Source organism: Alligator mississippiensis, chromosome 1 (genome assembly GCF_030867095.1).
Source record: "Alligator mississippiensis isolate rAllMis1 chromosome 1, rAllMis1, whole genome shotgun sequence".
Taxonomy (NCBI): domain Eukaryota; kingdom Metazoa; phylum Chordata; order Crocodylia; family Alligatoridae; genus Alligator; species Alligator mississippiensis.
Genome location: NC_081824.1, coordinates 478510489 through 478581622, shown reverse-complemented (window position 1 = coordinate 478581622; position 71134 = coordinate 478510489). Strand labels below are relative to the sequence as shown.

At 53.2% G+C, this 71134-nt stretch overlaps 2 protein-coding genes across 4 annotated transcripts; both read right to left on the bottom strand.

Annotated features, from left to right (window-relative positions):
* Positions 1-26204: 26204 nt before the first annotated feature.
* On the bottom strand, positions 26205-49810 carry KCNE3 (potassium voltage-gated channel subfamily E regulatory subunit 3). Of its 3 annotated transcripts, none has more exons than XM_014607454.3 (4): positions 49680-49810; positions 46585-46692; positions 29657-29904; positions 26205-28630 (listed from the first exon to the last, which is right to left on the bottom strand). In XM_014607454.3, the coding sequence occupies exon 4, from the start codon at positions 28614-28616 to the stop codon at positions 28302-28304; it is 315 nt and encodes a 104-aa protein (XP_014462940.1). In that variant the 5' UTR covers positions 28617-28630; positions 29657-29904; positions 46585-46692; positions 49680-49810; the 3' UTR covers positions 26205-28301. The 3 variants fall into 3 exon arrangements, with proteins under 3 accessions (XP_014462940.1, XP_059579102.1, XP_014462938.1); XM_059723119.1 differs by having other exon boundaries at positions 26205-28633; positions 46542-46692; positions 49680-49807; XM_014607452.3 differs by having other exon boundaries at positions 26205-28633; positions 49680-49807.
* Positions 49811-58489: 8679 nt separating this feature from the next.
* On the bottom strand, positions 58490-64711 carry LIPT2 (lipoyl(octanoyl) transferase 2). The gene is made up of 2 exons (XM_059723115.1): positions 64228-64711; positions 58490-58850 (listed from the first exon to the last, which is right to left on the bottom strand). Exons 1-2 carry the CDS (start codon positions 64682-64684, stop codon positions 58594-58596), a joined length of 714 nt encoding a protein of 237 aa, XP_059579098.1. The 5' UTR covers positions 64685-64711; the 3' UTR covers positions 58490-58593.
* Positions 64712-71134: the final 6423 nt, after the last annotated feature.

The following is a 71134-nucleotide window of genomic DNA, read 5'->3' as shown; positions in this document are numbered from 1 at the left end:
CAATGGAGGGAAGGAGAGACTCAAATAGCAGGTGTAAGAGACAGTGGTGGGAGAACAAGAATCGGGGGGCAGGGATGCAGAGGTGGAATAGTGGCACTAGTCATGGTTCCAGACCACATTTTCCCTCTAAAGGGGTGAGAAAGGCTCAAGACAGCACACCCAGATTGAATGTAGCCAGGCCACACCAGCAGCAACAGCATCGTGCCACCTCACAAGGACTGCTCTGCCAATCATTTCTGACAGCTTTTGATGCCTCCTGGGGGGATGCTCTGGAAAGCAGTGATGATTCCCCAGTGCAAGCTGGAGCATGAACAAGCTTCTGACAATATTACAATGCAGGAAGAGAATAGTGTCACTGGCCTAGGCAGCTGAGTTTGTATGAGGATCATATATCCCAGCCTGCATTTAAAAAAAACCAAACCAGGGCAGCTCCGATTATAAAATGACCAGGCTGGTGGAAGAGAGTAAGCTACATCCATGTATAACAGGGGCCTGCCTCATTGCTAAGAAGGGGAGGGAGCCCAGAGCCCACTGGCCAGCTCAGCCTCTTGAACAGAATGGATGTTAAATAAGATAACCATGCATCCCAGGTATAGGTGGTGAATGGCAGGCCTGGGGCAGAAGTAAAGGGCCAGGTGACCCAGGGAGAGGATCAAAAAATCCCGGGCTTGGCCAGGTACCGGCTTGTTAGGAGCCACAGGAAGCAGAGCTCCAGGGATGAGCCAGACTGGACCGCCTGGGAGAAAGGGCTTTGTGCCACTGAAGGGCAGAAGAGACCCTGCACTGTGAGCAACACAAGATAAATGCCTCGAGCCTTTCATGTTGGCGCTACCACAGGGTAAGATTAACCCCAGCAGGGGAGCTTGTGTTATGTGAGCTTTATGTTTTGGGAGGCAGACGCTCATGCTTTTGATGTACATTTGGACTGGAGGACCGGGGTGTTTGTAAGGGATATGGGAAGCCACTGGGGTGCAGCAGGGACACCCAGCTGAGAGTGCCCCGGAGGCCAGAGCCCCGGGGTGTTGAGTCCAGATACGTTCGGAGGGAAGATTGTGGCATGTGAGAGGTCTGCGTATCCAATAGCAAAGACTGTGGAGTATAACTCCCATGCCCACAATAAGGGTGTTTAGGGGCCAAGTGGCCCAGAGCCCATGAGGGGCTAGAGCTGGAGCCTGAGAACGTAGGGTCTTGGTGTGGTGGATCCCAGGTAATAGGACCCAGCCAGATAAAAAGTAAGCCAAGGCCAGAAAGGGCCCGGGTTCAGACAAGGACCTACCCCAAGACCTGCCGGGAGCAGCCTCCCTATGAAACCATAACATCAAGTCGTGGCAGGAAAGATAACCGTTGAGAGCAAAGGACCCAGAGAGTATGGAAACAAGGGTGAGGAGGTTGGAGCCAGGCAGCGAGCCAAGCCAGTAATCTTGCCATGCCCCCACCAGACATTTCAGTTACACCACGGGCATTCAGAGCAAGGAGATGAGAGTGATCAACAGCTAGAAGGAAATGTCCTCTGTGGAGAGCTTAAAAACCTTGGGACTGCCATTGAGAGGAGATAAATAAGAGGGGACACAATAGAAGTGTCTTAAATAATCGATAGTCTAGAAAGAATAGATCAGGAACTACCCGTTTCATAACACAAGAACTAGGAGGGCATTGTATGAAGTTGAAAGGCATCATATTTGAAGCTGACAAGAGGAATGCATAAGGGGACTGTGGAATGGATTGCCTCAAGATTTCACTGAGGCCAAGGAGCGAGCAGGGCTCCAAAACAACCGGGAGATTATCAAGAGATCTCATAATTAATGATGACACTATTTTGGGAGGAATATTTAACTTCGTGCTTCAGGGTTAGAGCCAATCCCTTACCATCAGAGACATAATTTGTAGCAAATGCTGCCATATGTGCCTATTGCTGGATTGTTACATCTTTCCTTGATGCATCCGATGCTGGGCACTGCCTGAGACAAGGCGCTGGGCTAGCTGGAAACATCTATCATGTATGTTCCTCAGTATCATTTATGTCTTTGGACACGGCTTATTTCTATCCAAGAGCATGTAAATGTACGAGGATGAGAAATTATGTACACGAGAAAAGAAACATGGGCAACAATAGTCTGGCGTTCTTATATGAATGCCGCACCATCTGGGGACCAGCATATTGACTCCTAGACTCTTAATACTCCAAAGTACAGGCGGTAGGAAGCACTATCAGTAAATCAGCTATGGGACTGAGAGTGCTGGCTGGAACATGTGATGGAAGCTGAGAAGGGATCTGATTGCTCTCTATATAAATACATTGTGGGGTAAACAGCAGGGAGGGTAAGCACCAGGGAGGGAAAAATGCTATTTAAGCTAATGGACAACATTGTTTCAAGGACTAATGGGCAAGACTAGCATGAATAAATTTAGGCTGGAAATCAAAGAAAGAAAGTCTCCCAGTACAGGTAAGGGCAGCGAAAAGCCCAACTGGTTTTAAAAGAAGGAGCTTGACAAATGTATGAACAGAATTATTCGGTGCAGCTGCTTGCAAGAACAGAGGACTGGACCCAGTGACCCGGCAGGCTCCTAGGCCTATTTTTTTGGACCTACATTTTGTACACAAGCAAGTGGCAAGCTGTGAAATACTTTCATACAAGTGCTAGTGTGTGTTTCCCTATCCTGTGCCTAATTTCCTGTGATCAGAGACTGAACAAAGAATGCCTTGCACTGAAACACTTGTCTAACTTTATCCCAACTATATAGTTGCTCCGATACAAGCTATCACCCTAAGAAATCCCTGCTTCCCACATAACTTCTGGGCCATCATATCTATAACATCGCTCTTCCACTACAGTAAATTAAATTAGTCCCCAAGGGCACAGGAAACCAAGCCAACTCCCAGAATAAAAGGGGTGGCATAAGGCTGGGAAGAAAGAAGAAAGACTAGCAAGGAAAGAAGGGGGAGTGACAACTTGGAAGTTGTTAAAGGCAATAGCTAAATGTCCAATTCTGTCACCCACACGCACAAAGGGCTAGGATCTCCTGTCTGTCTCTTCTGTGGGTGGGTATGTTACTGAGCACTTTATCAAGTTTGCGATAAGCCTTCTAATTGCCGTTGGCTCAACTTGCTAACTGCTATTTCAGCTAACGACTTTCAATTTTGCATGCTTAGGCAGTGCAATCTCAAACATATAAAAGAAATATATACTAGGACCGACACTCTTCAATGTCTTCATCAGCGACTTGGACAAGGAGGTGAAGTGTACTCTGTCCAAGTTTGCGGATGACACAAAACTGTGGGGAGAAGTGGACATGCCGGAGGGCAGGGAACAGCTACAAGCAGACCTGGACAGGTTGGACAAATGGGCAGAAAACAACAGGATGCAGTTCAACAAGGAGAAATGCAAAGTGCTGCACCTAGGGAGGAAAAATGTCCAGCACACCTACAGCCTAGGGAATGACCTGCTAGGTGGCACAGGGGTGGAAAGGGATCTTGGAGTCCTAGTGGACTCCAAGATGAACATGAGCCGGCAGTGTGACGAAGCCATCAGAAAAGCCAATGGCACTTTATCGTGCGTCAGCAGATGCATGACGAACAGATCCAAGGAGGTGATACTTCCCCTCTATCGGGCGTTGGTCAGACCGCAGTTGGAGTACTGCGTGCAATTTTGGGTGCCACACTTCAAGAGGGATGTGGATAACCTGGAGAGGGTCCAGAGAAGGGCCACTAGTATGGTTAAGGGCTTGCAGGCCAAGTCCTATGAAGAGAGACTGGGGCACCTGGACCTGTTTAGCCTCCGCAAGAGAAGGCTGAGAGGCGACCTTGTGGCTGCCTATAAGTTCATCACGGGGGCGCAGAAGGGAATTGGTGAGGTTTTATTCACCAAGGCGCCCCCGGGGGTTACAAGAAATAATGGCCACAAGCTAGCAGAGAGCAGATTTAAACTAGACATTAGATTCATAGATTCATAGATGTTAGGGTCGGAAGGGACCTCAATAGATCATCAAGTCCGACCCCCTGCATAGGCAGGAAAGAGTGCTGGGTCTAGATGACCCCAGCTAGATGCCCATCCAACCTCCTCTTGAAGACCCCCATGGCAGGGGAGAGCACCACCTCCCTTGGGAGCCCGTTCCAGACCTTGGCCACTCGAACTGTGAAGAAGTTCTTCCTAATGTCCAGTCTAAATCTGCTCTCTGCTAGCTTGTGGCCATTGTTTCTTGTAACCCCCGGGGGCGCCTTGGTGAATAAAACCTCACCAATTCCCTTCTGCGCCCCCGTGATTAACTTATAGGCAGCCACAAGGTCGCCTCTCAACCTTCTCTTGCAGAGGCTGAAAAGGTCCAGGTTCTCTAGTCTCTCCTCGTAGGGCTTGGTCTGCAAGCCCTTAACCATATGAGTGGTCCTTCTCTAGACCCTCTCCAGGTTATCCGCATCCCTCTTGAAGTGCGGTGCCCAGAATTGCACGCAGTACTCCAACTGCGGTCTGACCAGCGCCCTATAGAGGGGAAGTATCACCTCCTTAAATCTATTCCTCATGCATCTGCTGATGCACGATAAAGTGCCATTACCTTTTCTGATGGCTTCGTCACACTGCCGATTCATGTTCATCTTGGAGTCCACTAGGACTTCAAGATCCCTCTCCACTTCCATGCCACCCAGCAGGTTATTCCCTAGGCTGTAGGTATGCTGGACATTTTTCCTCCCTAGGTGCAGCACTTTGCATTTCTCCTTGTTGAACTGCATCCTGTTGTTTTCTGCCCACTCGTCCAACCTGTCCAGATCTGCTTGCAGCTGTTCCCTGCCCTCCGGCATGTCCACTTCTCCCCATAGCTTTGTGTCATCTGCAAACTTGGACAGAGTACATTTGACTCCCTCGTCCAAGTCGCTGATGAAGACATTGGAAAGTATCGCTCCCAGGACTGACCCCTGCGGGACCCCACTGCCCACACCCTTCCAGGTCGAAGCCAACCCATCTACCATGACTCTCTGGGTGCGACCCTCTAGCCAATTCGCCACCCACCGGACTGTGTAGTCATCCAAGTCACAGCCTCTTAACTTGTTCACCAGTATGAGGTGGGATACCGTATTGAAGGCCTTCCTGAAGTCTAAGTATACGACATCCACCCCTCCTCCTGTGTCCAGGCGTTTCGTAACCTGGTCATAAAAAGAGACTAGATTAGTCAGGCACGATCTGCCTGCTATGAACCCATGCTGGTTTCCCCTCAGCATAATTTGCCCTGCCGGGCTCTCGCAAATGTGACCCTTGATAATTTTTTCAAAGATTTTGCCAAGGATGGAGGTGAGACTGACCGGCCTATAGTTGCCCGGGTCCTCCTTCCTCCCCTTCTTGAAAATGGGGACCACATTGGCCCTTTTCCAGTCCTCCGGGACTTGGACCGTACGCCACGAGTGTTCGAATATTCCTGCCAGTGGCTCTGCAACGATGTCGGCCAGTGCCTTCAGCACCCTCGGATGGAGCTCATCCGGGCCTGCCGACTTAAAGGCATCCAGTTCTTCCAAGTGACTCTGCACCATCTCAGGGTCTACGCATGGTAGTCTGGTGCCTTGCTGCTGCCTCTCTACAACCCCAGTGAGAGACTTGTCTTGCCCCTCGCTTAGGGACACTGAGGCAAAGAACTCGTTGAGGAGTTCAGCCTTGTCCCCCCTATCTGTCACCAATTGTTTCTGCCCATTTAGCAGGGGTCCTATTCCTCCCTGGGCCTTCCTTTTACTCCCTATATATCTAAAAAATAATTTCTTGGTGTCCTTTATTTGGGACATGGTAGCTTTGGCCCGTCTAACTGGCTTCCTACAAGCACGAGCAGAGGAGGTATATTCGTCTTTGGTGATCTCTCCCTGTTTCCACTTTTTATGTGCTCCCCTTTTGGCCCTTAGGCTGCCCTGGATTTCTCTGGTCAGCCAGGGAAGCCTCCTGGCCCCTTTCCCTCTTTTTCCTCACATTGGGATCGTCTCGCTTTGTGCCCGAAGGATCGTTTCCTTAAGGCACAGCCACCCTTCTTGGGCTCCCATCCCTTCAAATCTCCTACTCTGCAGTGCGTCCCTGACAAATCGCCTGAGTTCATTGAAATCAGCTTTCCTAATGTCTAGCACTTTCACCCTACTAGTTACCTTACCCACTCGATGTATTATGGTGAATTCTATTATTAGGTGATCACTGTCCCCCAGATGGCTACCGATCTGTAGGTCCCCTACCATGTCATCCCCCGTTGCCAATACCAGATCCAGTATGGCATTCCCCCTAGTAGGACCGTGTACCTCCTGTGTCAGGTGGAGGTCCTGTACACAGGATAGAAACCTGCGTGAACGGTGGGACTTTGCCGTCTGCGTGTCCCAGCAGATGTCCGGGTAGTTTAGGTCCCCCATGACCACCGCCTCTTTAGCTTTTATGGTCTCCGAGAGCTGCCTCAGGAGCCCTGAATCTAGTTCTTCCCCTTGGTGTGGGGGTCTGTAGCAGACTCCTACTACCAAATCCCTTTCTCCTTGTCCCCCACGTAGCCTAAACCACAATCCTTCTACTTCCTCGTCCTTCGATTCCGACTTGATGAGGGTTGATGTATATTGCTCACTGACATAAAGCACAACCCTCCCCCTTTCTTCCCCAACCTGTCCTTTCTGTATAGCCTATAACCCTCAATATGTACCGCCCAGTTGTGGGACAAATCCCACCAGGTTTCTGTTAGCCCTACTAAGTCATAGGTGTTTAGGAAGAACTTCTTCACAGTTCGAGTGGCCAAGGTCTGGAACGGGCTCCCAAGGGAGGTGGTGCTCTCCCCTACCCTGGGGGTCTTCAAGAGGAGGTTAGATAAGCATCTAGCTGGGGTCATCTGAACCCAGCACTCTTTCCTGCCTAGGCAGGGGGTCGGACTCGATGATCTATTGAGGTCCCTTCCGACCCTAACATCTATGAATCTATGAATCTATGAAAAGGACTTTGGGATGAATTCACTGCAGGGAAATGCAAATAGAGATGGAATTGCTGTTGTCACACCATCAGTGTGCAGGTGGCACTTTCTGGAGGTGTAGTGCTAATTAGTACACATGCTAATAAGCAAGATTCAACTTGAGGCCTGAGATGCTGAAGCCTTGAGCATGGAGCTGAAAATAACAAAAGTCCTAAGCAAGGACCTGAAGTAGAAGACAGAGACCCCTGCTACTTTAGATGATATAATTTGCTTCCTTTCTTACAGGCACGATCCCTCACTGAAGAACTCATTTTGATAAACCAGGAGGGCTCTGTAGTAAGGTACTAATCAAGAGACTCACTGATATCTGCTAGTCACTTCACTCTTGCTATTCATTTTGTGTGGAAGGCACTCATACTATAGCTTGGGCAGTGCCTTGAAACCCTCAGTGAATAAGATGGATGATCAATGTGAATGAGAGTGATAAAATTGAACTGCATGGGTGGTCAAGCTGTCTTTATCGCATGTTGGAAATGCCTGACATCAGAAACACGACAAATATGCCAACATTTAAAGTATAATCTTTACTACTGAGCTCCTGAGTTTTCCCTCGGAGGTTCAAACACTTGCAGTGGGATGAGGGATCATCTGTATTTTCAGGGAAAACTCAGCATCACAGAGATGCTTGCTATGGCAAAGCAATGACCAAAGATTCAGCACGTTACGTCAAAGATGAAAACAGCTATGAAGTATGCATACAGCATACGCACACGTGTCCATTGTATAATCATTTTTTGGTGAAGACATAATGTAGTATCATAATAACTCCCTCGATGTTCAAGAGGCAAGGATTCATGTGGGTGATATCTTTTATTAGACCTACTGTATGGTTAGGCAGTCTTTTGGGTATCATAGTACCCTTCCTCAGGCCTCCTTGAGGTGCCATGATGTTCTTTCTCTTTTTTCTTTTGTGTTTTGTAATAATGACAGTACTAATTTCTACCTTAAAAGTTTATTGAAGATGGCTGACTTCTTATTTCCGGAAACCACAGATTGAGCAATTGCAAGGAAAATGTTTCCTCTCTCTCCTCATCTCTGAGGCAGACCACAAATATTGTTAATGTTACTATTATTTTGTTTCTCTTTAGCACCTTTTCCCCCGGAGGTTTAATGGTGGCACAAAATACAGCCTCACGGCCATAGCATGGTGTCTCCCCAATTCATGGGCAAGGTATCTGCCACAAAGAGGCCACCTTAAGTCATGCAACAACTATACGGCAGACTTAGAAAAAGAACCTGCATCTCCTGACTCCTTCCATAAAACCTTCCCTAACTCTAGAGAAATAAACCCATTAATTTCAATGGTCTTTTTTTTCCAATGGGTAAGACGATGTGTTATTGTAAGGTAAAGGCGCTGATGTCTGATGTCACCTTCCAGACTGTAGTGCCATCTAGAGGGATCCTACCTCTCGGCAGCGCACAGGCAAGAGCTGCAGACTGGGACTCTGCTAACAGAAGCTTACAACCATTGAGGAAAGCTGCTTTTATACATATTTAATTGAGACCCTTCCCACCTTCTCTCGCTCATGTTTCTGAAAGATCACCCCACCTGCAATCAGTTCGACCTGGCAAAATACAAGGACATTCAATGACAAAGCCTACGACCACCCTGACCTACAGCCTGGAGCTCACGCACTGCAAACAGATTTGATCCTCCTGAATGCTTGACCTCACTTAACCCCCAAATCCCCCAAAGTGATCTGAAACCCAGAGCCAACTAGAAACGTGAAGATCATATAAAAGAAAAGGCACTTTTTCTCTCCACATTGGATGCTTTTAACTCTAAATGAGCTTTCCAAGAAGAGACGAAGGACTTAAACCACCAGCGAGGCCACCTCCACATTTCCTCCGCCCCACGAGAGGCCCTGTGTGCATGGTGGGCCCTGATGACCCCTGCAGCGCTGTATTCCAGATGACTTGAATAACTGAAGGACAAAGGCTAAACTCTTTACCCTGGCTTTATAGGCCCTTTCATCTCATAGTTTTCTTCCTTTTATCTGCACGTGGATGTGTGAGGGTGTGTATTTGTGGGAAGGGTGTCTTCTATTCCAAAAGCAATCATCGCTGATTGAATGAGGCAGTCGATTGTCTGGGGTTAAAAAGCAATGTAATGCAAAAACTGCTGTTTTGTATGATCTAACCATCATCGCTGTGCTGGGTTTATGGGAGGATCCTATCTAGATACTAAATTGTCTGGTCTGCATTGACATTGGCTCGGGGCCTTAGGTCGACAGGAAAATGACTCCTCCTGAAATTCCCTGTAGTCAAGGCTGGATGATCCCATCTACTGTCAGTCTCATAATTCAGTTTGATCACCTGTCATATATTGATTTGGTGATGTGATCCTTTGAACTAACTGACTTACTGATCCAGACTTAATTATGACTTCAATTGGATCGGGGCATCGGCCCATCTTTAATTAGCCTGGTAAAACCACAGTAAATTAGCTTAGTAACATGCTTGCTTAAATATTTATGTGTTTGTTCACCCTTTTTAATATGCTTCAGAAAGAAACACAAGGCACCTGTGTGTTTTATCAAATTGCAACCTGGATCTCAAACGCTGAGGGCACAGATGACTTCAGACAAGAGATTTGGGAGCCACTTGGCTCTGCTTCCAAATCAATACCTCAGCCCCCTGTAAGTTGTGCTCCGCTAGAGCCCCTTTCCAAATTGTGGAGGTAATTACACCCAGTAAGTGCTGTAGCCTGGCACCAACCATCGCTGTGGGGTTGTGCCAGTGGAATATGGTATCATAAAGCTTCAAGGGGATGTAAAACACTTCAAGGGTAGTAAAGCACTGGAACAGACCACCCAGAGCAGTGGTGGAGTCTTCATCCTTGGAGGTTTTGAAGACCCAGGTAGATAAAGCCTTGGCTGGGATGATGTAGCTGGGGCTGGTCCTGCTTTTAGCAGAGGGTTGGACCCGATGTGACCTCCTGAGGTCCCTTCCCACCCGAATTTTGTATGATTCTTGGAAGCCACTGTAGACAGGGTTTGGAGCCTGTTGGATTCAATCCATCAACCCAGTCTGTTCCCCTGGGTGGAAATGATACTGTATGAAACACATTCCTGAAAAAGCAGAGCATCAACGGTCAAGTAAAATGGCTTAGCCATGGCAGGGCTTTCTAAAAATGGTATCTGCCCTGAAAACCTCCCCAGTGCAGTCAGGCTGAAAGTGCTGCAAAGATCAGAGCCAGGCTCCTGGAGCTGCCCACGATGGGGCATGGCATACCTACTGATCTGGTGATGTGCGCAGCGTGCTAGTCCCACACCCCCTGCTCATCTCAGACCATCCAGCCACCATAACAGCCCCAACAGACGCTGACAGGTCTCTACTGACCGAGAGCAGATTCAAACGGGCAGCCTGACTAGAAAGGCTTCATTATCTCAGAGCAGATTTAAGTTAGACATTAGGGAAAACTTATTTACAGGAAGGCTTGCCAAAATCTGGAACGGGCTCCCAAGGGAGGTGGTGCTCTCCCCTACCTTGGGGGTCTTTAAGAGGAGGCTGGACGTGCACCTGGCTGGGGTCCTCTCCAAGGGAGGTGGTGCTCTCCCCTACCTTGGGGGTCTTTAAGAGGAGGCTGGATGTGCACCTGGCTGGAGTCATCTGACCCCAGCGCTCTTTTGTGTCTAGGGTAGGGGGTTGGACTTGATGATCTAATAAGGTCCCTTCTGACCCTACATCTATGAATCTATGAATCTCCAGACAGACTTCTGCACCTCCTGAGGTCCATGGAGCTCCTTATGCTCTATGTTGCATGCACCCTGATGCGGACACATCTGATCTCCATTGCATGCAGCAATGGAGAGCTGGGTAGCGAGATGGCATCCTGAGCAGGTTTCTACTAAGCCAGGCAGTCCCTTGTACTGAATTTATAGCAGTGCAGCAGAGCTGTGCCAGTTCCTTCAGGCTGAGCCAGCTCTCATGGCTGGGTTGCAGAGTATGTGCTTCTGAAACTGCACTCACCACCTCTTGAAGCCTCTGGTCTCCCGCTTATCTGCTGCCATAAGTCGCCTTTCAGCCATCCAGACAGTTAGCTCTGCTCTCTGCCTTCAGACTGCTGTACAGCATCAGGACAAACCCTTGGGGGAAGCCTCCACCCTCCCTGATTCGGTTGGGGCTGTGAGAAATCTCCTGCCCCCATGCTTTCATTATTTTCTGCCCCCCCATGAAACAGCTCTTGGCCCCTGAACGTGCTGTCTGTGCTGCCCCTGCTAGCTGACAAGGCTCAGAGACACCAGCAATTAAAGCCAGTTTATTTTGCATGGCAAGACAGGCCTGTGTCACTGAGGACCAGAAAGCCAGGTCTACATCCTGCCTGTGCCCGGCTTCCTCTGTCCTGCTTCTTCTGGCCACTGATCTCCTGAAGTCAGGGGAGCTCCGACGCGTCCCCAGCAGTCATGAAAACTAATGCAGGAGAGGGAGGGATTTCCAGTACACTGATGTCTCTTGGGAAGCCCTCAAGCTACAGCCATGCACTCCCAGTGATGGTGTCTAAGCAGATCCCTGTCCTCTTGCCAAAGCCTGGTTCAGCATGGGCCAGAGCCTGTCAAATGCCAACACCTCTGCAGCGCAAAGCAGCTGCCAGGTAGTGCAAAGCCAATGGTTGAATCCCACAGGCAGTTCTGAAGCACTCATGCAAATCCTGCGGGTCTTCCTGTGGGTTGGCCTAACTCTACCCCACGCGGTGTAATGTAGAGGCACCTGAGCTAGCTCTAAAGAGGGGAGGGAAATTAGCCTGGGGGGGGAGCTCTTGGCTGCTGTGTTAATGCAGCTTTCGGTACTTGCATTAGCTCATTTAGAGATGGCTCAGGTAGTGGCATGCTTTGCTGAAGCCTGCCCTGCAGACGTAACCTGTATCTAACTCCCTAGGCAGTGAGGAGGCCAAATGCAGAACAAAGGGGGTCCTTGTGGCAGAAATGCCACCCTCGGTGCCCCTCTCCAGAGCTCTGTCTCTGCTAGCATGAGAGGCTGGTGTTGATTGAATTCCTCAGGGCGGGGATCTCCCTCCCTGCCTACATGACAAAAGCCTGGTGCCTGGGAGGAGGATGCTCTGGTCACCTGGGCAGGGGGAGGGAAAGCCCCGCTCACTGACCCAGGTAGCCAGTGATGCTTTTTTAGATTGGTTGGCTTGTGCCCAGCACTGGCCACTTCGATTGGACCGGGCTGCTGAGGTCAGAGAGGTTATTTAAAGGCCCGGGCCAGAAAGAAGAGGAGCCTTTAGCCATGTGGTCATCCAGGAGAATCTGAACCTGGCTCTCTCCTCATCACCGCATGCTCCAAGAGTGCCCTGCCTCCAGAGGAAACTCCAACCACCTCTGGACGATGCGAGTGAGTACGCTACTCGAGATCAGGCTAGTTATTTAGCTTACAGTAACTCAGATGTGAGATCAAAAGGCTACCATCAGCCACACTGGTTTGCTCTATGGGATTCCTCTGATATTTCTATGATACTGCTCTACCTTTTACCCTGTTTCCGCCCTACCCCCTGTAATCAATAAAGTTCTCCTTGTGACCGGTGTGGGAGACTTATTGAGGGGTGGGTCTAAATTATGCCGAGGAGGCCCCTTAGGTCTGTGGACTAAGGGAGACTTCCCTAATAAGCCCCTGACTTGGGGGAGTGCCCCAAGTGCTTGTATTGGGTCTAGTTCCCATTGGACGATCAGGCCTGTGTTCTCCAAGGTGCGCAGAGCCAGAAGTGAGTCCAGAGCCTTGGATGGTGGCAGCGGGACCCCAGGCTAGCGGGTGTGCTCCAGGGAAGGGGTCGGCCAGACGGGAGGCACCCCAGGGAGGCACTCGGAGCCTGGGAGGTGGTCGGGCGCAGGGAGGTGGGTGGTTGAACACAGGAGCGCCCCCTACTGGCCCGCCACACGTGGTGGTAGTGGTGGGATCCGAATACCCTGATGTATTTGAGGCATAATTTGGGGAAAGGAATAGAGTCACTGAAATCTCTTGAGCAAACCATTTCTAATTTGGCATTGGGTTGACTGGATAGTGTAGAGAGTCAGGATGGCGGACGAGTATGTCCAGATGACCGTTCCTGAACTGAAAGAACTGGCAAAAGAGAGAGGCCTTCACATGAAGAAAGGGCTAAAGAAGGAAGAGCTGGTTAAATCCTTGTGCACCAGCGAGTCAGAACAAGTGTCAGCTACACGCTCGACAACTGAGTCCAACCCAGAAACACACTCCCGCTCGTCAAGTCCGGAGGCTGCCAAGAGATCACCCTCTGAGGGGGAGCGGCAGAGACTCCATGAGCTAGAGCTGAAAAGGATGGAGTTAAAAAGGCTGGAGCTGGAGGCCCAGCGCGAGAAGGAACAACAATAGCTAGAAGTGAAAAGGATGGAGATGGAGCTGGAGGCAAAAAAGCTGGAGCTGGAGGAGAAAAAGCTGGAGGCTCAGCTCCTTCTGCAGCCCAACGGGGGAAATGCAAGCACTCTGCAAGCATCTGGGGATCACCCCAAACTGGACATCTCAGCCTTCGCTCGCTACCGAGATGAAGATGATCCTGCGGTGTTCCTAAGCAACTTTGAAAGACAAGCACAGTGGTGTAAGGTGCCGGAGGAAAAGCTCATGTTGTACTTGTCTGCTCTGGTAGAAGGCGACATGGCGGTGATCCTGAGCAGCCTGCCCTCAGATGCAGCTGATGACTATAATGCCTTTAAAGCTGCAGTGTCCAAAAGGTTCAAGTTAGGACCGGACTATTTTTGGAAGAAATTCTGGAATACGCGCCCAAAACCCGGCAAGTCATTGACTGGTTATGTGGCCCCGTTGGAGGACACATACAGTAAATGGTTAGCTGAAGCCGAGGTTGACACTGTAGAAAAGGCACACCATCTCCTGGTGCTGGAACAATTCTATTTTAGGTGTCCGAGAGAGGTTAAGACCCTGGTCAGGGACAGGGACCCCAAAAATGCTCTCGAGGCCGCAGAAATTGCAGACCGACTGTTGCTAAACTGTGAGAAGCCTCCCTACTCTGGGAAGGAACAAAAAGGGGTCCAAAGAGGGGGGAAGGGAGGCCCAGGTCAAAAAGGGGAAAGAGGGCCAACTCCTGCAGAGCGCAAGGCGGCCCCAGATTCGGGAAAACCACCCAATTCGAAAAAGAGGGGGTGCTATAACTAGTGAAGAGATCACTAGTGTAAGACTGCCCATCAGGTTTTATGGTTTCTGTATGTTATTGACATAACTTGTTTCATGTTTCAGGTTTTCTTTTTTTTTTTCCTCTTCTTCTGGCATCCCATGGGAACCCCCTGACCCGACATACCCAGACCCACGGCCCTGAGAGGCCCCATGTCCGAGCTTTTAAAGGGGGGGGGAAAGTGTGGCAGAAATACCACCGTCTGTGCCCCTCTCCAGAAATCTGTCTCTGCCAGCATGAGCAGAGAGGCTGGTGTTGAATCCCTCAGGGCAGGGATCTGCCTCCCTGTCTACATGACAAAAGCCTGGTGCCTGGGAGGTGGATGCTCTGGTCACCTGGGGAGGCGGGGGAAAAGCCCCACTCACCGGCTCACGTAGCCAGTGATGCTTCCTTAGATTGGTTGGCTTGTGCCCAGCACTGGCCTCTTCAATTGAACCGGGCTGCTGAGGTCAGAGAGGGGATAAAAAGGCCCGGGCCAGGAAGAAGAGGAGCCATTAGCCATGCGGTCATCCAGGAGAATCTGAACCTGGCTCTCTCCTCATCACCGCATGCTCCAAGAGTGCCCTGCCTCCAGAGGGAAACTCCAACCACCTCTGGATGATGCGTGTGAATAAGCTACTCGAGATCAGACTAGTTATTTAGCTTACAGTAACTCAGATGCGGGATCAAAAGGCTACCTCAGCCATACTGGTTTGCTCTATGGGATTCCTCTGAGATTTCCATGGTACTGCTCTACCTTTTACCCTGTTTCCGCCCTACCCCCTGTAATCAATAAAGTTCTCCTTGTGACCGGTGTGGGAGACTTATTGAGGGGTGGGTCTAAATTATGCCAAGGAGGCCCCTTAGGTCTGTGGACTAAGGGAGACTTTCCTATTAAGCCCCTGACTTGGGGAAGTGCCCCAAGTGCCTGGATTGGGTCTAGTACCTGTTGGACGACCAGGCCTGTGTTCTCCAAGGTGCGCAGAGCCAGGAGTGAGTCCAGAGCCTTGGACGGTGGCAGCGGGACCCCAGGCTAGCGGGTGTGCTCCAGGGAAGGGGTCGGCAGGACGGGAGGCACCCCAGGGAGGCACTCGGAGCCTGGAAGATGGTCGGGCGCAGGGAGGTGGGCGGCTCAACGCAGGAAATCTATCAGAGGTCTCGTTGTTCCAGTAGCAAAATCCTCCCCCTAGGGTGCGTCTACACATTCATTAATGTGCTTTAGTTAACGTGCATTAAATCCACTGTGAGGGAAAATGCACATTAGCCCGTCTTAATGTGCAATAACTAAAAAGCGCGGTTTTTAAATGATGCTTAATGTTCAGTAGCCCATTTTAATGCACATTAACTAAAGAGCACGGGCATTTTTATACATGCAAGCGCCGCGGAGCCAGGCACCCAGTGCTGCATCGCTTGCAGTTGTATAAGCAGTGAAATGCATGTCAGCGTTGAGAAAATGGCAGTGGTGGGCTTCTGAAATAAAACATATTGAAGGTGTTTTCGTTCAAAAGTGCACCGCTACTATTTTCTCAGCGCTGGTATGCATTTCACCGCTTATATAACTGCACACAGGGCAGCCCACTTCGTATCAGGTTTGCTCTGCATGCGACTCGATTAATTGAGTCTGCTCCAAAGCGGCAGATCTCTGGTGCATCACAGGACAAAAAGGTATGTGTATAAATGCCCCACATTTTTAGTGCTGCTTTACTGAGCATTAAAATAGGCTAATGCACATTAAAGTGCACATGTAGACATGCCCCTGTAGAGCCTCAGTTTCCAAGGAGTGAGGTTGTGGCTTATACTAAAAGGCCTTGAGCAAGCTACAGCCCTGACCTCCAGCTATGCTTACTGGATCCCTGTAGGGCAGTAACAATATCAGACCCACAGGAAAGAAGCTGCTCCACCTCCTCTAAGATGCTTGCATCTCTTTCTTGGTGCTTGTCTGGACTAGCTGAAAGCTGCGGTGCTCACCGAAAAGCCGGACACTGTAAAAATTGTCACCAGAAAGGAGAAAACTCCTGGGAAAGCCACTTCTCTGATGCTCTCGGCAGTACTGTTCACAGCGGAGACTGGCTGGGGAGAGTCAAGAAAAGAAGAACTGAGTAGCTTACAGTAATGAACAGTCAAACAGGCACGTGGGGGAGCCTGCCCTTCTGCTGGCATCTTTGTCTGGCCGTGGGACCGTGCTTGCAGGGGGGAGGATCGTTAAATCCCAGTGCGAGCCATGCCAGGATCAAGCACAGCCAAGCCATAGCACTGAGGTAGGGTCAGACAAAGAGAGTGGTTATTGTACTCGAGCTCTCTAGGCACCATGAATACCACCACAGGTTTGCTCTCTTGGGTGCCATGTGTGATTTTGGACTCTGTGTGCCACAGAGCAAATGCCAGACGCCCGGGGATATTTTGGGAGCCAGACGGAGAGGCAGGACCCGACTGCAGGGGAGATGGGCTGAGGAGCTCGAGGAGATGGCACTATGGCAAAGACCTTGGGATATCCTGCGAAGACAGAAATGACCGTGACAGGTCCCTGGTGGAGGAGGTGATATGGGGAAAATAGGGTGAAGACCAGCATCGGGCTTCTAAAATTCATGAGTGATGATATTCCAAGTGACTCAAAATAACCCAAACCCCCAAATAACTCAGACTAGACCTACATCACAATGAGCTCTGCCGCACAATAAAAAAAATCCAGGAGTCACTGTGGACAGGTTGCTAAAAACATCAGCTCTGTGCTCAGCAGCCATCAACAGAGGCAAAGGTATCACGATGCCTCTTTATCAATCCCTGGTGCATCCACACCATGAATCCTGCATCCAGTTCCTGTTCCCATACCTCAAAAAGGGTATGGAAAAATTAAAGAAGGTGTAGAGGAGGGCCACAAGGATGAGGAGTGGTATAGAGGGGCTCCCATATGAAGAGAGAGTAAAGAGGCCAGGCCTGTTCAGTTTAGAAAAGATGCTTGTAGGGAGATGTGAGAAGGGTTTGCAGAATACTAAATGGCAAAGAGACATTCAATAGGGGTTCATTTATTATTTCCTGTCTCTCACAATGCAGGAACTTGGGGTCCCAAAATGAAACGAGCAGGCACTATGCTCAAAAGGGAGCTCTTTGTCACACAACGTGCCACAAAAGTGTGGCACTCCTTGCCACAGGGTGTTGCAGAACCTCACGGTTTAGCTGGCTTCACCCGGGGAGTGGACACGCTCTTGGAGGAAAGGGGCATCAGTAGCTATTGAGCATGGGAGCAAGGGCCTGAGTCAAAGCTTCTTGGACCTTCAATGCTGGAGGCTGCAAGGGAGAGAGGAACAATTGTTGCATCCAGTGATGTTATAATGGGTCGTATGCCAGTTAAGGAGGCTGAGACATGGTTGTCCTAAACTAAAAGTACGTTTTTTAACCCTATCAGATACAACTCTAACTAAAAATAAAGCAAGTTTAGCAGCTACCTTTTTAGAAGTGTAGCTAGTCGAAGCAAATGCTCAACACCCCACAATATCACGAACGTGGCTTCACTGGTCGATCAAGCCACGAGGTCTTGTCCGCCGTCTCCTGGCTCCTGTGTCTGATGTCGATGCAGGATCCTGAATCAATGACAGGATCTCTTTAGGAGCGGTCCCGAGGATACGCTCTCTTACCTCTCTTTATATACCATATAGCTTGCATTTTTTAATACATACAATTAGCTTAAGCCTTCCCCTTAATGCATATTAATTATCCTCTTTCTGTTTGCCAAATATGGTTGCCTTTAACTTGAATTTTCTATTCTGAACTAACCTTTTCATTCTTAGGTGGGGGCAGGTTTTGCTCTGACTGTTTTCCTTTTATCCAGGCTATATTTATTCAATTTAGTTAGCCAACTTCCCCATTCATTTTAAGCCGGGGCGGTATTTTTCCTTCCGCTCCTATCACCAGGTGCATGTCTTAACCACAGTTCACGCTAAGCACACCTCTTGAACTAAGCACAAAGGTCAAACCATAGGTCTGAAGGCCTCTGGGTCCCAACACAGTGGAAAAACCGCTGGTCAGCCCCAGTTCACTCTCCCTTCCAGCATCCACTCTCTGCCCACAGGTAACACGGAGACGGGGCAACATGGACTCATGGTGTGACCCAGTTCTTACGACAGCTCCTTATGGAGAGTACATTTACATCGGAGACATGGATGTAACAACATACCGATTGCCAGTCCCAGGGGCAGCCTCAGCACGGGGTCCGGGGAGACCACAGGAGCCATTCAGACATGCGGACAAACAATTCATGCCACCCTCCCCTTACGATGCTGCAGCAACAGCAGGAGAGACAAGCTAAGGGAGCAAAAGGACCGGGCATGCTTTGCGCATACAGCACCCACCTCCTTAGCATGAATACTCCCTCTCTCATCTACGGGCGCTTGTACACGTTACAGCGATGAGAGGATCTCTCTGGTTTTCCCTTACATACAAGGGAGAACCAGAGCCCGGAGGCAGCTGCAGCGAGGGCTATGAGCAGAGGTGCAGGAGGGCAGGAGGGTCGGGCATTAATGACCCTAAAGGGATTTTTCTCTTTACCCAGGGGCAGGCCCATGGCTCACAGCAAGAAAAGAGAGTTGGAGGCGGGGGGGGGTTATCAAATCATGCAGCTGCATGCAGGGACAGACGCCCAGCCAGGCGGCTGCATACCCTGGGGAGGCAGATGACTATCAAGGGCCAGTGAGAACGATGGAAGGAGCTGGTCCCAAAATTACGGTCAGGGTCCCTCTGCAGCCTCCCCAAGGACAAGCGGGGCTTGCCCTGTGTGTGGATCAGGCTCTGAGCCGGCCTGCACGTGTGAGTGATGCACAGGAGTTGGTATTTCTATGGCAGCGGCGCCTCGGGCCATACGCTGTCCGGACAGAGGGAAGCAGGACTGCAGCATCCACCCTCTTCCAGCCTGGCTCGATGCCCTTGCTGCCCTTAGAGCAGGATCCCCGTGCAGGGCCTATGTGATGACCCCATTCAAAATGAGCCGTGCCTCATGGGAGGTGCTCAGCCTGCAGTCCTGCCTCTCTTCACATGGGCTATAGAGAGTGGGAGTATGTGGGTGGGGGGTCCCCAGAACAGAAAGCCACCGGCTGCATATCCAGGGAGCTGGGCTCTCCAGCGCGATGCTCCTTGTGTCATCCAGCAGATTTTGAAGCTGCTTTCCTGCCTTGGCACCACTTTGTGGCAGGGCATGATGCTCCCCCCCGGCCCCGCCTCAGTTTCCCCCAACAGCTTCTCTTCCAAAAGACAGGGTAGATTTATCCCTTATAGACTAACTAAATGAAAGGTCTACCTAGCACGAGCTTTCGTGAGCTGGAGCCGAGTTCAGATGCCGATGAAGTGAGCTCCAGCTCATGCAAGCTTGTGCTATATAGATCTCTAATGTAGTTAGTCTATAAGGGGCAAATCGGCCCTGCTTTCTGCTTGACTTCAGACTGATGCAGCGAACTATGTCTCTCTCTCCTCGTCCAAAAATCAGTGCCCTTTCTGCTGAGAAGACAAACCATCATACGAGCCAGTCCCCACAAGGGGGTGCTGATGGTTTTCTGACTCTCATTTTTTGTCGGCGTTGCCAGGTGTACGATAATTAGTGTATTTGTACTTTCAGTTCAACCCTTGTACGATAATACTAAAAGTGTTCAAAATGTACGATAATTGTTGAAGCAGCCTCTGCAAAACCCAGGTCACTCTCAGGGAGCCTTAACCAACTTTTGGGTTCGCTGTCAGTGCTGTCTTACAACCGCTTGCCTCGAAATAAAGAAATGCTTCAACTTTGATGACCCGGTTCTGACTCGCATTCAACTGGAATTTGACAGGGACTATAGTGAGGGTCAGGAGTATTTGCCATTTATCTTGAACTGGAGACTTACAGTGAGCAATATAAAGCAACTGCATAATGATCGCATAGCTAAATCTCACTGTGGAATAATACTGCGAGCTTTATTTTAAATGCTATATACAGTCTTAAATCAATAGAAAGCCAAAGGGGTTTTGTGCTTGCCTTGTTTGTAAATCCTGGGCATGTACCGAATACAGCAAGTTGTAACATAAAGTGTCATATAAGATTTACAACATGCAGACCTGAGCCGCAAAGCAAAAAGAAAAGACTAATCATAGTAATAACTTCAGTTTAACGAGTCAGAGAAAGCGCTAAACTTAACGGCATAGCAGGCAGTGTCAAGCAGAGCGGCGCAGGATGTGATGATAACAGTATAAGGCAACATAATGTTACTTAAAAAACACTTTATTTGCATATTTATTTGCATTGGGGTTTTTTCAGGGTGTGATTGTTTTTCAGAAAAATACGATAACTGGAGCTTCCAATACGACCATGTCATATTTAAGACCTGGCAGTGTTGTGTGCACATTGACTCCTGATGTGTCATGTGAATTGATGCGGGTTGTTAATTCTTGAAATACCTCATCCAGTGGCTTGAAACCTTTTTAGACCCAAGGCGCCCCTCATTCAACTGAAGGCCTGCTCGGACAATGCCAGCTCCAAGCTTTCCCTCATTTGACTACGGAAAAAGACGATAGAGCAGTTCTTCTGTTGCAAAGAGCTCAGAAAGCCCCAAACAGATCGATGTGTTTTTAATGCTATAGATTCCTATTGGAAACCTCTGGCTTTATCTTGTGAGTCATGGGTAGGTGTTTGCAAGTCTAACAGTGCTAAAATTGCGTGGCACTCTTCAAAAGGTCTCATGGCACCCGTGGGTGCTGCGGCACCCCGGTTGAGAACCACCGGCCTAGTCCTTCCTTTAATTCCTGCAGCTAGAGGAGCTGAGCTGTTTCCTGAGGAGCCTCGAAGGACAGGCTTATAATTAAGGACCATGCACAATAGCTGCAGTGCCCATCAACCCGCTTCTGTACCTACCAGGAGGGAGGACGCGGTCCTTGGGGACGGAAGCGAGGGCACTCCAAACCCGAGTGTATTGCACTGTGATACAATGGTGACGGGACACGATGGATGGGTGGGAACATGGTGCTGAGACTAGACTTGTTGACAGGTGCAGTGACAAAGATCACAGCTTTTCCAGTGGTTTTTCTGGAGGCTTCATGACCCCTGTGTCCCTGGTGACTGTCTGGCCTGACAGCTCTTGGTTTGTATAGCTCGAATCCTGAGACACCTGAGCTTAATCTTCCCTCGCCCAACACAACAACTGCAAGACAAACAGTCCACGCCTCTGCTTCCCCCGCCGCCAGCATTGCCTGGCCTGCTCCACCTGTCTCGTGGGAACACAAACTTTCTCACATCTCCCAGCGCCACATCAAACACGGAGCCACCTCGGTAAACATGCCTCAATGCCCACAAATCACTGCAACTGCAGCTCTGCGGTTTGCCGACAAAGGCAGCTGTCCCGGGAAGAGAGCAGCAAAAATCCCCGTTGTTTGCCCGCTGCAGCGCTGGACGGGGACAATCCTGGATGCATTGCTAGATTCTCAAGGGTTTTGTCCCTCCCTGCATGAAATACAGCTCAAACCTGTTCTTATTTTTAAGTAACGCTAGGATCCGGTGACCACAGCAGAGATCCGGGTACATACTATTAATACTGCATTTTCTCACGTACAAAAAAATACTTTTCTCTCAAAAATCAGCACCCCCCCCAAATTGGGGTGCACATATTAAGCAGAGAGATGATTTTCTGCCACGGATAAAAGCACTCTGCTTTGATTCCTGCTCCACCATGCAGCAGCTGTGGCATTACTATTCAGGCAGCTAAGGTTGACTTAATGGCTCATTGTTCTTCACTTGTTGGTTGCTGCACCTTTTTGATGGTCCACTAATCAAGCTAACATTTCTTAGGGTGATGTTGATGTCTGCTAGCTGTTCCTGGTCTCTCTTTTCCTACACCACAGCCTAAGCAGGAAAAGGAGGATAAGTCAGCTGAAGATTAGGCTCTGTCCCGGCTGTATACAGCCATATCTGTGGAAAGCCTTTTTTTCCCCTTCATGCTGCCTTTTTAAGACAAGGTGTGTTCCATTCTAGGGCATCTTATATGTGAGAAAATACGACATGTTTGATTTCTGTGGCCATGATTTACCAGGTTCGCAATGTGTCAGAGACTGCATGCACACAGGATAGCAGACAGCCCTGGCCCAAAGAGCACATGGTCTGAGGGGAAGGCATCAGAGGTGCACAGCTGAAGGTCCCTGGCCCTGGCTGTGCCTCAGTTTCCCCTCTGCATGAGCAGGACAACCCCACTGCCCTCCTCTGGGAGGTTCTGCAAGCATTTATAAAGGGCTTTGAGGATACCTATGGAGTCCTGTGTTCAGTTTTGGGCCCCCCACTACAGAAAGGATGTGGACACAGTGGAGAGAATCCAGTGGAGGACAATGAAAATGGTTGGGAGCTGGAGGACAGGACTGGTGAGGAGAGACTGAGGGAACTGAGCTGATTTAGTCTGCAGAAGAGGAGACTGAGGGGGGATTGAAGAGCAGCCTTCACCTCCCTTCAGGGGGTGCAAAAAGGAGGGAGCTGCACTGTTCTCAGCGGGGGCAGATGACAGAAGGAGCAATGGGCTCCAGCTGCAGCAAGGGGAGTTGCAGCGATGGGATCAAGTTGCAGCAAGTTGCAATAAGGGAAGTTTAGGTTAGATATCAGGAAGAATTTTCTTACTGGGAGGGTAATACAACACTGGCACAGGTTACCCAGAGAGGTGGTGGCATCTCCATCCTTGGAGGTTTTAAGACGCGGCTAAACAAAGCCTTGGCTGGGATGAAGTAGTTGGGGCTGGTCCTGCTTGGAGCAGGGGGTTGGACTGGATGTGACCTCCCAAGGTCCCTTCCAACCCCCATTTTTCTATGCTTGTATACTGGGTGGAGGTCACCTCGCCAAACCAAAGCATTGTTATATTATCCTTTCCATGGAGCTATTTGAGAGCCATGGCTGAGATAGTTACTCTAGGACATAGCGTTTATTAACACCATACAGTGAAGAAGTATTTCTAGGGAGGGGAGAGAAAGGGAGTGAATTGATCAGCTCCATTCTTGGGTCATCAAACCCAGGACATCTAACAAGGGGCCAGGCAGGGAAGGCTGGAGAGATGCAGCAGTAGAAGAAGGTCCAGTACCCACTGATAGGCCAGGCACACACATGGCCTTGCATTTGCATGTAGCATGTGATGCCAGGAGGCCAATTGCAGGCCTGGTAGGCATCCATCCTTCAATGGGCTTATACTGGGATGAATCTGGTTCAGTGAGTCCAGCAGTTTGAATGGCAGGGGAGAGAGATGGGCATCTCAGAAGCTGATTAGCTCACGGAGAGCCATCTGCTGCTTGGAAGACTCTTCCCCCTTGGGGATGTTAAACCAAATCGACTTTTGTGGGCAAAGTGGGTGGTTTACACCTTCCATCACAGCCTCACTAGCCCCTGTGAGAGGTAAGCTACTGATTTGGTCAGGGGTGGCAGTTTCTACAGTCCCAAACATGCTTCCTGCTATACATCCACACTGCACCGTCCATGCAAATGAAGCTACAGTGCTTTTAAATCCCTTGAATAAATGGCAATAAAATACCAAATCCTATTGCAGCCTGAGTAAAAACCAGACTAGAGTCAAAACCAGCTGCAAAGTGCCAGGGCTGCCCAAGAGGAAAGAGCGTTGCAGCCTGAGTATTGCACCGGGATGGTCTTGGCACCATCTCTGCTCCCCGAACAAGGAACCAGACTCCAGCACTGTGCCCGCTGGGATGACGAAGCATGTCCATCGTGAACAAAGCTGAGATCCTCATGGGTGGGCTGGCTCCAGGGAGAGCTTGGTGATCCATGTTGGCTCTCTGAACAGTATCCCAGCTCTGGGACTGGAAGCCATCCATCTGCCCCCGGGAAGGAGCCTCGGACCCAGCCCCTATTAAGAACTGAAGAGCCAGGATTGGCGAGAGGATAACGGGAAACCACCCCCCATTCAGAGCTAGGGGCTGTAAAGGGGAGTAGTGGAGGATCTCAGCTCCACAGAGCAATGGGCCTGAACACAGGGTTGAACCTGGTAGCAATTTCCAAGGGGCGAGCAGGCTGCCGACGCTCCCCGGAGAGCTGCATGGATGCCTTGGAGGCTACAGGTGGACTCCCACAAAGAAGCAGGAGGAAACGAGCCAGCTGGCTATCCCCTGAAGAAACACAAGGGTTTAGTGGGCCAGGCTGGCCAAACCTTGACAACTCCTAAGGGAAGCCAAGAGAAGCAGCCCTGGGTCCCCAAGGCATGCCATGGCAGAGGCTCACCCCAGAAGAAGTCCTCCCTCGGTGCAGCTGTATCTCCATGCATGACACTTCTCTCCAACGGGGAAGCCTGCATGAACCAGATGGAGTCAGGGAGGTTCAAGGGGCTGTGAGAGATGGATCCAGGGGTGTCTGATTATCTCAGTGGCTCTAATGCCCTTTCTTATGCTGAAGACTTTGAACAACCAGACCGGCTAGAGGGTCTTCCCCTTCACTCAGGGTCAAACCAGTGCCACATTTGGGGTCAGGAAATTTTCCCCCATGGTTGGACTGGTATAAACTTGGGGGGGAGATATCCCTCTGTAAGAGGAGGCATGGCCCATACCTGGGATCTCTTGAGCCTATATTAACAACCTTTTATTGAAGCAGGATATTGGCCACCATGGTCCCCCTGCTTTACCTGTGGCAGGTTTGGGCGCTATGTCTTGTCTTGTGTCAGGGTTGACAGTAGTTTTATGAAAAGTTTAGATTATGGATTTGTCTGGGATGGTTTGAATAGGGAAGATCCTGCCTCAAGCAGGGGGTTGCACGAGATGACTTTTGGAGGTCCCTTCCAACCCCACTTCTCTAGGACTCTATGAATACACTATACAGTGGAGCATGGCTGGGATATTATGACTTTTCGACACAGCCCTGAGCAGGGGCACAGCAATGCCCAGCAGTCCAAACAGGCCTATTTGTCACATACAGGGGACCGTGGGCCTGGATCCACACAGAAACTGCTAGCTCCCTTTGCTGTTAGAAGGGGCTATGAAGTGTGCAACTTCATGGGATGGGAGCACAAGTCAAAGGTTAATAACAAGTGCTCCAAGGGGGGACACTGAGCAGAGCACACCAGCCAGCACCCACTGGCTCTCACGAGCCCAAGGAGCCTGTGGGCACCGTCCAGTGAAACTCTGCCCAGAGCCATGAACAGATGAAGGACTGGAAGATGGTCCCAAGTCAGCAGGGCCCCCACAGCCTGAGCCTCCTCCCTGGTCAAGTGGATGGCCAGCTTAGCTCGGGCCAGGAGGAGGTTGGCCAGAAGATCCTGAGACTTAGTGAGGCCCCGGGTGAGGAGGGCATGAACAAAAAGGTGCAAGGAGAAGAGCAGCCAGAACCTCGGCAGGCTGCTGTGCCAGAGGTGGGCATGTGCCAGGATCTCCCTTGACTGACTTTGGATAAAATGCATCAGATACGTGCCTGTGCAGGAGCTGCCCCTCACTGTCCAGACATGATCAGGAGCTGCGATGTACCTCTCAGCACGCAGGGGGAAAGGACCTGCTGCATGCCTCTGAGAATGGGGTTTACCTCTAGCTTTGCTCCTCTGCCCCTTGCTTGGGGGCTACTGCGCCAGGGTGGTTGGCAAGGTCCAGTTGAGGCTGACATTGCCGCTGTCCTCTGAAGCACATGGAGTCAACGAGGAAGACAAGGTCATGGGGGGAGGCTGTTCCAGCTGGTGGGGGCTGCAGAGGAGAAGTCTTTGTGGCCAAGAGAAGACAGAGGGCTGGAGAGGGAGACGGGGCACACACTTGTCTGATGGAGCAGCTGCTCCCCACCTGCTGCTCATACACGGCTCCCTCCGTGGGAGACCACTAGGTTGCAAGCTCCATCCCACCGTCCCTCACCAATGCATGCCCCTTTCCAAGTGGACATCCCCCCCTCCACCCCCATCTGGGCACTCTGCTGCCACTAGGAGAAAAGCCTAACGACCCCTTGTCTCACCACAGTACCCAGCACACAGCCCTTCCCCCTGTCCAGTCCCCCCTGAATGCCCTCTTCACCCATGAGCCTGTCTTGTGCCAACGGGGGACACACAGCCGACCCCTTTTCTCCACTGCAAGATGCTGTTCCTTCCCGGAGACCTCTGCCCCCCATACGGCCACTGTGAACAATACATTTCCAACAATTATATGATGCCATTTGGACGCACTGTCCTGCGACAACCCATGCATGTGGTACTTGATTTAATTCCATTTGAAAAATGGTGGGGGGGAGGGACATCTTGGAAAGTCTATAAATACACCCATTTTAAGCACCAGAAAGGCCCATGAGCCCCTGTCTAGCCTTGGATGCTGCAGGGAGAAGCACTACCCAGGAAAGCTGGCTGCAGGAAACAGGCCCGTGGACACTCAAGCTACCCACGAGAGCAAGAGTTAGACTGAGACAGCTGAGAGGGAAGCATATCTTGCAACAGGGCATTGACCCAGAGTGGGGGAGAAGTTTTGTGGAAGCAGTTTGCTTATGTTTATTATACTTAGTTCCAGATCAGAGGATCGGATGCTAATAGGGGTAAAAAAGAGGCCACAGAGGTGCCTGAGAAGCACCCAGTACAGAGTCATCCAGAGAGGGTCACAGACCCCAGGGGAAGAGTAGCGTGCAAGCTGCCCAGCGAGTGTTAGGGACCCTAAGGACTGTCACACGAGTCCAGGGGCCCAAAGCCAAGAGGGAGAGACAGGGCGGGGACCCAGAAGCTGAGGTCTGGGACAGTGGACCTTGGACTAGGGGGACCAGATAGAGAAGCCAGGAAGGCAGAAGCCCCAACAAAAGTTAGACATTTGAGGGGCCAAGTGCAGAGTCAGGGCCAGGGCTCCCCACCCCGAAATGCTGACTGACATCTGTAAGGCATGGGTGCGACTATAAGGGGCAGCTGGAGTTCATGATTATTGCCCCTAAGGCACAACTGGGGTTGTCTTAAAGGGGAAACCCACCCCGTAGAGCTTGGGGCAGAGGAGCCTTAAGGACTCTATTTAAAGGAAAGGCACCCAAGAGGCTACCCCAGCTTCTGGAGGCAGCGCTCCACTTAAAAGACCTTAAGATCAAGTCATGGCAGGCGAGAGACAAGAGGTCAAGGGAGGCTAGGGAGCATTGGCAGGCAGGTCTGACCACTACAGGGCATCAGGTTGCCTGAGCCTGTCACAGAGGGGTTTCTCCATTTGAAGCTCGGTCCTTTGCTGTGTATATTAATGGTACCGTCATATCTGCCCCAGCCCACAGGAGGCCACCTGAGTATGGAAAAGGCTCTGCTGGTACACAGGTGCTTCTGCCCATGGTCCGGCTATCCCACAGAGGATGCTGTACTGGTCCAAGTCTCCATACACACACACAGGTAGGGATACTTGAGAATCAGTCCCCTAACAGTGACCCCCCCTGCAAATAACTGCACACAGACTGGGCCACAAGGCCGGGGAAAGATCCCAGGCTGAGAGGCAATGGGGGATGTCGTGCCCCACTATCCCCACAACAGGGTTCATGGCCAGAGGTGATGCAAGCTTCTCGACACTGAGCCACTAATGTGCTCCAGCCCTGAGCAGGAGGGACCCCCGGGGGGAGAGGATCAGTCAGGCACTGGGGACTGATCACATACCAACCTCCCAGCCACCCAGGGGAGAGTTGATACCAAATCCCCTGGGGATGTGTCCACTTGGAACGGGACCCAACTCAGCATCAAGCAGCTGTCAGAGGGCTGGCGTGTGATAGCCAACCAGGCAGTGAATGGGTCCCCGCTCTCATACCCCCACGTTTTCCTCCATCACAGTGAGACATTTCTGTCCATGCAGATCCCCTGCCAGGGGCTTCTGCGTTATCCACCAACCTGCAAGGGAAACCAGCCAGCCTCAGGACTCTTGGGTTGAGCCCCAAAAAGGCAGGTACTTGGCTTCCTCCCCAGCCAGACGCCCCTGCCAGTGTCTGGTTGTGAGCCCCATGCTCTTCATTTCTGAACCCATTTAACTGGGTTATTATAAGGCATCCACCTCTGCAGTAGCTGAGAGCTCAGGTCCCACAGGTCTCCCACGGTACTTTGCAAGGGCTGCAGGGCTGCGCACGTTTCTGGGGTACACACTTATGACTAGATTCACCAGCCTAAACATGGCTATTCGGGTGACCATAGGCCCTGGCTGTCCATGGACTCCCCGATATTGTGTGTGTGTCTGGACCCTCCTTGCAACCACAGCTGTGTCGACGCCGGAAAGCAAGAAAAGGGGGCAGGTGGCAGTGGCATGGCACAACCTTGTACCAGTCCTTCTGTGCCTAGATCATGGATACCCTGTTCTTGATATACACGTGGTAGGGGTCGCTCCGCTTGTCCACCTTCCGGGACCGGGTGTAGCCCAGGATCAGGCTCCCCACCGTCGCGGCAAAGAGGATCATGACGAACAAGATGTACATGTAGGAGTTGTCATCCTTGTGGGCCAGCTGGGCCCGGCTGCTGTTCTTCCTCTCCCGGGTCTGCTCCGCTGAGCACAGGAGGGCTCCGTGAAGCGTTTGATTCAGGGCTTTCAGCACCGCATGCAGGCTCCGGTACCAGGGCTCCGTCACGTTCCCGGTCTCCATGTCCTGGCACATCCCCAGAAAAACGTCTGCTGGAGTAAAAGGGAGGGGAGAAGACATTTTTGCTGAGATCCGACCTAAGCTTACTTTGCTGCAACTTCAAGCTATTGCTCCACGTGCTCCTCGCTGCATCAAGAAAGAAAAGGTGTCTCCCTCTTCTTTGTGGCAGCCCTTCAAGTATTTGAAGGCTGTTGTCATGCTCCCTCTTAATGGGATGTCCCCTTCCCTCACGCAGATCCTAGCGGGTAAGGCTGGCTAAACACAAGGCACAGGCACGCTGGTGCCCAGGACACCCATCAGAGCAGGGAGACTGGGAACACTGCTACTATGGAGAACCTGTTTAGGAGTCCTCCTCTCTTCCTCTGTGGCTGCCAGGGGGTGTTGAAGTTGAAGAAGGGACCCCACCACCCCTGTGCAGAGGGCAGGATGCAAGATGTTGATGGAGAAACCCTGATGGGAGCCTCGTCTGCACTGGGCTGTGGAGGGGGGATGGGGCAGGGAGCACTCAGCCAGCAGGGTCTCAGCCTACTTGGACCCACCAGCCCTGGGGAAGGTCACCCCCACCCTGGATCCTTCATGCCCACGCCAAGCTGCCAAACTGCACCGAGCCGGGTCTTTGGTGGGAGCCGGCAGGGCTGAGCTGTCCAGGGGCGCTCGGGATTTCCACGCTCCATGCTCACCCACTGAGCCCGGACCAAAACCTCCAGTGATTGCCCCAGAGGTGGGGTCCTCCACTGAGGTTTTCCTCGTAGTTCCCCTCTGAGTCACCCTTCCCGTCTAGGACCCACGCTGGGGACACTCAGCCACTGCAGTTACTCAAGAGCAGCCCAGAGATGCCATTTCCTTCCCTAGGTTGTGGCTGAGCAAACTCTTGGCACAGCCCCTGTCCCCCCCACAGCTGATCTCCAAGGCTGGCCGGTGCACGCGGGGTATCACGGTACAATGCTGGACAGAGCCGGGCAGCTCCGCTCTACTCCGGGAAGGGGTGGGCAGGGTGCAGACCTCCCTTCCCTCCCAGGGAAACAGGTATAGGGCTGGGAAGCAGGAATAAATACCTTGTGCTCACGTAACTTCTTCCAGCTGAGGTGCCTGGGCTTCTAGGTAAAGGGTCTCATCAACCCCATTCAAGTGGCACAGGGAGACATCCGGTCATAGAAGTCCCAGGGTGGGCCTCTGGGGCCGGTTGCTGGCAGAGACGCCGAAGTCTGGCCTGCCCTGATACTGGGTTATGCCTCTCCACCCTACGGGCACAGGCAGGCAGGGTGGGAGGAGCGTGTGCTGTTGTCGCTGTGTCAGTCCGGTCCTGCGGATAGACAGAGGCGTGAGCTGGCCCGGCTGCTGCCCAGACGTCTTGATCATTGAGCAGGATCCCGTCTACAGCTCTGCACCCCCTTGTGCGGCCGACCCCATACAAAGTGCCGGGAGCCAGCCTGGCTCCTGATGTGGGGGGGTGTCCAGCAAGTCGGGGGGTGCCCAGCTCAGCAGACAACACAAACTCACGAAGTCACAGAGAAGCAGGACTGGCAGGGACCTGCCGAGGTCACATCGAGTCCAACCCCCTGCCTGAGGCAGGATCAGCCCTGTCCAAACCAGCCCAGACAAACCCATTATCCAACCTCGGAGCAAAATCACACAAATCACCCCTGAGACAGCACCAGGCATCACAGGTAAAGCAGGCAGCCAACATCCTGCTTCTATAAAAGGTTGTTAATATATGCTTGAGAGACCCCAGGTACCAGGCTACACCTGCTACAGAGGAAGGCAAACCCCCACCCCTGGTCCATAACAATTTGATCTGGGAGAAACATCCCTTCCTGACCCCAAATGCAGCATCAGTCTGACCCTGAGTAGAGGGGCAAGACCCTCTAGCCAGGACCCTCCAGCTTTAAGTCCCAGCAGGAGCACTGGCACAGCCCAGTCCCCATCCCCAGCCTGGGCTGCAGACAGCACCCAGCACCTCTGAGCAAGGCTTAAAAGCATCCTGACGCATACTACAGAAAAAGGGGGTTTTCCCAGCAGAAATCCTGCTAGTAGCACACAGGCATTGCTACACCTAGATCATCCCCAACCAGGGGCTGCCCACCCTCTCCCTGGACCCCCAGTGATGCAGAGTCCACCCCTTCCCTTGTGTCTAGCCCCCTGCCTCCCTGCTCTGATAGTGAAGAAGTTTCTCCTGCATAGCTGGACATAGCTAGGCCAGGCCGTGCTGGGCAACCTTGCATATATTTGGGGCTTGGTCATTGCATGGTGTTGTTTTGTACCCTCTAATATCTCCCCCTTCAACCTCACCTGTCTTCAGCCACTCACCCCTGCCCCTTTTATTTGAAGAGAAAGGACAAAGATGTCAAACCAGCTCAGCAGTGATCGCAGGGAAAGTTCTCCCCGCAGCTTCCTCGTTTCACACACAATCCCGGTGCCTGCTCCCCATCAGGGCCACATGAAGCCTTGGAGCTGGGCAGCGAGTCTCAGCGAGATGGTCAGGCATTAAACGGTGAGCTGCTGGCTGTCCTCTGCTCCCGAGGACTTGCTGAGAGAAGAAGGCGCTCACAGGATCAGGCCCTTCACCAGTCACAGAGCCCAAATCCCATTCTGAGGATGTATTGCCCTTGCCTGCTCCTTATCTCGGGGATAATGCACAGAAACACGAGATGGAAGGGCCCCAAATTCACCCTGGATGCACATCCTTGCAGTCAGGCCCAAGAGGGACCAAGCTGGTTCCCAGCAGGCTCCCATCTCCCCTAGGAGAGCTAACATACACACCCCTCTATCCATCGCAGACCCTGAGAGTCAAGACCCGGCTCTCCCTGATCCGCTCCTCTCTGTCTCTCTTTGCTTCTCTCACCCACCCACTGGGCACGGACCGTGCATCTTCCCCAGTGCTGGCAGGGGGGTGATTGGAAAGATAAGACCCTGACTCCCATTAGTTGCTGGCAAGGTGTTCTCTGGAGCAACCGAAGTGTGAATCCCCTACCCCGGGAGCTGTGGCTCTCTCCAAGCCCAGCCCCACGGCAGTGGTGTTGTCTCACAAAGAGACGGGTGCTGTTCGGGTGGGATCCCCTGGTGCTGCCGCCACCCCCAGGCCTAGCCCAAGTCTTCAAGCAGAGAGAGAGACGTCAGGAGCCAACCTGCACGGTCGAGAACAAAGAAACAAAGACTTTACGGCTCCCCACTGACATCAAACACGGGTCCATTGTAAAGGACACAGACGGGTTTTTGTTCTGTTCTGCAGTCCGCCTCCCCGGTCTGCGATTGCTGGGAGCCTGGCTGCATACCAGCAGCCCCTGGTTAAACATCAACGGCCATAAACACCGCCATAAATGTCATGTCACAGCACTGCACAATAGCAAAGGTGTACAGGTCCAATGCCTGCGAGGGTTAAGTAAGGCTAACACCACTCCCTCTCACCTGCTCTGCATTTAGCTCATGGGATTTGATGCACCGGGGTAGCCCTTTAGTCCCGCAATAGCAGCAGCTGTATGGTGATGGGCAGGAGGAAAATACAGCCCAGCCCACAAGGCAGCTGGCCAGTTGTGCAATGCAGCCTGTGCATGGGACAGAAGATTGCTTGAGTCATGAGATCAGCACCCTTCCTTATGACCCCTGCACAGTAAGATCTCCAGTCTCTATAATCCGCCCTCTCCATCCATCTCCAGCCTCTCTATAATCTCCCATCAGGTATTTAAAGATGCTTATCAAATGTCCCTCTCAGTCTTCTCTTCTTCAAACTAAGTAACCCTAGTTTTGCTTCAGCCTTTCCTCATAAGTCTTGCCTTCCTGGTGCCTATTTGCTGTTGCTCTGTTCTGGTTTCTCCAAACCGTCCACATCCTTCTTGAGGCCAAAAACTGGGAACTGGACTCCAGGTAAGGCCCTACCAGTGTTAAACAGAGCAGACTATTGCTTCCCTTGATTTGCAAGTGATGTGCCCAATGATGCTGTTGGCTTTTTTTGCAACAAGAGCACACTGTTGCCTCGTATTCAATTTATGCTCCACCATAACTCCCAGATCCCTCTCTGCAGTACTGCAGCCCAGCCAGTCCTTCCCTTGCTGTATCTGTGTACACAATTATTCCATTCCAAGTTCAGGACTTTGCAATTGTCCTTTCTGAATCTCACCTGATTGACTGCAGACCATTTCTCCAGTCTATCCAGGTCGTTCTGGATCCTAGCCCTATCCTCCAGAGTATCTGCAACTCCAACCCATTTAGTATTGTTTGCAAATTTGCTAAGCATGCACCCAATTCCATCATCCAAATGATTAATGAAGATACTAAACAATACCCAACCCAGAGCAGACTCCCCCCACACTTGTACCAGCTCCCAACTAGGCACTGGCCATTGATGACTATTTGTTGAGCAAGATGATCCAGCCAATTATGTATGGACTTTACAGTATTTTCATCGAGTCTGTCTTTCCTTAGCATGTTGTGGGAAACAGTGTGAAAAACCTTGCTAAAGTCAAGGTATATCACATCCACTGCTCTTCTGAACAACACCTGGCTTTGCAATAAAAAACACATTTGTTTCTTTCTGGCAGGACCTTTCTCTTTCCCTGAATTCCCTCCATCTTGTTTCAGCCAAAACTATTTCATAGGACGATAGACTCCTAGGGTTGCAAGGTACTTCAAAGGTCTTCTGATCCAACCAAAACACAAGTTGCCTAAGGGCACCGTTTTCCCTCTCTGGGACTTATGTCCTGCAGTCCCACAGGCTCCTTCAAAAAAACTCAGCCCAAACCTAAATACCACCTCCCAGCTCCTCTTTTGCACTTCTTTCTCTTGCTTTTCTCTTCATTTTCTGTGTGGAAGTGGAGATAGGAGTATCTTCCCTGCCTTCCCCCAGGTGAGAATTCAGCAAAGCTTGCTCCACACTGTGAAATGTTGCCCCTCACTTATACGAGCTCGCCCCAAGCTGGATCTCTCAGAACCAGCTCAAACCCCAAACCCCTCAGGCCTGGGTTTGTTAGATGGCAAGACCCTCAGCCCGGTAACGTGAGTGAGATACAATAATAGCCATCTTCCTTCCAGCCCCTGAAAGCAAGCCTCCCTATAACAGGGTCCCACTCCAGGGGTGGCCACAATGCCCCTGGAGCCCCCTCAGCCCTTGTCAACCTGGCTGTCTTTGGGCAATCTCCCCATCTCCTTGCCTGCCACGTCTCTATGAAAAGGGAGGCTGCCTCAGGGCTTCCCAAGTCAGATCTCCTCATGAGCGTCAGTGTCGCTGCCCATTGCCTTAAGGGCCAATTATGTGGACTCCATCCTCCCTAATACTCAAGCCCATGGTGCCACACATACCCGTCAATCCTAACTGTCCCAATGGGTGATGGGCTCCTGGCTCTATTTGTCCATTACACCAGCTCCAATCTCTCTGAACTATGGGCATTCAGGCCCCCTCAGTCTCTGGCTGTGGCTCTCCTGACTTTCAGTCCTTCTCCTTAGACCCTGGCCCTGCTCCTAGGCCGCTTGAGACCCCTGGGCTCTCCAGCCCTGGCAGCCTCTGGCTGTGTCCCTTCTTAGCCTTTGGCCCATCCTGAGCTCTGGCCCCTCTCCTACACCTGTGAGACCTACGGGCATCCTGGCCCTACCTGATCCCTGGACCCTCCAGCTCTCTGCTCAGTCCCTGGCCCAACTGGGACCTCCTTACATCCCCTTAGTCCCTTCCACAATGCACCAGAGTTGCATACCACAGCTCAGATGTTGCCCAGGAGCCCTGCTGCTGCAGAGCTCCCATCTCCATGACTCTCATGGCCAAACTGCCTGTCCAGCTCTAGCTTTGGCCTTATACCCTGCTAGCCCAGCCCCTTGCTGCTTAGCTGACTCCCTGGTTGCCACCTGAGCCCTCACTGCAGCCTCTTCCCCCCCTACAGCAACAAGTGTGACTCCCATGCTGTCCTCCATGGGCTAGGAAGCCCTAAGGGGCACATCTACACATGCACTTTAATGCACATTAGCCTATTTTAATGTGCATTGAATTGTCAATAAAAAGGTGCTATTTAGTTAATGTGCATTAAAATAGACTAATAAGCATTAAGCATAATTTAAAAACCGTGTTTTTTTAGTTAATGCACAATAAGACAGACTAATGCACATTTTCCAAGTTAAAGCACCCTCACAGCCATTTTGAAGTGCAGAATGCTGAATACATGTGAAGCTGTAGGCACATTAATTAGAGCGGTTCTCAGAGTTGCTCTAATTAAAGCGCCTCTTCACCTTCCTCCTCCCCCTGCCCCCCGGAGTATGTATAAAATCCAAGCAGGGACTGTGGGAGCGCAGCTGTAGGATCCAACTCCAGCCCTGGTCTGGGGTCAGCAAGTAGGACATGGGGCAGTGTCCTGGAAGCCAGGGAAGGTTGGTGAGGGAAATGTGTGGCCCTCTGTGGCAAAAAGCCTTGAGCAAGTGCATAGGGAGCTGTACCTACAGCTGAGAATGATGCCCCACCACAGCCACATGCAATCGCCCTCTGCCCCTCATCCAGGCCATCTCATAGACTCAGAGACAATGAGGATGGGAAGGGACCTCAGGAGGTCACATCTAGTCCAACCCCCTGCTCCAAGCAGGACCAGCCCCAACACTATCATCCCAGCCAAGGCTTTGTCTACCTGGGTTTTCAAAACCTCCAAGGATGGAGAGTCCACCACCTCTCTGGGTAACCTATTCCAGCGTTTTACTACCCTCCTCATGAGGAAGTTTTTCCTAATGTCCAACCTCAACTTCCCTTGCTGCAACCTGAGCCCTGCTCCTTGTCCTGACATCTGCCCCCACTGAGAACAGCCCAGCTCCATCCTCTGCAACCCCCTGCAGGGAGCTGAAGGCTGCTATGCAATCCCCCTTGGTCTTCTCTTCTCCAGACTAAATCAGCCCAGTGCCCTCAGCCTCTCCTCACCAGTCCTGTCCCCAGCCCCCAACCATTTTTGTTGCCCGCCACTGGACTCTCTCCAACGTGTCCACATCCTTTCTGTAGTGGGGGGCCACATCTGGACACAGGACTCCAGATGTGACCTCCCCAGTGCTACATAGAGGGGAAGAATCACTGCCCTCCCTCTACTGGCACCGCTCCTACCCATGCAGCCCAGGGTGCCATTACCCTTCTTGGCACCAAGGGCACACTGCTGGCTCCTGTTCAGCTTCTTGTCCCCTGTCCCCCCAGGTCCTTTCCTGCGGAGCTGCTGCCCAGCCCGTCACCCCCAGCCTGCACCAGTGCATGGGATCATCCCTCCTAAGTGCAAGACTTTGCACTTGCCCTGACTGAACCTCATGACATTTTTTTTGACCCAATCCTCCAATTTGTCTCGGTCACTCTGAATCCTAGACCTACCCTCCAGTGTATCTACTGCTCCCCCCATCTCCCATCTCCTTTCCCACAGACAATGATGGCAACTGCCCATCGCCCAGCCTCTCCTCAGGGCTGCAGCTGAAGGCAGCCGTAGCTGGTACATGATGATACCCTCTCTGTCCTTTCCTCACAGAGCTACCCCCAGACCTGAGCCCACAGAGGAAGGACTGACCTATCCTGCTATTGCTCTCCTCTGAAGCCGGAGATGGGGGGCAGGCAGAGGGAAGGAGCAGCTGGGCATGGACAGAGGAACAGCTCAGAGAGAGGAAAGCAGCAGGCGCCGCCAGGGGGATGTGCAAGAAGCACTCTTGGAAGCTTCACTAAGGCATCGGCGATTACTCATGCTCCCGCGAAGCGCTGTGCATCCCCGCCTCACCCTCCCACTCCCACGTTGCACAATCCTCAGCCCCATAGACCGCAGGCAGCCAGCACTGGAGCCAGCCTGGGGCACAGCACTGCCCGGCCTTCAAGGAGCCAGTCCATGTCCATTGGGAGGCTGCTGAGAGCCACCAGTGCTGGGGCCAAGCAAACCCCCTCCAGTGAGGCCGGGGGCATGTTATTAGAGATAGGCCCTGCAAGTAGGCTGGTATGACACCTGGGGTGACTCAGTCCAAGAGGTATGACAGGAGCGCACACAAGCCAGTGAGGTATGTGCCAAGGAGACGGATGACAGGGCAATGCATGCACCTAAAGATAACAGCGATGGCTTATTCATGTACCAGCGGACCATAGGGACAGGCCAGTCCTGCTAAAAACAGACTCTGGAGCAAGTCACAGTGGTTCCAGCTGCAAATACATCCGATCTGGGGGGGAACCTGGAGTAAGGATCCTGATGACTGTTGCAGGGGCTGTTCCTTGGCACTAAAAACCCCATCCTATTAAAAGCTGCCGTGGAAGCCAAGGAGCAGTCGAACTCCCAGGCCCTTTTCATACTGCCTGCAAAATCTCCAGTTAAGTTCCACGGCTCCCGATCTGGGCTGGGCAGGCCGGCACAAGCTCTGCATCTCCCCGACGGCAGAGCTCCTCCGGCTGCAGCAGCACTGGAAGTGTGTGTGTAGACAAGACCCAGGTGTTTCAATGCCACGTGAGTGCTGAGCGCGGCTCTCGTTATGATCAATGGGTCTAGAGCACAGCGAAAGCTGGGCAGGAGCTGACGGGATGCAGTTCAGTGCTGACAAATGCAAGGTGCTGCACCTCCGGAGGAATCATCAGAAACACAAATGCAAAATGGGTGACCCCGGGTAGGATGGCAGCACTACGGAGAAGGAACCGGACGTCTTGATAGATCGCAGACTGAGCATGTGTGTGCAGCTGCACAAAAGGCACGTGCAATTTAGGGATGCATCAGAAGAAGCATTAAGTGCAAGACATGGGAGGTGATAGTGCCTCTCTATTCGACACTGGTTCGTTAGACCTCATCTGTCAGCTCAGCAGACAACCCAGTGCAGACACAAACTCACGAAGTCACAGAGAAGCAGGGCTGGAAGGGGCCTGCCGAGGTCACATCGAGTCCAACCCCCTGCCCAAGGCAGGATCAGCCCTGTCCAGACCAGCCCAGACAAACCCATTATCCAACCTCGGAGCAAAATCACACAAATCACCCCTGAGACAGCACCAGGCATCACAGGTAAAGCAGGCAGCCAACACACTGCTTCTATAAAAGGTTGTTAATATATGCTTGAGAGACCCCAGGTACTGGGCTACACCTCCTGCCACAGAGGAAGGCAAACCCCCAGTCCATAATAATTTGATTACTACCGAGCACTACCGGGGGTAACAAGGAACAACGGCCATAAGTTGACTGAGGGTAGATTCAGACTAGACATCAGGAGGCGCTACTTCACAGTCAGGGCAGCTAGGACCTGGAACCAACTTCCACGGGAGGTGGTGCTGGCTCCTACCCTGGGGGTCTTCAAAAGGAGGCTGGATGAACACCTTGCTGGGGTCGTTTGACCCCAGCATCCTCTCCTGCCCAAGGCAGGGGTCGGACTTGATGATCTGCTCAGGTCCCTTCCGACCCGACCAACTATGAAACTATGAAAGGGGACGGCTGATGTTACCTGTTGGTAGAAGACGTGCTCTTTTAACAGTCCTCTAGATGACCCAGGCAGGCGCGCCCACAGCTTTGCATGCCCCTGGCACCTGACAGCTTCCTTCCAGTTGCTGATCAGGCTGTGGCATTTATAAGGGTCCAATATAACCGAGATGTTTCCTCCCCCTGTGGCCCAGCTGCCTCTCGCTCTGATCCCACTGCCAGGAGGAGGGGAGCTGGCTGGCCTGTGAGCTATAAGCAGGTGCAGGGCTCCTAAGCTGCTGATGCTCCAGGGCTTCTGCAAACAACCCACTTCCAGGAAGACAGAGAGGAATTACGCAGATGAACTGCACTTCTGACATACCTTTCATCAGAGGGTGCAAAGCAGGAATTAAGTCTCCTTCACCGCCCGCCGGCTATGTGGACTGTCACGCCAGTCAGGCATAAAGAGGATCTTGCCCAAGGTCACCCTGTGAGCCAGTGACAGTCAGAAGCAAGAAGGGATGAACAGTCCCTCACATTGCAGCCTTGGTACTTGACCCTGGATCCCTTTCCTTGCCCCGCTTGGCCCCTGCTGTCTTTAACATTGCGAGCGCATATAAATCATAGGGTTGGCAGGGACCTCAAGGCCCACCTGGTCCAACCCCTTGCACGAAGGCAGGAACGCAGCTCCTAAATCCCCCCTGTCCAATGCTTATCCAGCTTCCCCTTGAAACCCACCAGCAAAGAGACTTCCACCACCCCCAGGTCAGCCTGTCGCACTGCCTCCCCGCTCTAACAGCAAGGAAATTTCTTCCGATCTCTCATCTTAATCTGCTTAGCTGCAATTTCTAGCTAGTGTTTTGTGCCCTGCCCTCTGCAGCAAGGAGAACTGTTGTTCTCCCTCTTCCTTATGGCAGCCTTCCAGATATTTGAAAACTACTCCCACGTCCCCACCTTAATCACCTTCCCTCCGAGCTAAACATGACCGGCTCTCTCAGCGTCTCCTTGTCCAACCCCACGACATGGAAGATACCGAAATCCAGCGCTTCCAATGGGAAAACCGCAGCCAAAAGATGCAGTTGGCCCAATAAAAGAAATCGCCCACAAAAATCCTTACCTCTCACATCCCAGCTCCTTTATTATGGCTGTCGCCTCCCCCTAGACCCTCCCTGACTTCTGCATGTCCTTCATCAAATGTGAAACCCAGAACCGCACACAGGAGTCTAGTGCGGCCTAACGAGTGCTGAGCAGAGAGATGCTATCACTTCCTATGTCTTACGGACAATTCTGCTGTGGTTGCAGCCCAAATCTACATTTCCTTTTTTTTTTGCTGCGGTGCCATATAGCTGACTCATGTGGGAGCCTGTGATGCGTAAACCCCCCCAGACTTCCCTTGCCAGTCCTCCCATGAAGCCAGTTGTCTCCCACTCTGTGTGCATGCTTCCCACGGTGCAGCACCTTGCACCGGTCCAGTCTGACGAAGACCCCGTCTAACAGCTCTCACGCCTGAAGCAGCCACCGTGCGGCTTTCAGCTCGTGCTGTGCATAGGAAGAGATCAGGGACTGGAGCAGACCACTGCAATGCTGCCCAGCAAGACCAGTTTTCACGCCACCTGCATCACAAAGCTGCACCAGGTGTGGACATAATACAGAACAAATATGCCGAGTAACTTACTCCAGAGTTTAGTCTATATTGCATATAGAGATAACAATATCACCTTGGACTAGAGATCGGCTGAGTATCGGCCTGCAACAGCCCAGGGGCATGGGAGTATCAGGCCACCAGGCAAAGCACCTTTTTACATCATCTTGGCCAACTCCCAGATATAGGCAGAGGAGGCTGTGGCTTCGTATCACAAGCAGCAATTTCCTTAAGGCTGTAATCCTTAGCACTGGATGCAAGGTGGCAGGAGGTATTGAGACCTGGCTCAATGACCTGCTTATTAAATGAACATCGTACCGGTTGGTGAAAGGTGCTGGATGGAGTCCACGGCTCCTGGGAAAGACAGCACGGCAGCAAGCAAGGGCAAAACATCTCTCTGCAACGCACACAACATCCCTCCCAAGCCATCAACTGAGGCTCATGAATCGGCAGAGACGGTGGTTCTCGGCCAGCAGGACGGAGATGGCGCCATGGATCAAAAAAGTGAAGTTGTCCTGTGCTGAGAGCGATCTTCCAGCTCAGACTATCATGGCTCATGCTTCCAGGCACAATCCTGCTGGCGGCTGGTCCACCCCAGGGGTCATGGTCCGAGAGGTAGCTGGGCAGGGAGCCCTGCCGGGCTGCCCTCCAAATCTCAGGGTCAGCCTCCTCCCAGAGGAAAAGGCCACTTAGCCCCAGGTCAGTCATGGACACTGTGATCCAGCTACACTGGGGAAAGAGTGCCAAGCTACATAAAATCACAGAGCAGCGGGGCTCCGAGGTCACATCTAGTGCAACCCCCAAGATCAGCCCTACCCAAACCACCCCGACAAAGCCGTCATCTGAACTCTTTGTAAAACTACCATCGTCCCTGACACAGCACAAGACATCGCACCTGAACCTGCCACAGATAAACCAGGGGGATCACAGCAGCCAGCGTCCTGCTTCTGTAAAAGGTTGTTAATATGCACTCAAGAGATCCCAAGTAAAGACCATGCTCCGGCTATAGAGGAAGGCAAACCCCACTGCCCAGTCCAGGCCAATCTGATCAAGGGGAAATTCCCTCCTGACCCCAAATGTGGCATCGGCCTGACCCCGAGCGGAGGGGCAAGACCCTCTAGCCAGGACCCTGTGGGGTGGTCCCAGCAGCAGCATTGGTGCAGCCCAGTCCCCATCCCCGGCCTGGACTGCAGCAGGACCCAGCGCCTCTGGGGGAGGCTTAAAAACACCCGGACACATGGAGCAGAAATGCGGGGAGGGATCAACCAGCAAAGCCCAGAAGTCTGGGCAATCCCCATGGCAGATATGCCTAGATCACCCCCAGCCATGATTGCACACTATCCTCCCCATAGCCTTGCACTGGAGAGACCACCAGGAGCTGAAGGGAGGACAGTGCATCTAACCCCTCACTTGTGCAAAGGGGCGTGTTGTGAATCTAGCACTGACACCACTGAGCTCATCTCACACGGCAGCATAGAAATCATGGACAATGAGGGCTGGAAGGGACCTCAGGAGGTCACATCCAGTCCAACCCCCTGCTCCAAGCAGGACCAGCCCTGACTACATCATCCCAGCCGTGGCTTTGTCTACTTGGGTCTTCAAAACCTCCAAGGATGGAGAGTCCACCACCTCTCTTGGGAGCCTGTTCCAGTGTTTTACTACTCTCCTAGTGAGAAATTTCTTTCCTAATTCTCCCTATCTCAACTTGCCTTGCTGCCGCTTGAGCCCATTGCTTCTTGTCCTGTCACCTGCCCCCACTGAGAACAGCCCAGCTCCATCCTCTTTGCACCCCCCTGCAGGGAGGTGAAGGCTGCTATTCAATCCCCCTCGGTCTTCTCTTTTCCAAACTCAATCAGCCCATTTCCCTCAGCCTCTCCTCACCTATCAAATCCCCCCTCCGTCTTCTCTTCTCCAGACAACATCAGCCCATTTCCCTCCTCCTCTCCTTACCAGTCATGCCCCCCAGACCCTCAACCACTTCCATCACCCTCCACTGGGCTCTCTCCAATGTGTCCACATCCTTTCTGTAGTGGGGGCCACAGCTGGACACAGGACTCCAGATGTGGCCTCCCCAGTGCCAAACAGAGGGGAGGAATCACTGCCCTCCATCTGCTGGCACCGCTCTGACCAATGCAACCCCTCAGCCCACCCCAGACCCGAGCTGCCTTCCAGTTGCTACCTCAGGGCAACGAATGGGTCTGTGAGCCGTGACCAAGCCCTAAGCAAGACCGGCCCCACCTAACCTGCTCCGACGGGCAATGAGGCTGCTGGGCTGGGCACCCGTGCCCGTACAGCTCAGCACCAACAGCGCAAAGAAGAATCGTCTCCTTTTCCTCCAGGTCCAGCTCACGGAGCTCATGAATGCCCCAATTGTTACCTGTCAGGTAAACCGATACCGCAGGATGTCAGCAGCTCGGGGAGCAGTGCTGCCTCTGGCGATACGGCGATCGCAGGGCTTATTGTTGTCATCCGTCTCCCTAAGCCCCAGGGAGAGTCTGAAGGAGGGAGGTATGCATGGGCAGCGGGCATGGGGTCGAAACCTGATCTGCTGCCCTTGGCACGGGACCGTTTTAACCATGACCTGACTAGCTGCAGCCCAAAAGCCTCCGTGTCAGTGGACCACGACGCTCCTCCGTCACTGTTGCGTGACCCTGGGGGACTCGGCGTCCTGGGAGGGGTGTGGGGACGCGCGTCTCGCTGGTGGGCAGCTCCTGTGGTGCTGGGCGGCACCCCGAGGTGCTGAGCGGTAGGTCTGGGAGCAAGGAGACTCCGTGCAGCCTGAGCGAGGGCATCAGCCGGGGGCTCGCGTTGGGTGCGGAGCTGGTTGGACTTCGTGGGTTGTGCCGGCTGATGTGGAAACTCGGGTGTGGACGACAAAAGGCAACTTCCCTCATGAAACTGCAGTGTGAGCCAGGCCTGGGGCCGGGGAGAGGAGCTGGGCATCCTCTCACCCTAACTGGGTTACCCGTCCCATTCTCCCCGGGATGCCAGCTCCACCTGCCTGCTTGTCCTCTGCCCCCAGCCCCAGCGGGTGCCAGCTGTTTTCTTCAAGACACACCTATTCTGCGAGGGCCCAGGCAGCTAGGTAGCAGCTGAGGCCCTAGACTGGAGTCAAGTGGTCTGGTTCGACTCCCGGGTCTGCCATCCCATGGGCGTGCAACGCCTGTTTGGGCTTTGGCTGTGAATTCACTGAGGCAGGGACCGCCTCTGCCAAGGTGGCTGCTACAGCATTGGAAATAATGGCAGGAGGAAGGGTGCTGCTAGGGTTATGCTGGCCACATCTACACATGCATTCATGCACTTTTCCTAATGCACATTAAATGTAGTACCTCCAATGTGAGGTACTGAATTGATACACGTGCGGCTGCTTTAATGCACTGTAGCACAAGCGCGTGCTTTTTAGGTGGCGCTTAGTGCCCAGTAGCCTATTTTACTGCGCATTAGCTTAATAACACTTTTTAACATGCCACTTTAATGCACAGTAAAATAGGCTACTGTGCATTACAGTGCATGTGTAGACGCACGCACTGGGTTGCCACAAGGGTCACACTGGGTTGGGTAAGAGTGGAAGGTCTCGGCTCAGTGCAGTTGTGCAACTCTTAAGATCCTGGACCGGAGCCACCAGGGCTGGGGTGTGTTGTGAGAAACTGAGTAACAATCACCATGGAAATTGGGATTTGATTCTGATTCTGCAGTGGAAAGCAATCCAGGCTGGTTAATCTGCCCTCGCTGGGTGCCCTGTTCTGTTGCCAGCTTGGGGTCGTGCCACAATGTCCCACCCTCTCTCTAGCAGAGCAGTCGAACTCCCAGGCCCTTTTCATATGGCCTGCAAAATCTCCAGTTAAGTTCCACGGCTCCTGATCGTGGCTGGGCAGGCAGGCACGAGCTCTGCATCTCCCCGACGGCAGAGCTCCTTTGGCTGCAGCAGCACTGGAAGTGTGCGTGTAGACAAGACCCAGGTGTTTCCATGCCACGTGAGCGCTGAGCGCGGCTCTCGTTACAATCAATGGGTCTAGAGCACAGCGAAAGCTGGGCAGGAGCTGACGGGATGCAGTTCAGTGCTGACAAATGCAAGGTGCTGCACCTCCGGAGGAATCATCAGAAACACAAATGCAAAATGGGTGACCCTGGGCAGGATGGCAGCACTACAGAGAAGGAACTGGACGTCTTGATAGATCACACACTGAGCATGTGTGTGCAGCTGCACAAAAGGCACATGCAATTTAGGGATGCATCAGAAGAAGCATTAAGTGCAAGACACGGGAGATGATAGTGCCTCTCTATTTGGCACTGGTTCGTTAGGCCTCATTTGATATTGCATGCAGTCCTGGGCTCCACATTTTAAAAAGGACGTGGAGAAGTTGGAGGGGGTCCAGAGGCAGGCGACAAAGATGATAAAGGTCTTGGAAGGCAAGGCATAGAGGAGAGGAAGAAGGAGCCGGGCATGTTCAGCTTGCAGAAAAGGTGCTTAAGAGGGGACTCAACAGCAGTCTTCAAATACCTAAAGGGCTGCTGTAGAGGAGAAAAAGCACCTTTGCTCTCTTGCTGCAGAGTAGGACATGGACCAATAGCTTGAAGTTGCAGCAAAGCAGGTTTAAGTTGGATAGCCAGAAAAACGTCTTCACTGTCAGAGCAGAGAGTCTCTGGGATAGATGCCCAGGGAAGGGGTGGGCTCTGCATTGCTGGAGGGGTTCAAGAAGAAGTTGGACAGCCCCTGGTCGGGGATGATCTACGCGTAGCGATGCCTGCAATTAAGCCTTTCTCAGAGGTGCTGGGTACTGTCTGCAGCCAAGACTGGGGATTGAGCCTGGGCTGTGCCAATCCTCCTGCTGGGGCCTCAAGTCAGAGGGTGCGCTCAGCATCCGACCGGTCAGGAAGGAATTTTACCCCATGGTCAGACTGATACAGACTGTGGGGGGGGGTTGCCTTCCTCTATAGCAGGGGCACGGCCTCTAACCAGGATCTCTTGAGCATCTATTAACAACCTTTGCAGCGACAGGACCTTGGCCGCCCTGGTCCTCTGCTTTACCTGCGACAGGCTTGGGTGTCCGGTCTTGTGCTGCGTCAGGTTGGATGGTAGTTTTACTAATGGATTTGTCTGGGATGGTTTGCACAGGCAGGGGGTTGGATTAGACGGGACCGCCGGAGGTCCCTTCCAGCCCCGCTCCTATTCGATGCCCAGGCTCATTTCTGCCCTTTCAAAGGCAGCCTCCCTTCGCCTCCTTCCCCTCTGCTAGGAGGACGACTCCATACGGCCACAGAGCATGAGCTTTGTGCAGACATTGCGTGCACGTCCTCCTCCAGCCTCCGAGATCAGCAGCCTTTGTCAAGACAGGATGCTCTCCCCCAAGACCTGCTGGACCTGCCCTGCCACCCCGGGAGAGGCTGTGGGATGTGGGTGCCCCTCTCTGCCTGCGCTGGAGGAGCTCCCTCCCTGTCCCACCCTGCGCTGCCTTTCCTGCCTGTGTCGGGCTAGAGTCGTCCCTACCAGCATGCTCAGAGCAGCACCAGTCTGAATCTGTCCCCCCTGCCAGCGACTCAAGGGCTTGGCCTGTCTGCGACTTGCAAAATTGGGGTTTCCAGACTGGGAACACCAGGGACATTGGGAATCTGGGGAGTCTGTTAAAGCCCATCCCCAATGGAGGGGATGTCCGATGTTACAGGGATGGGAGCAGTTACCCTCGTGGGGCTGCTACCCAGATTGCAGGGTGTGCGTGCATGTGTGTGTGTGTGCATGCACAAGCCCCTTCACACCCACATCACCAAGGCTTTCTTGCCCTCTTGTGGCTGATCCACAACTTGCATAAAAGGCGTCCTGTTAAGCTGAATTAACCAGTGCCCGTTAAAAAGGCTTGTGTGCACAGTGCGAGCTGCGTTTTAACCCTCTGAGCCGGGCTGGTCAAATGACAACTTGTTCTGTCAACACCAGGGCTCCAGCTAAATCTCTTCCGCCCGCATGTTTAAGCTCTTCAAAATACTCCCTTTTACCCTAGCGTCACCAAGAGAGAAGCTTTAGGTCTTCCCTGAAGTGTTGGGTGTGGAAAGTCCAGTCCAACCCCACCTGATGGCCCGGGTGGGTGCACGTTACAGGTCCCCAGAAACCAGCACCTCGACATGACATCCCCGCAAAATATTTTCAAACCACCCCAGATCTCCCAGCCCCACCACCCCGAAGTTCTCCGTGATAGCAATGATACATCGCAGATCCTTTGGCTCAGAAATCACAAGCCCTTACGGCTGGAGAGAAAGGAGAATCTCCATCCGCTGGCAGTGGTATAGGGACTCTGACCCTGTTATGTGGCTCTGATTCCAGCCAGCAAAAGGCAACAGAGCGAGGACACGGGAGTAAAGGGTTGTTATTCCCCTAGTTCTCTCTTCCCCTATGCACTTGACTTTGCGGCTCTCCTGGAGAACTGAATGCACCTTGACTCCAGGTCCGCCCTGAGCGTGAGAAGCATCTTCCCTACTGTAGGAGCGGTGCCCGCAGATCGGGGCACTGATTCTTCCCCTCTGGTCAGCACTGGGGAGGCCACATCTGGAGTCCTGTGTCCAGCTGTGGGCCCCCACTACAAAAAGGATGTGGACACATTGGAGAGAGTCCAGGGGAGGGCAACAAAAATGGTTGGGGGGCTGGGGGACATGATTTGTAAGGACAGGCTGAGGGACCTGAGCTGATGTAGTCTGCAGAGGAGAAGACCGAGGGGGATTGAATAGCAGCCTTCAGCTCCCTGCAGGGGGTGCAAAGAGGATGGAGCTGGGCTGTTCTCAGTTGGGACAGATACAGGACAAGGAGCAATGGGCTCCAGCTGCAGCAAGGAAAGTTGAGGTTGCATATTAGGAAAAACTCTTATTGTGAGGACAGTGAAGCACTGGAACAGACTCCCCAGAGAGACTCTAAATCCACACAGGTTTGCCCACACATCCACACACCCGTGCAGGTCTCGGGTCACCTACCGGCTCTGCAGGGACCTCCACACCGCACCGCGGCCGTGCTCACCTGGGTGTCGGGAGGGGCGTCGCGCTATGTTAGTGCCACGAGGCTCACGGGACGATCCCAGGAGCATCCGGAGGGTGCGAAGCAGCCGGGCGGCCAGGGGGTGACGTGCTGTGTTGGACAGAGGAGAGCCCCGTTGTCTCCCTGCGTCCAGGGAAAGGCGGGAGCAGGCGACTCCAAGGGCCCCGAGTGGGAACTGGGAGCCACCCATGGGTGCACCTGGCCACCAAGCTCCCCCTGGGACAGGGGCCTCCTTCCCTGGGGCACACACCACCCCTCCCACACACACACACACACCCCTGGGACACACAACATCCTATCCCTAACACACTCACCCCTCCGGGACACACAACCCCTGCCCCTAACACACACACACGCACCCCTGGGACACACAACATCCTATCCCTAACACACTCACCCCAGCTGGGACACACAACCCCTGCCCCTAACACACACACACGCACCCCTGGGACACACAACACCCTATCCCTAACACACTCACCCCAGCTGGGACACACAACCCCTGCCCCTAACACACACACACGCACCCCTGGGACACACAACACCCTATCCCTAACACACTCACCCCCCCGGGACACACAACTCCTGCCCCTAACACACATGCACTCACCCCTGGGGTACACAACACCCTATCCATAACACACTCACCCCCTCCCCTGGGACACACAACACCCTATCCGTAACACACAGGTGCTCACCCCCCGGTACACACAACACCTGCCCCTAACACACGCACGTTCACTCCCAGGACACGCAACCCCTGCCCTTAATATATACTTACACCCCTGAGATACACAACACCCTACCCCTAACATACACACAATCTCAGACCCTGAGACACACAACACCCTTACTTGTAACACACACAAGCTCACCCCCGTGACACAACCCCAGGCCCTAGCACACACACACTCACCCCTGGGACTCACAACCCCTACCCCTAACACACACATACTCACACCCCTGAGATGCACAACACCCTACCAATAACACACACATTCACCCCTGGAGCACACAACCCCTGCCTCTAACACACACACACACACACACTCACCCCCTAGGACACACAACCCCTACCCCTAACAGACATGCTCACTTCCGAGGCACACAACACCCTATCTGTAACACACACTCACTCACCCCCCTAAGACACACAACCCCTAACACACACACATACATGCTTATGCCCCTCAGACATGTAACTCCCTACCCTAACACAAGTGCACATTTATACCACTGAGACACACAAGCCCTAACACACAAGCACACATGCTCGCAACCCTGAGACCCACAACCCCTATGCCAACACACACTCACACTCACACCTATGAGACACACTGTTCCTAACATGCATGCATACACACTTCAAACCTGAGATACACAGCTCCCTACCCCAACACACCGACACACAAACACATAATCACACTGCTGAGACACACAACCCCTAACGCACACACACTTAAACACTCACAACCCTGACATGCACAGCCCCCTCCCCCTAACACAAACACACACATCCCCACACCCCAGAGACCCACAACCCCTACCCCAACACACACACACCCCTGAAGCCCACCCTTAACACACATGCACACTGACAAGTCTGATAAACAGCCCCTTCATCCTAGCACACGTGCAGACACACACACCTGAAACACACAACCCTTAACAAATACACACATATACACTCACACCTGAGACACCTAACCCCTATTGGTAACACACATACACACACTCACACACCTGACACACACAACCCTTAACACACACACACCTGACAGACACAGCCCCTAACACACACATGTCTCTGAAACACACTGTCCTTTACACACACGCATATACACTCACCCTGAGACAAACAACCCCCACCAGTAACACACAGTCTCACACCCCTGGGACATACAACCCCTCCCTCTAACACGCACACACATACACACACACACATGCACACACACCTAAAACACACAGCTCTTAACACTCGCACTCACACCCATGAGACCCACAACCCCTACCCCAATACATGTACACACACACACACAACCCCTACACCTAATACACACACACACACCCCCAGCACACTGACACACAGCCCGTAACACACACACACACTCACCTGAGACATACAACCCATAACCTAGCACACACACACATATCCCTTAACACACACACACACCCCCGAGACACACAACCCCTACACCTAACACACACATAGCCCTTAACACACACACACCCCCAAGACACATAACCCTTACACCTAACACACACACACACTCTCACACACCCCTAGCACACCAAGATACACAGCCCTTAACACACACACACTCACTCACTCACACCTGAGACACACAACCCCTACACCTAACACACACACACTCACACCCCTAGCACACTGAGATACACAGCCTATAACACACACACACGCACCTGAGACATACAACCCCTACACCTAACACACATGCATAGCCCTTAACACACACACGCACCCCGAGACACAACCCCTACACCTAACACACACGCATAGCCCTTAACACACACATGCACACCCAAGACACACAACCCTTACACCTAAAACACACACACACTCTCACACACCCCTAGCACACCAAGATACACAGCCCATAACACACACACACACCTGAGACATACAGCCCTTAACACACACACACACACACACTCACTCACTCACACCTGAGACACACAACCCCTACACCTAACACACACACACCCCTAGCACACTGAGACACACAGCCCATAACACACACACACGCACCTGAGACATACAACCCCTACACCTAACACACACGCATAGCCCTTAACACACACACACACGCACCCCGAGACACACAACCCCTACACCTAACACACACACACTCGCGCACACCCCAGCACACCGAGACACACACCCTTACACACACACGCACACACACACACAACCCCTGCACCTAACACACACACTCACATCCCGAGCACACCAAGACACACAGCCCGTAACACGCACACACGCACCCCCGAGGACCCCCCCACCACACACACACACTAGCGCACGCACACGCGCCGCGCGCCCCGGCCGCACTCACCCGTCCCGCACGTGGCAGCGGAGGGAGCGGAGGGAGCGGGGCAGCATCCCCGGCCCGGCCGCCCCCGCCCCGCCCAGCCCTGCCCGGCAGCGCCTCCAGCCCGGGAGCCGCGGGACTGGGCGCTGGCCCGCTGCCCGCGGCTCCAGGCTTCTCCGCGGTCCTGACTGCCTTCCTCCTTCCCGGCCGGGATGTCCCAGGAGCAGCCCGGCTCCCCCCAGGCTATGCCTGGCCCCCGAGCTCCTGCTTCACAGCAATCCCTGCTGTGCCCCTCAGACAGGACCCCCAGGCGGCACCGGTGGCCAGGGGCTCTGCCAGGTTCACCGCGGGATGGGACGCGTCCTTGGAGGCAAGGGGCATGGGAAGGAGAGAGGGGCACGGTCTCTGCACCAGTGCTTCCAGTGCTGGGGGCTGCCAGGGAGAGAGGGGCTAGGGGGACCGTCTTCACTCCCTTCCAGCACGTGGTCTCTGCCCCCCTGTGACACAGGGACAGCTGTTTTGTGTGGTTTTGTTACCCAGGAGAGCGACCCTGTCCTTTCAGCATGCAGACCCCGTCCGTGGCACTCGCGGTCTTGCACTTGGTGTGCTTGGTGTAAGGGTCAGAGTCACGCATAACATTTTTCAGGAAGACCTTCAGCACCCTGCAGGTCTCCTCATAAATCAGAGAATCATAAACAATGAGGGTGGGAGGGAGCTCAGGAGGTCACATCTAATCCAATCCCCTGCTCCAAGCAGGACCAGCCCCAACTGCATCATCCCAGCCAGGGCTTTGTTGATCCGGTCCTTAAAATCCTCCAAGGATGGAGACTCCACCACCCATTCCAGCACTTCACCACCCTCCTGGTGAGAAAGCTTTTCCTAACATCCAACCTCAACTTCCCTTGCTGCAGCTTGAGCCCATTGCTCCTTGTCCTGTCACCTGCCCCCAATGAGAACAAATGTGCTTCCTGCAGTCGTGGAAAACCAGTAGGTGGAGGACCAGCTTGGTGATGCCCTGGATGTTGTCACAGAGCGCTTCGGACAGTGCTTGGCACCTCCTTTCCCCAGCCCCTTACCCCTTTGCCGCAGTCTGACATGGTCGAGTTTGCACAGGCTGCAGAGACCCGGCAAAATGGACCCAGAGTCCGCCCCAGTAAATGGCAGCTCGTATGCTGTTGACATTAACTCAGGAGTGGAAATAACTTCCAGTGACCAGATGCAGAGAAGGCTTGGCCTGGTTTTATGAATCTGAAAAAAGAGACGTGTGCGTCATTCTAACGACTACAGAACTAATAAAACAAACAGCTTCTAAGAATTATTTTTCTGCCTAGTTTGTCGGGTTTTTTCAACACACAATCTAGTAAAATAAATACAGCAAATGAATGCACATTCCAATAAGGTTGTATTTATTTTTCCTTCCACTGAATAATACCGCCCTAGGCCCCTAGCGCATTAGTAAAGCTTCTAGTTTCTTTTTACCTGGAGAAAAATATGTGTTGTCTTATACGCACACCATCTGCACCCCACTTTTCATGCTAGATGAATGCTAGATCCACCCATGGGTGCAGCCCTCTGTATCCCAGGGGCTGCCATATCCTTCCCTACAGCTTCCTACAAGCAAACGTCCTTGCTGGCTTTGTTGGTCAACAAGCAGTTGCTTCATTTGTCCCAGGATAAACCATTTTATCCCGGGGCAAAGCAGGGTGCTGTTCTTGGTTGCGTTTCTTTGGGATGTCCATGGTCTTCTACAGGCATTCAGTTTCTCCTGGGAGAGTCGCTGCTCTTCCAGGAGAAACTGGGTTTGGGCTTTTTCTTGCAGAGTAAAAACAATTGCTCCAGGGGAAAAATAAGATGGGAACAACCAGGGTGAAATCATTCCCTGAGTTTCTTTGGCGAGAGCAAATGTCTGTACGTGCTGCGGTGAGTAAGTTTTCTACCAGGAGAACAAACCTGGGAGATTTCTCCCAGCTTCTTTGAATGTGTGTAGGCAGCGGCCACTGTCCTGGGATAATCCCTTTTATCTCAGGGCCCTTTGTCTTGTGTCCCCTTCAGACATCTGTGGCCATTGCCATGAGTGGATCTGGGGTTTTGAAGAGGGGGGTACAGGTGGTGTGGTTCATCGTCACATATAACACAACACGCACCGTTCCCCAGTTAGACGAGAAGCTTTACTAACATGCTTGGGGCCTTGGGCTGAATTATTCACCTTCGGATTGAAGCTACAACGAATATAACATCATTGGCGGGGGCTGTGAAATAGGAGCTTCATGACCAGGAGCAGCAAACAGGCAGCAGCAGGGCAGAACAAAGGCGAGCTGGATGGGTCGCACAACCAGCCTATTAAAAAGAAGAGCGGGTCGTTAACATCTGTGCAGTGAAGAGTTCAGAAAGGATCAGGTGGATGACAAGGAGCCGGGAAGTCAAGTGACTATGTTCTTGCTGCCTGCGTAGAAGTGCCAGGACTTGGTTTTAAACTTTGGGTGGAGCAGGAGTCAAAGGCAGGTGCACACAGACCGGTGCACATCCCCGCAGACCCATCCCTGGCTGTTGTCCCTGGATAAACCCTACAAGGAAAAGAAGGGAGCATCGCAAAGTGCATCTGTATCCCGGGATTGCCATGTACACACGTCACCCTTCTAATCAGAGTTGAGTGAGCAGCTGGATGCATCTGCCACGGATGCAACAAAGCAATCCCAGGGTATCTGCCCCCTTCTTCTCCCTGGACCTGGCAACAGCCCCTGGGAATTTAATCAGCTGCCACGGGACATGCAAACTTCTCCATCCTGTCTCGACATCAAGACTAGCTGCCTTTCTGGAAGAGATGAGAAAGCCAAACACAGGTCATTCGGCTCCATACAGGGGGATGGCTGCAATTCTCTGGCTTCTGACAGAGAGCGGGCTGCACTAGACCATTGAATGGCTCTTCTGAATCTTCAAGCCTATGAATGTAGCATGAATAGCTAGGAAGAAGGAGTAAAACTGGCTCTTGCCTTGCCCACAGATTTGAGCCCCAGCCTCCATTTGTATGCAGGGCAGTCGTGCTGACAGCGGAAAAGGAAGCCATGCAGGATGGAGCCACACAGTTGTGGTGCGAGTAGAGGGATTGCACACACATCACTTGAATGCTGCAGTCAACAGAGGGGCACCAGGATATCTCCTTGCCCAGGAGATATCTCCTTGTCCTGTTGGCACCCCGGTACCATGTATCTGCCTGGCTTCTGGGGCTGGCAAGGAACCAGCAAAGGCAGCCTCCCAAGGAGCGTGCGAGGGTGCAGAGGCAGTCGTGTTTATCGAGTCTGGAGTGTGTTGCACACACTCTGGTGTAAGTGCAGGCACTTCCCGACTTGACCCGAGTTTGGCATCAGCAGGGAGGAGGTACGGGGCTTTGCCCTGCCGTGCTCTGGGGCTTGGCTCCCAGGGTCTCCTGCAGCTCCCCTGTGCGCGGTGCCACGATGCGTGCGACTGGCAAGTGCTAGGATTCAAAGGACCTGATCAATAATTCAGCTAAAATGCCTTTTTTAAATCCAAAGGCTAATGGCAGCTGTACAGGAACTTTAAACAAACAGTCTGAAATACTACAATAAAATATTAACTAAACCTCAGAGAGCAGTGTTACAATAGCTAGTCAGGACCATGTCCACACGGTAATTAGTTGCAAGCATTATCACTGGGCTAGCGAGGGAGATTGCAGCCATCCCGCGCTGGCTCCAGCACATCAGCTCACATGAGCCAAGAGCATCTCTCTCTTGATATACCCCCAGCACAGGATTAACAAACTGGATATACCCCCAGGTTCTTCATCGATGGACTCTTCTCTGTGGCTGTAGAGACAGGGCCAGGAGTAATGGTCTCAAACTGCAACAGAGGAAATCAAGGTTGGAGATTAGCAGGAACTTTGACAAGGAGGGTGGTTCAACATTGGCGCAGGCTGCCTAGAGGAGCTGTGGGATCCATCCTTGGAAATTTTCAGGAGCAGGTTAGACAGATATGTGCCTGGGACGGTTTAGTCTGGGATGATCCTGCCCTGAGCAGGAAGCTGGACTAAATGTGAACTAAGCAGGGCCCTTCCAGTCCTATGACCCTATGGCTTGACAGAGGGATGCCTGCACCACACAAGACCCCTAGCTCTGCTCATGTTATCTAGAAAGTCACAAGCACCATAGCATCAGGTACCCAGGTTGTAGCCGTATTGGTCTAGAGGAAAAGGCAATCAGGACCCATAGTAGAGTTGGTATCTTTTATTAGACCAAGAAGATTTTTGCATTTCCAGAGCTAAGTAGCAATCATCCGCTTCTCACTGATTGATGGGATTAGCTGTGCCAATATAGGGCAGGGGGGCAGCAACACACACAGTGTGCCCTGCTCTCAGCCCCCAAGCTGCATGTTTTAGTCCTGGCTGGAGGAAAACTGCAGCTCTAGGTTGAGAAGGGCTTGCAAGCATGGTCCCCACTCACCTCTCTAAAGCAGGGGTGTCAACACTATGGCCCACAGGCCAGGTAAGGCCCAGAGATGGCTCATCTGACCTATCATCTTCTCCCAGAGCTGGACTGGAGAAATCACCCATGCAAATTCATGTGAAGCCCTGGTTTCTACTTGCAGCAGCTGCTGAAGCCACAACAGGTGGAGCCCATCTTATCTAGGGCAAATCTAACCCACAGGCACACACACAGCAGGGAATACAGCCCATGGACACCTCTGCTCTAGCTGATCTCCTTTTCTCCCCTCTGAACACGCTCTTCTGCTTTGTGATCAATCAGCCCACAGGTTTCAGGCTGCTACCGAAACCGAATTCCCCGACCCAATCGCAGCAAACAATGGAGGGGAAAAACCCATTTAATGCGAAAGCTTGTAATGTGTTTTCAAGCCAAATATTGACCTTGGAACAGCTTGCCTCAAATCACCTTCCTACTTCCTTGCCGGCCCTTGCACCTCATTCTCCCCGTGCTGCTATTTTGCCTTTCTCGCCGATGGAGCCACAGCCGCACTTTTGCTGATTTCCATCTGCCCCCGGCCCCATTTCTCAGCCCGTTCTGACAACGTAATTCAGAGCCTTTGATTTTCAAAGAAGCCATTGGCATTCTTGTGCACGCACGGGAAGAATGAGCTATTATTCACCAAAGCCATTCCTTGGGGCCTGGCCAAGGGCCTGGGGATAAATGCACAATGCATTACGCAAGACACTCACCTTGGCACCTCAGCAGACAAGCAAACCGACAGTGCTTCCGTCTGGTTTTTCTGGAGTAATCCCTCCTCGATCAATTATTAATGGCCCTGTTTCTTTCAGGCAGGCCAAGCCTGGAGACTTGAATAAGCTGCATTTTTTTCCTTCATTGACATTGCATACGTCCTGACAGGTCCGCTGGGTTTCTGAACACACCCTTCAGCATGTCAGCATCCTTATTTGCACCCGTTGCATGGCTCCGGGCACAGGCCTGGACCCCATCAGGTCACACACTGTGCACACGCGTGGCAGAAATGGGGCCTGCCTCATAGAAGTCAGGTTGGAAGGGGCCTGCCGAGGTCACACCTAATCCAACCCCCTGCCTGAGGCAGGATGAGGCCTGTCCAAACCAGCCCAGACAAATCCAGAATGTAACCTCTTTAGTACAACTAAATCGATCCTGACACGGCGCACAACACAACACCCACACTTGCTATCTCCAAGGCAGGAGGTAACAGCTGGACACAGACCAAAGAAACCGTCAGCATGGACAATCCTGAGCAAAATTATATCTGCCTTGACCCCCCCCAGGCAACAGCTCATGCTCAGTCTGCATCCTGGGGCTGCAGGGGAAGGGCAAAGGCATGGGCCCTTCTTGGTGATGTGCGTGGTTTCCATGCTAGTATTTTCTCTTGACTTTAGGAAGACCTGACTCTGCTCTGCGGGGTCCTCATAGAGGACGTATGGAAGGGCTGAGCTGAAAGCCCTTCCATACATCTGGGTGCTGAACCACCACCAGGTTTCATAGTTTCATAGTTGGTCAGGTCAGAAGGGACCTGAGCAGATCGAGTCCAACCCCCTGCCATAATCAGGAAAGAGTGCTGAGGTCAAACGACCCCGGCAAGGTGTTCATCCAGCCTCCTGTTAAAGACCCCCAGGGTAGGAGCCAGCACCACTTCGCTTGGAAGTTGTTTCCAGATCCTAGCCACCCTGACAGTGAAGTCGCGCCTCCTGATGTCTAGTCTGAATCTACCCTCTGCCAGCTTGTGACCGGTATTACTAGTCACTCCTGGTAGTGCTCGGGGGAGCAGGGACTCCCCCAGTGCCTGCTGGTCCCCTCTGACCAGTTTGTAAATGGCCACCAGGTCCCCCCTCAGCCTTCTCTTGTGGAGGCTGAACAGGTTCAGGTCCCGTCGCCTCTCCTCGTAGGGCCTGTGGTGCTGCCCCCTGACCATGCGAGTGGCCCTCCCCTGGACCCTCTCCATGTTGTCCACATCCCTCTTGAAGTGCGGCGCCCAGAACTGGACGCAGTACTCCACCTGCGGCCTGACCAGTGCCGCGTGGAGGGGGAGGATCACCTCCTGGGACCTGCTCAAGATGCATCTGTGGATGCACGACAAGGTGTGGTTGGCTTTCCTGACCGCATCGCACACTGCTGGCCCATGTTCATTTTGGCATCAATAATGACTCCAAGATCCTTTTCTGCCTCTGCACTGACGAGAAGGGAGTTCCCCAGCCTGTAGCTCTGCTGCTGGTTCTTCCTCCCCAGGTGCAGCACCTTCCATTTGTCAGTGTTGAAACCCATCCTGTTCTCATCCGCCCACCTCTGTAACCCGTCTAGGTCCAATTGCAGCCTAATCCTCCCTTCTAGCATGCCCACTTCCCCCCACATCTTAGTGTCATCTGCAAATTTGAACAGGGTGCTTTTTACCTCCTCATCCAAGTCACTGATGAAGATGTTGAACAGTGCATGCCCGAGGACCGAGCCCTGGGGAACCCCATTGCCCAGATCCCTCCTGGTCGAAAATGACCCATCCACCACCACTCTCTGGGTGCAGCACCTCAGCCAGTTAGTGACCCAAGTGACTGTGTAGGTGTCAACACCACAGTCCCCTAGTTTTTTAATGAAAATGGGGTGACAGACAGTGTCGAAGGCCTTCCTAAAGTCCAGAAAAACTACATCCACTGCTACCGCTGCATCTAAGGATTTTGTGATCTGGTCGTAGAAGGCCACCAGGTTGGTCTGGCAGGAGCTGCCTCGAATGAACCCGTGCTGGTTGCCCCTAAGCATCACCTCCCCTGCTGCCCCTCATGGACATGCACCAGGATAATTCTCTCAAAAAGCTTACCCAGGATCAAGGTAAGACTAACTGGCCTATAGTTCCCTGGGTCCTCCTTCCTCCCTTTTTTGAAAATGGGAACCACACTGGCCCACAGGTTGAGGCAGGACAGCCTGAATAAGCAGCTCCAAAGAGCCAGGCCTCACCTGGGCAGCCTCAGCCTGTTCAGGGGCCTCATAACCACTATACCCAATGGCCGTCTACCAGCCATTACTGCACCCTTCTCGTACACACAGAGAAGTGAGGACACTGAGACCAAGACCCATGCAGGGGGTGTGCACCTGCACCCCAGGGACTTTCTCTGGGTGTCCCTAACACCCCCTGGACCTTTGACAATCTCTCCCCAGGGATTTGCTCATGGTTTGGCTCCAAAGAGAGTCACGGCTGAGCCAAGAATTAGACTTCAGTCTCCCCAAGGTGCATGCATTGCCCATGCCTTGTCCCCCTGCATCTGTCCTCAGGGTTTGGATAGCCCTTTTGCTTCTCTGAACAACCCCCCAGAGATAATAAGGGCTCGAGAGTTGCTAAGACCCCGACTGCTGGATGGAGGGTGGCAGGGTCAAAATCATGACAGGACACTGGGAGCCCAGGAGGGAGCTCACAGGGGTCAATCACATGACAAACAAATACGTGTTTGCATCAGTTATCCCACACACGCCAGCCCAAGCCGGAGCATCTTCTAGCACCTTTATATACAGGCAGGTGTTTATCAAGCCAGGTTAAGCTGGAGTGCTGTTTGGGGACCTTTTATTATACATCTTCTATATCCCCATCTGTAACATGTTATCTGTTCCTTTATTTTTTCTTTTATTATCAGTTGCCTTTTGGTGGGGGGGAAAGGCAGCATATAAATCGAATAAATAAAAAAAAAAAGTTACTTGCCAAAGATATTAGGAGAGGACGTGATGCAAGGTGAAGCGTTTCATCCAATCATAAAAAATGAGGGTTGGACGGGACCTCAGGAGTCACATCTAGCCCAACCCCGTGCTCCAAGGAGGACCAGCCCCAACTGCATCATCCCAGCCAAGGCTTTGTCTACCCGGGTGGGATGATCTAGATGATGGATGCGTCTGGGATGATCTAGAGGGTGATGCGTCTGGAGCCACAGTAGGAGCCTTAGCTGCTCCATCACCAAGCTCCTGAAGGATACAAACCTAGCCTTGCTATCTTGAGTGAATTAGTGCTAGTGAGAGATACCTGCCTGGTAGCTTCATCTCCCATCCCCATTCTCCCAGTCCATCCCTTTTCCTTTGCAAACCAGGCACAGCAGGATCCTAGCAGCTGGGCCCACATCACCTGCCTCCCCTGCTTCCCCCCAGCACAGACACAGCACAGGTTGCTGGCAAAGTCCCGGGACCGTGTTCCCTATAGCATCTTTACCTCCTATAGTTGGCATCTATGATATATGCACCTCTTTCAGGGCCCCTGTCCCACATCGGTAGGATGCAGGGTGAGGTTACAGCGATGAGAAATCAGACCCTTTTATTTTTGCTCAGTTCCAGATGTGGTTTGACCCAAGGAGCTGAAATAACACGGCCAAGATCACACACCCAGCATCTTCATATAATATATATTTAAAGGTCCATTTTTAAATACGCTGTCCGAAGCAAGACGTACAAAGTTTCCAGCCGGATTTCCAGGAGGCGCCCGGGCACGTTCATGTTTCTTCCACCCAGGGGGGCAAGCCCGCGGGCTCTTCGGGGAACGTCAGCGTGCACTGAAACGCCTCCTGAAAGGCGTCCAGGAAAGGCTCTAGGATTTCATCCACCGTGACGTGCCTCTGGAGCTCCTCACTCAGGGAGGTGACGCCCAGTCCTTCCAGTCCACAAGGAACGATGTGGTCGAACCACCTGAGGTCCGTGCAGCAGTTCAGAGCCAGGCCATGGGAGGTCACGTGCCTTCCGCAGTGGACGCCTGGAAAGCAAATGATACCTGTTAGTCTGGGAGCAACCCCGCCAACAGCTCCTAGCACAGGCCGGGTCTATACTCCAGACCTTTGCTAACGTAGCCGTGGCGGTCAGGGGTGCAAAAGAAATCACACCCTTAGGGACACTGCTGTGCCAGCAGCTCCCTGTGCATGCAGGTCGCTCAGCTGTGGCCAACGTAGGTCGTGCTGATCGGAGAGCTGCCTCTTCTAAGAGGACAACACGAATGATGGACACAGACAAGCTCTCTTCGCCAGGGCTACCAGACTGGAAATCCTTAGACCCACAGCACCCGCTCCGCACGGCAGCCTGGGCATCGGCTTTGCTGTGCAGGCCGAGGTTTGCAGCCCTGGCGCACAGTCCCGGGGAGGAACCATGCAAATCCTGGCCATGGACAGCCCTGGATCTTGGGGGGGAAGAGGACACGGGAGAGCAGGATGGACACAGCCCCAATCCTACAGAATTTTACAATGATTTTATTTTATTGTTATGCAGGTGGGTACGTGAGGCCCCTTGGTCCAGTCTCCCATGCCTCAGCGCTGACTTCTGAACCGATGCCAACAGCCCATTTTGTCAAAAAATGGGTTTTTTTTCCCCCTCTATATGGCAATCTAAAGTTGCTTTATATAACACAGATAACAGGCCTGTGTGTTTCCTAGGTGCGACTAATAGTTCCTCAAATTCTGAGTTTACCTTTCTTTGAGCAAGTGTCGAAAAGTGTCTCAACTGCACGGGAAAATGGGATGTTACTGTCACCAGAGACAGGTATTTCTCCAAAGCATTGAAACTGTCTTTGAATAACTGCCCACATTTTATTATGCCTAATGTGTTCCTAAATATTAAAGATTCTGAATCAATGATTAGGATTAAATGCTGGTGTCAAAGATGACGGGTATGATCTTAATTTTTTCCACGTTTTCCTACATTTACAGTGGTGTTCTCATAAAGGGAGGGCTTGCACAGAGTTTTTTAGGAGTAGAAGTTTTCCCCAAATAAGAAAGAGATACACCACTGATTAAAAAAAAAAAATTAGTTAATGAACTATAAAGGTACTTCTGGCTAAGGCCCGGATCCTGCTAAGACTTGCACGTGCTCATCGCTGTACCCATTCTGCTAATTCAAGTAATTTAAATAGGTTTCTCTGGTGAGTAACGTGCATAAATCTCCCCGGGATCATTGCATACAGATGTGCCGCTTCAGTCACTGCCACAAGTAACAGTTATAAAAACAGAACGAGATTAGGGGGAATTTCCCATGATTTCAGTGCACTGACTACATTTTGTATGGTTTTAGTTTTGCAACGACCCCGTGCTATTCTCCAGGCTCTTTTCCATGGATCTGTCACACGACAGCATGTGAGGAAAACCCAAGCTGTTTACAGGCCTGGTCTGCAGTTCTGTCTATATGAGGAAGGGTTGGTCTGGAGCGACATGAGCAAACCTGAAGGGCAATGCAGTTTATACCAACACCACAGAGCGGTTGCCTGGCTCCACCTCACTAACAGCACCTCCCGGCGAAGAGCTGGGTCTCACGGTACATGAGAAAGAGTGCCGGGATCACTGTTGCCATTTTACAGATGGGAAAACTGAGGCACACAGAGAGACCAGGCAACTTTCTCACGGTCACCCAGGGCACTGGAGGCAGAGCTGAGATTAGACCTCTCTCCAGCCTCTATTATACCTGCCAGGCCTCGCTGCTGGCCTAGCAGACCAGAGCCCAGGCCTCCTACCACCTTGTCCTGCCCACTCCTCCCACGGGAACAAGCTGCATCTGCAGAAACCGGTGCAACCACCCAGACACTTGGGAATGGGGGCCCTTCTTCTCCCTCCGAGCCCAGGCAGCTGCACCCGGCAGTCCCTCTAAGTTGGCACCAGGACCAACAGGGTGCAAACTCTCCAGGGGGAAAGGCGGGTTAGCAGAAGCGCAGCCCACACATGGCTCATCCCCAGCACCAGCCGCAGCCGACTGGGCGCAGCAACACAGGGATTTACAGTGCTTAGCCATGGCACTGGGAACCCCCCTCAGACAGACGCACATGCCCCGGACGGACCCGACTGACCCGGGAAGCCCTTGGGGTGCAGGCCAGGCCCAGCCAGCGGCCTCGATCCTGCACTCAGAATCACCCGCTCCCCATGGCCACCGCACAGCACCACTGCCCGAGCACCAGCACGGACTTAACCCCCACAGCCTCTTGCCCTGCCCCACCCTGGGGGCCCTTGCAACTGGGTACATGGGGCCCTGCCATCCCTTGTAACATGGCACACAGGGCGCTCCATCCAGGTATATGGGGCCCTGCCAGCGCTTGTAACATGGCACGGAGCACTGCATCCAGGTATATGGGGCCCTGCCAGCCCTTGTAATGGGGCACACAGCAACTAGGTATGCAGGACCCTGCTGTCCCTTGTAACGGGGCACACAGCAACCAGGTACACAGGGCCCTGCTGGGCCTTGTAATGGGGTACACAGGGCCTTGCAACTGGGTATGTGGGGCCCTGCTATCCCTTGTAATGGGGCACACAGCAACCAGGTACACAGGGCCCTGCTGGCCCTTATAAGAGGGCACAAAACAACCAGGTACAAGAGGCCCTGCTGGCCCTTGTAATGGAGCACACAGGGCCTTGCAACCAGGTATATGGGGCCCTGCTGTCCCTTGTAAGAGGGCACACAGGGCCTTGCAATGGAACACACAGCAAGCAGGGACACAGGGCCCTGTTGTGCCTTGTTAATGGGGCACCAAGCAACCAGGTATGCGGGGCCCTGCCATGCCTTGTAACAGAGCACACGGGGCCTTGCAACCAGGCACACGAGGTGCTGCTGTCCCTTGTAAAAGGACACACACACACAGGCCCTTGCAACCGCGTACATAGGGCCCTGCTGTCCCTTGTAATGGGGCACACAGGGCCTTGCAACCGGGTATATGGAGCCCAGCCATCCCTTGTAATGGGGCATACAGCAACCAGGCACACGGGACCCTGCCGTGCCTTGTAATAGGACACACAGGCCCTTGCAACCGGATACATAGGGCCCTGCTGTCCCTCGTAATGGCGCGCACAGCTAGCAGATACACAGGGCCTGGCTCTGCCTTGTAAAAGGCCACACAGGGCCTTGCAACCGTGTATATGGGGCCCTGCTGTCCCTTGTAACAGGGCACACAGCAACCAGGTATGTGGGGCCCTGCTGTCCCTTGTAACATGGTACACAGGCCCTTGCAACCCCCTGCAATGGGGCACAAAGCAGCCGGGCACACGGGGCCCTGCCGTGCCTTATAACAGGACACACAGGACCTGGCAACCAGGTACACGGGGTCATGCCATCTGTTGCAATGGGGCACACAGGGCCTTGCAACTCCTTGCACCGGGGCACACAGCAAGCAGGGACACAGGGCCTGGCCATGCTCTGTACCAGGACACAAAGGGCCTTGCAACGGGGGATATGGGGCCCTGCCATCCCTTGCAACTGGGCACACAGCAACCAGGCACACGGGGCCCTGCCATGCCTTGTAACAGGACCTTGCAACTGGGTACATGGGGCTGTGCCGTCCCTTGCAATGGGGCACACAGGGCCTTGCAACCCCTTGCAATGGGGCACAAAGCAGCCAGGCACACGGGGCCCTGCTGTCCCTTTTAACGGGGCACAGAAGCGCTTGCAATCCCTTGCACCGGGGCACACAGCAACCAGGCACATGGGGCTCTGCTGTCTGTTGTAACAAGGCACAAAGCAACCAGGTACATGAGGCCCAGCTGTGCCTTGTAACAGGCCACACAGGGCCTTGCAACCGGGGATATGGGGCCCTGCCATCCCTTGCAACTGGGCACACGGCAACCAGGCACACGGGGCCCTGCTGTTCCTTGTAACAGGACACACAGGGCCTTGCAACCGGGTACATGGGGCCAGGCCGTCCCTTGCAACGGGGCACACAGGCCCCTTGCAACTCCTTGCACCGGGGAATACAGCAAGCAGGGACACAGGGCCTGGCCGTGCTCTGTACCAGGACACACAGGGCCTTGCAACCTGGGATATGGGGCCCTGCCACCCCTTGCAACAGGACACACAGCAACCAGGCACACGGGGCCCTGCTGTTCCTTGTAACAGGACACACGGGGCCTTGCAACCGGGTACACGGGGCCGTGCCGTCCCTTGCAATGGGGCACACAGCAACCAGGCACATGGGGCTCTGCTGTCTGTTGTAACAAGGCACAAAGCAACCAGGTACATGAGGCCCAGCTGTGCCTTGTAACAGGCCACACAGGGCCTTGCAACCGGGGATATGGGGCCCTGCCATCCCTTGCAACTGGGCACACGGCAACCAGGCACACGGGGCCCTGCTGTTCCTTGTAACAGGACACACAGGGCCTTGCAACCGGGTACATGGGGCCAGGCCGTCCCTTGCAACGGGGCACACAGGCCCCTTGCAACTCCTTGCACAGGGGCGCACACCAAGCAGGAACGCAGGGCCTGGCTGTGCTCTGTACCAGGACACACAGGGCCTTGCAACCGGGGATATGGGGCCCTGTCACCCCTTGTAACGGGGTACACAGCAACCAGGCACATGAGGTCCTGCCGTGCCTTGTAACAGGCCACGTGGGGCCTTGCAACTGGGTACATTGGGCTGGGCTGTCCCTTGCAATGGGGCACACAGGCCCTTGCAACTCCTTGCACAGGGGAATACAGCAAGCAGGGACACAGGGCCTGGCCGTGCTCTGTACCAGGACACACAGGCCCTTGCAACCGGGGATATGGGGCCCTGCCACCCCTTGTAACGGGGCACACAGCAACCAGGCACACGGGGCCCTGCTGTGCCTTGTAACAGGACACACGGGGCCTTGCAACCGGGTACATGGAGCCACACCGTCCCTTGCAACGGGGCACACAGGCCCTTGCAACTCTGCACCGAGGCATACAGCCAGCAGGGACACAGGGCCTGGCTGTGCTCTGTACCAGGACACACAGGCCCTTGCAACTGGGGATATGGGTCCCTGCCACCCCTTGTAACGGGGCACACAGCAACCAGGCACACGGGGCCCTGCTGTGCCTTGTAACAGGACACACGGGGCCTTGCAACCGGGTACATGGAGCCACACTGTCCCTTGCAACGGGGCACACAGGCCCTTGCAACTCCTTGCTCCGGGGAATACAGCCAGCAGGGACACAGGGCCTGGCCGTGCTCTGTACCAGGACACACAGGCTCTTGCAACCGGGGATATGGGGCCCTGCCACCCCTTGCAACAGGACACACAGCAACCAGGCACAGGAGGCCCTGCCGTGCCTTGTAAGAGGCGGCGCGGGGCCTTGCAGCCGGGCCCAGGAGGCCGTGCCGTGCCTGCAGCGGGGCGCAGAGCCAGGCGGGACGCGGGCCCAGCACTCACCGATGGCGCAGATCTTGCGGCCGCGCAGCCAGACGCCGGTGCGGGGCGGCGGGAGCGCCTGGGCGCGGGGCAGCGCGAGGCGGCGGCAGAGGCCCAGGGCGGCGGCCTCGAGGCCGGCCACGAAGCGGCGCAGCGGGAGGCGGCGGCGGAGCAGGTGCAGCACGGGGTAGGCCAGCAGCTGGCCGGGCCCGTGGAAGGTGAGCAGCCCGCCCCGCGCCGCCCGCCGGAACCCGGCGCCCAGCGCCCGCAGCCGCCGCTCCTGCTCCCGCGCCTCCGCCTCCCCTGCGGCCGCGGCCCGCAGCCCCGCCGTGTACACGGGCCCCGCCGGCTCCGACAGCACCAGCGCCTCCCGCCCGCCCGCCGCCGCCGCCTCCCGCACGCACCGCTCCTGCGCCGCCAGCGACCCCGCGTACGGCACCCGGCCCAGCCGCAGCACCCGCACCGCGCCCGGCTCCATCTCTCCCGGACCCGCCCCGCCCCGCCAGCGACACACGTGGATACATTGTCTCACCCTGCTCGCCTCTCTGTTGCGGCCGGCCGGAAGCGCCTCTTCCGCTGCGAGCTGCGCGGGCACCCCCGTGCGCCCAATTGCAGTGCCTCCCTAGCCCGCCCGCATCCCGCCACCGCACGTGCGCCCAGCTCGGCCGAGAACGAAACGCGACGATTCGGCAGTCCCCTCCCAGCATTTCCGCACAGACACAGCAGTCCGGCAAGCTGCGGGATGATCCAGGAGTAGGGGCGCCTGTCCTAAGTCCGCCTGAGACTCGGAAAGGTCGGAGTCGCGGCTCTAGTCGTCTTTCCTCGGAGACCTTTTGTCCCCTTACCGAACCCGAAGTCTTAGATCGGGGGCGGGCAAGTCATCCAGGGCAGAAAAATATTAATTTTCCAAATTCTGTGGGCCGGATACGTCAGCGAAATTCTGCAGGCCGCATCTGGCCCACCCCTGTCTTTAGACCGTGGTGGAGCCATAGCCAGCCGCGGCTGTTATTGGGAATGATGTTCCTGTTATTTTGTTCTGCGTATAATTTTGGCACCCCTGCACGTTTTGGCGCCCTAGGCAACTGCCTAGTTCGCCTAATGGTTGGACCGGGCATCCAACTGAGACGGCAGGCTTGGGGTTGGGAGGCCCCCGCGATTTCAGCCGTACAGTCACAGGAGCCAGCTGGGGAGGTGTCCCCCCTTTCCATAACGTAGCCGGCCAGAGCCTCCTTCCTGGTCAGGTATACGGCTGGCTTGGCTAGGGCCAGCAGGAGGTGGACAGGAGGTCCCAGGCCTCAGTGGGGACGTGGACAGGGAGTCGTAAATAAACAGGTGGGGGAGCTCATGCAGCCAGGACCTCAGCAAGAGGTTACGGAGGAGGCGGTGCAGGGGCTGCACCCTGGCACACCCCAGGTAGGTGTGCACCGGGGCTCCCTCTGCTTGCAAAAGGGGCAGGTGTCGGGGGTGTCCTTAAACCGTGCCAGATACACACCTGTGGCATCAGCTCCTTGCTGAGGTTCCCAGTGGTTCACATGCTTGCCAGGAGCTTCCACTCTGGTCCAGGGCCAGAGCACCAACACCCTTGTCATCCTAGGGCAAGGTGTGAGGACGCGGCATCAGAACTGCCACAGGCTGCGTGGGAGCAGAGTGGCATCTTGCAAGCCGCTGAGATGAGGACGTGAGGGGCTGCCCGCATCCACCCTGCTGAAGGGTGTTAGTAGGAGCATTGCCAGCAGATTGAGGGAAGCAATTCTTCCTCCCTGCCCCTGGTGAGTCCACATCTGGAGCCCTGTGTCCAGTTGTGGGCCCCCACTACAGAAAGGACGTGGACAAACCGGAGAGAGTCCAGTGGAGGACAACGAAAATGGTTGTGGGCTGTGAGACAGGACTGGTGAGGAGAGGCTGAGGGAGCTGGGCTGATCTAGTCTGCAGAAGAGAAAATTGAGGGGGATTGAATAGCTGCTGTCAACGACTGGCAGGGTGGGTCCAGAGAGGATGGAGCTGGGCTGGTCTCAGTGGGGGCAGGTGACAGGACAAGGAGCAATGGGCTCCAGCTGCAGCAAGGGAAGTTGAGGTTGGGTATTAGAAAAAACTTTCTCACGAGGAGGGTGGTGAAGCCCTGGAACAGGCTACCCAGCGAGGTGGTGGCATCTCCATCCTTGGAGGTTTTTAAGCCCCAGCTGAACAAAGCCGTGGCTGGGATGATGTAGTTGGGTTGGTCCTGCTTTGAGCAGGGGGTCGGACTAGATGTGACACACCAGGGATTTCTAAGAGGGCATTGTGATACAGTGGATGAAGTGCCATTGGCACGGCGCAGGGCACATGGATTCTGCCCTGAATTCCGGCTTTTGGCTTGTTTTTGAGAATGGGAATGGAGCCAGGGTGTACGTCAGGTCTGAATTCAGAAAGGAGCTTCATAGGGCCCTGTGTAAACACGGCTTGGTAGAGATGTGTCACCGTTGTCTTAAAAAGCAGCAAAAATATAGGGTTGGTTCCTTAAACAACAGCAAGACTGTGGGCAACACCCCTGCTGCGGCCATCCTCTGCATCCCCTGCCCAGCGCCCTGCGCCCCCCTTGGCACTGCTGTGTGACCCAGCCCAGCTGTCCTTGCAAACTGGAGCTAAGGAATTTTGGTAAAAACCCTCAATTCTCAGATCATCTCACAGTCGCAAACCTCCGCAGGGCTGTTGTAAGCATTTTAGGAAAGTCAGGCAGGGGGGGTCATGAGGTTTTTTAGTCCCGCCCCCTGCTCAAGGCAGGATCATCCCTGACTCGACCATCCCAGCCACGTGTCTGTCCAACCTGCTCTGTACTGGACTCTTTCCATCTGTTCGCATCCTTCGTGAGATCTGGGGCTCAACCCTGGACACAGGTGAGGCCTCACCAGTGCCGATTAAAGCAGCAGAATCGCTGCCCTCGACTTGCAAGTGATGTTCCTGCTGCTACAGCCCAGGATGATGTTGGGAGGGGGGTTGCAGTAAGAGCACACTGTATTGCAACAAGAGCTCGCTGCTGGCTTATATTCAGCTTATATGGGGCCCTTGCAATGGGGCACACAGGCTGTTGGTCCATTGTAACCCCCGCCGGGTCCTTCTCTGCATTGCTGAAGCCCAGCCAGTCCTTCCCTAGTCTGTGTTTGTGCTTGTAAAAATTATCTGTGAGATCATTTATTTTAAAGGACGGAGCAGGGAGTGCTCTGTTAGCCATGGCAGGACCTATAGAAAATAACGCACCGATCCAGTCTGAACTTCTAATTGCAATTCCAGCTTCCCCCGAGTGCTAATGACTCAACCACTGCAAACAAAATGAACGAGACTCCGTTGCCCCTTGTCAAGCCGTGGTTTAAAGATATCACAGAGATTAAAAATAAACGCTACAATGTACGCAATTACTATTTATCTGGTAATCCACCAGGGTCATAAATGCTTGTTTTTATGAAAAATCGGACTTCCTGGACGTCTGCACTTTGTCACTTGTTAGCTTTCCATCAGACACGGTGCAAAATCTACTGTGTGGTCATTTGCAAGGAAGGCAAAAGTGAGCCATAAAAGGCACTTCTGTTCAGTTCCTCTCCTGTTAATGTAACAAGGGTCCCTGGTATAACCTGGGAAACTGCATCATCATGTCCATCCGTCCACTTGATCGGTCCATTCAGGATCCAGACTCCTTCCTCTATGAATCTATGAATCCTCGTTGCTGTCCTTAGCATGAGGACGCAGCCCCAAGATCATTGACTGAGTGCAGCCATGGGCTTCAACAGAGTTACTCCAGATTTATAAACTGAAATCCGAGTCCAGCTCACTGTGTCTGTCCTCAGGAGGAGAGTTTTGTCTATTGGACCGAGGGGAAGAGAGAGACAGAGTGTGTGCATGTTTGTGTGTATCGAGTGATTTCCTTTTCTGTGATTAAGTATCACATTCTTGCTGGACATCAAAGCCAAATGCTCTTCCTTTTTGGCTCGTAGCGACGGGGCATGCGTAAGATCAGGAACACGGTGTGTAATGGCTCTGGGCTCCTTTGTAAATAAGATGACGAGCATGAGTTTAGTCGTGTACCTCCAGTATTTACTCCCAACATCCTGCTTTTGAAGCAGAGAGGATATGGAAAAGCAGCTTGGAGGCGGCCATAAATGGCTCCACGTTTCTCCAAATAGAAGAGCAGAAGCCTTTTCAAAAAAGGCTTGCGCTGTGTTGCATTTTAGCTGCACGCGACAGTACGTTCCCCTTTTCTAGTGCCCTTCCGATTGAGGCACTTAAAGCACTTTTCTTGGAGTCTCTTGTTATTTCTGGGATATAACTACGTAGGGCTGCATTGCAGTAGGCACTGGACAGGAGAAGAGGACAGGTCCCATCTTGAAGAGCTAGCAGTCCGATGCAACAGAGTGCGAGATGCGGCAGAGTGGGAATATGGGAACAGGAGCCAGACTAAGTATGGGTGTAGGCCAGCTGTGTGAGGGGGGCATTACCTTTGTGTTGCAGAGAGGCCTGGACTCAGTGGCCAGGGACAAAACTTCCATCAACTTCAGTGAGGTCAGGATGCCATCGACCAGGGGCTGAGATTTGCCCCAAGGCTGAGTACCGAGCCATCGGTTGCACCACAGCCGGCATCCAGTGGGCAGGTTTTCAGTTGCACCATCCAGCATCTCCGAGCTGCTAAGAATCCAACAGGACAAAAATAAGCCTGCCTTTCATGGTGGATTGATTGCACAAGACATTGTGAGCTTCCCGGGGTGGTAGGAATGCTGGTCTCAGCATGGATCATGGAAATCCAGGAGTTTCGTGGTGCGGGCAAGAGGCAGAGCCACTCTTGTGCATTCATTCACCCCACAATACATCCCTGTGATGGAAGCGGAGGGAAACAAGGACATCCACGCCGGAGGCCGGCTTCTGATCTGCACACACAGGCAGCACAGGTAGTTAAAGAAACTCCCCCAACCCAGGGCTGCGAATCCCACTCGCACATGCGGCAACATGCCCTCGTTGCCGAAGAAAGCGCGCATCCTCAATCGGGGAGGAGGTCAGACCCGGGCGTGTGTCCTTGCTTGTCTTCCTTTCTGTCACCACCACCGCGGCAGGCTTCTGACCCGGTTTGGGCCTGACAAGGGGAGCTGCTGAGCTCCTCATGTTGAGATCCCTGGCAAAGGAGGGTGCTCACAGCTCCCAGATCAGTCCTTCTATGCATTGCATCGCTCCAAAGTGGTGTAACACAGCAGTGGGTGAAAGGTCCGGGGTCCCTCCTCAGCCCCAGAGATCAAGAGATCCCAAACCTCTACACTGGCTTGGCCAACAACGGTGCCAGTCCGTGCTAACTCTGATGGTCTTTTTGTGACGTTGATACCCCCTGCTGGGAGCTGGACTGGGATCCCCCCACACTCATTTCACGTGCCACCAATGCCATGCAATAGTGCAGCACGGAGTTGAAGCCCGCCTGCTGTAAGTGAAAGGCTCTGTCCTGTTTCCGGGCCCACGAGCCATTCCCTCCCATGCACCAGCACTCCCCATCTCCTTTCCTGTTGCAGTTGCATTATCACTGTGCGGTGCCACTGCCTTTACAAACCCTCCTTCCTAATGTGTTCCAGCCCTTGGGCCATGCCTTGTGCAGAAATCAAGGCCTGGCTGTATCCCATTGACCCTGGTCTAGGGTCCCAATCTTTTCCCGCCTCCCCTCCCTTGATTTTAATGCAGTCCATTTGCAAAACGAGGGCCTACATATCTCCACCTGGGGAAGGAGCTCTTCTGGTGGTGTTTTTCTCCCAGAGGTCATTCTCCTTTGGAGAAGGTTCAGTTGTGTCCTTTTGCTTCCTGCCCCCTTTGTAATGTTGGTCCCGGCGCCTTCATAAATCAACGACTCCAGCCACAAGTATGGGAACCAGTGCTGCCCAGTAATAAATAGTGTGAACATAAAGTAAAACTATACATGGACTGGCATTGGCAGAGTCAATAGAAAATAAAATTAGATTCAAACTATATCTGCCCCTTGTTTAGATGAGCGAGGGCTGGTCTGACAACAGGGCTCAAGCAGCCACGGGCATGGTATGGTGTGGCATGGCATATCACAACATGGCATGACCATTATGCATTTGATCCTATGCCAAATGTACTAATAGACTCATTGACTTTGAAGGAGGCTAAACTATTGCCCATGGGTGTCTCCTCCAGCTGCAACCCAGCCCTGATTTCACTTATCTGTAATAGTCACCTTAGGGTGCTCCCAGCCCTTCTCACATCACACAATGTGCCTCGCGACCACCTCTTCCGAATTTTTCAATGCAAACAGACTTAGAGCCAAGTTGCAAATTTCCCCCGCGTGAGAAATCTGCAAAGGATATTTTGTCCATTAACACTGGCTCTTGACACAGATTGCAGACAATTAAAATTGCACGTGCTCAGCAGTTTCAGTTGTAAGCGTGTTAATGCCATTTAGCACGTTCCACTCTGAGGATTTCCCAGGCTTCTGGGTTTGCTGTTCTGACCCTGCATTTTGGCTCCGTGTCAGGGGGTTTTCAAGCCTCCTCCAGAGGCGCTGGGTGCTGGGTGCAGCCTGGGTTGGGGATGGGGGCCAGGCTGTGCCAATGCTCCTGCTGGGACCAACCCAGAGGGTCCTGGCTAAAGGTCTTGCCCCTCTGCTCAGGGTCACACTGACGCAATATTTGGGGTCGGGAAGGAATTTTTCCCCATGGTCAGATTAGTATGCACTGTGGGGTTTTTTACCTGTTAGTAGTGGTCCCCCTGCTTCACCTGCGGCAAGTTTGAGCGTGATGTCTTGTCTTGTGTCAGGGTTGATGGTGGCTTTAGGAAAAGTTCAGATGCTGGATGTGTCGGGGATGGTTTGGATGGGAATGATCCTGCCTCAGGCAGGGGGTTGCATTACATGTGACCTCTGGAGGTGCCTTGCAGCCCCGCTGCTCTGATTCTCTAAGTTATAGAC

Coding starts and splice junctions, on each gene's coding strand:
- KCNE3 (XM_014607454.3), bottom strand. CDS start 28,616: ATGTGCCAGGACATGGAGACCGGGAACGTGACGGAGCCCTGGTACCGG.
- LIPT2 (XM_059723115.1), bottom strand. CDS start 64,684: ATGGAGCCGGGCGCGGTGCGGGTGCTGCGGCTGGGCCGGGTGCCGTAC. Junction 58,851..64,227: donor CCGCAAGATCTGCGCCATCG/GTGAGTGCTGGG, acceptor TTTGCTTTCCAG/GCGTCCACTGCGGAAGGCAC.